The sequence below is a fragment of the Prunus persica genome, chromosome G1 (genome assembly GCF_000346465.2).
Source record: "Prunus persica cultivar Lovell chromosome G1, Prunus_persica_NCBIv2, whole genome shotgun sequence".
In the NCBI taxonomy this organism is placed as follows: Eukaryota; Viridiplantae; Streptophyta; class Magnoliopsida; order Rosales; family Rosaceae; genus Prunus; species Prunus persica.
In genome coordinates, this window is record NC_034009.1 from 30,498,741 (window position 1) to 30,561,317 (window position 62,577).

The 62,577-nt window shown below is 38.1% G+C and overlaps 10 protein-coding genes and 1 long non-coding RNA gene across 17 annotated transcripts; 4 read left to right on the forward strand and 7 right to left on the reverse strand.

Annotated features, from left to right (window-relative positions):
* On the forward strand, positions 3,539-7,408 carry LOC18792721. The gene is made up of 6 exons (XM_007222705.2): positions 3,539-4,326; positions 4,414-4,625; positions 5,051-5,336; positions 5,459-5,544; positions 5,622-5,713; positions 6,647-7,408. The coding sequence occupies exons 1-6, from the start codon at positions 4,015-4,017 to the stop codon at positions 6,877-6,879; spliced, it is 1,221 nt and encodes a 406-aa protein (XP_007222767.1). The 5' UTR covers positions 3,539-4,014; the 3' UTR covers positions 6,880-7,408.
* Positions 7,503-9,421, reverse strand: LOC18789246 (putative glutamine amidotransferase-like protein RP404). Its single transcript, XM_007227309.2, has 4 exons — positions 9,317-9,421; positions 8,340-9,079; positions 8,035-8,244; positions 7,503-7,956 (listed from the first exon to the last, which is right to left on the reverse strand). The coding sequence occupies exons 1-4, from the start codon at positions 9,405-9,407 to the stop codon at positions 7,693-7,695; spliced, it is 1,305 nt and encodes a 434-aa protein (XP_007227371.1). The 5' UTR covers positions 9,408-9,421; the 3' UTR covers positions 7,503-7,692.
* LOC18793712 lies at positions 10,572-12,839 on the forward strand. Its single transcript, XM_020555279.1, has 3 exons — positions 10,572-10,879; positions 10,964-11,169; positions 12,156-12,839. Exons 1-3 carry the CDS (start codon positions 10,787-10,789, stop codon positions 12,460-12,462), a joined length of 606 nt encoding a protein of 201 aa, XP_020410868.1. The 5' UTR covers positions 10,572-10,786; the 3' UTR covers positions 12,463-12,839.
* On the reverse strand, positions 13,389-14,102 carry LOC18789909 (non-specific lipid-transfer protein 2). The gene has a single exon (XM_007225939.2). The coding sequence runs from the start codon at positions 13,980-13,982 to the stop codon at positions 13,680-13,682; it is 303 nt and encodes a 100-aa protein (XP_007226001.1). The 5' UTR covers positions 13,983-14,102; the 3' UTR covers positions 13,389-13,679.
* Positions 24,025-27,897, reverse strand: LOC18792874. The gene is made up of 12 exons (XM_007222724.2): positions 27,694-27,897; positions 27,462-27,560; positions 27,256-27,340; positions 26,912-26,981; positions 26,239-26,299; positions 26,107-26,160; positions 25,780-25,936; positions 25,577-25,673; positions 25,131-25,240; positions 24,878-24,984; positions 24,527-24,637; positions 24,025-24,422 (listed from the first exon to the last, which is right to left on the reverse strand). The coding sequence occupies exons 1-12, from the start codon at positions 27,832-27,834 to the stop codon at positions 24,306-24,308; spliced, it is 1,209 nt and encodes a 402-aa protein (XP_007222786.1). The 5' UTR covers positions 27,835-27,897; the 3' UTR covers positions 24,025-24,305.
* LOC18789263 (receptor protein kinase-like protein ZAR1) lies at positions 29,653-33,258 on the forward strand. 2 transcript variants are annotated; one of them, XM_020554514.1, is made up of 3 exons: positions 29,653-31,621; positions 31,799-32,490; positions 32,896-33,258. In XM_020554514.1, exons 1-2 carry the CDS (start codon positions 30,142-30,144, stop codon positions 32,467-32,469), a joined length of 2,151 nt encoding a protein of 716 aa, XP_020410103.1. In that variant the 5' UTR covers positions 29,653-30,141; the 3' UTR covers positions 32,470-32,490; positions 32,896-33,258. The 2 variants fall into 2 exon arrangements, with proteins under 2 accessions (XP_020410103.1, XP_020410102.1); XM_020554513.1 differs by lacking the exon at positions 32,896-33,258 and having other exon boundaries at positions 29,654-31,621; positions 31,799-32,808.
* Positions 33,467-34,545, reverse strand: LOC18793688 (auxin-responsive protein IAA32). The gene is made up of 4 exons (XM_007224433.2): positions 34,206-34,545; positions 33,875-34,123; positions 33,693-33,801; positions 33,467-33,606 (listed from the first exon to the last, which is right to left on the reverse strand). Exons 1-4 carry the CDS (start codon positions 34,486-34,488, stop codon positions 33,525-33,527), a joined length of 723 nt encoding a protein of 240 aa, XP_007224495.2. The 5' UTR covers positions 34,489-34,545; the 3' UTR covers positions 33,467-33,524.
* LOC18790904 lies at positions 35,984-40,520 on the reverse strand. Of its 6 annotated transcripts, none has more exons than XR_002271874.1 (10): positions 40,000-40,518; positions 39,792-39,869; positions 38,651-39,448; positions 38,371-38,473; positions 37,770-37,870; positions 37,478-37,652; positions 36,879-37,049; positions 36,691-36,791; positions 36,485-36,592; positions 35,984-36,410 (listed from the first exon to the last, which is right to left on the reverse strand). XR_002271874.1 is itself a non-coding variant. In XM_020564641.1 (10 exons), the coding sequence occupies exons 1-9, from the start codon at positions 40,342-40,344 to the stop codon at positions 36,528-36,530; spliced, it is 1,932 nt and encodes a 643-aa protein (XP_020420230.1). In that variant the 5' UTR covers positions 40,345-40,516; the 3' UTR covers positions 35,984-36,410; positions 36,485-36,527. The 6 variants fall into 6 exon arrangements, 5 of the variants coding, with proteins under 5 accessions (XP_020420230.1, XP_020420240.1, XP_020420237.1 ...); XM_020564641.1 differs by having other exon boundaries at positions 36,485-36,587; positions 40,000-40,516; XM_020564651.1 differs by having other exon boundaries at positions 35,984-36,592.
* On the forward strand, positions 40,808-45,728 carry LOC18793767 (elongator complex protein 2). The gene is made up of 10 exons (XM_007226946.2): positions 40,808-41,040; positions 41,156-41,243; positions 41,348-41,433; positions 41,775-41,928; positions 42,282-42,442; positions 42,537-43,214; positions 43,561-43,882; positions 44,238-44,455; positions 44,653-44,830; positions 45,031-45,728. Exons 1-10 carry the CDS (start codon positions 40,888-40,890, stop codon positions 45,522-45,524), a joined length of 2,532 nt encoding a protein of 843 aa, XP_007227008.1. The 5' UTR covers positions 40,808-40,887; the 3' UTR covers positions 45,525-45,728.
* Positions 52,139-53,560, reverse strand: LOC109946560. The gene is made up of 4 exons (XR_002269685.1): positions 53,027-53,560; positions 52,768-52,944; positions 52,408-52,512; positions 52,139-52,276 (listed from the first exon to the last, which is right to left on the reverse strand). It is a non-coding gene; the product is annotated as an uncharacterized LOC109946560 (long non-coding RNA).
* On the reverse strand, positions 55,386-58,382 carry LOC18793474 (putative uncharacterized protein DDB_G0268364). The gene is made up of 2 exons (XM_020566784.1): positions 56,807-58,382; positions 55,386-56,643 (listed from the first exon to the last, which is right to left on the reverse strand). Exons 1-2 carry the CDS (start codon positions 57,988-57,990, stop codon positions 55,731-55,733), a joined length of 2,097 nt encoding a protein of 698 aa, XP_020422373.1. The 5' UTR covers positions 57,991-58,382; the 3' UTR covers positions 55,386-55,730.

A 62,577-nucleotide genomic window follows, 5' to 3' on the forward strand; every position in this document is an offset into this window, starting at 1 on the left:
TTATAGCTATTTTCAAAGAAAGAGCCTAAGATTCTTTCTGCTATTAACGATTATAGTTTTCCTCTTTCCGTAAAATTCAAAAGCAAAATCCTTTATAATATAAATGATATATAAAATGAATTTGAAAAGCTTTTAAGATAAAGTTAAACTAAAGAAACAAACAATAGGTAAATAAGAATAAAATAAATTAAGATTAAGAAAGTAAGCATGGTATGGTGAAGCACGTTAAAGATGTTCTAAAGTCTTTGTAGTCTCTCTATGTGTAGGTAATGACGGTTTACAAGACTTCAAAATACGATCTCTCATATACAAACTCAAAGTTCATTGTGAACATGTTCACAGTCATATATAGGTCTCCAAGTGACCGAACTGTTGCTAAAAAATAATGGCTTATGAGGTAAAAACGGATTGCTTCATCTGTTCTAATGCTAGCAAAAATATTAGTAGCCTTAATCTGCCAAATGTTATAATCATTGCTTATAAGATAGAAACTTGCATCACAGAAGACAGCATCCTCAAATGGCTCACCATCCAGTTTATGTTTAAGCCATGATTCAGCTCCTGGGACCCAAAAAGCAAGCTCCGGACATTGACTATTAACAAGCAAGCAAACATAGCTTTCAAGGATGGGAAGACCCGAGAGAACCATATTATGATAAAAGTTCCATGTTTTGGGAAGATCAGTTTTGTTCCTAGAGAATGGATTCAACAAGCTAATCTCAAGATAGAAACAGCTTATTACAGTGATGATGAGAGTTTAAAGATGGTCCATGTAAGAGTTGGCGGTGCAGCTTATTAGCAGCAGCAGTGTACCAGGCTTTTATAAGTAAAAAAATATCAGACATATTATATATCCCTGCGTGGTCGGTGCTTGCAGTAATTATATTTTAGAATTTTATTTTATTCAAAGTTGTTTGGGCGTCGATAAAGACATTCTTTTATCATAAAATTGAAAGCATTATCTTTCCATTCATCACATGTGGTTCAATTTCAATGCACATCGGGTGATCCAAAATTCCATCAAATTGACCAATTCTATATTTTGTATGACTATGTTGTTGACACGTCAAAGTATTGTATAATATGATTGGATCCAACTGTTTCTCCTCGTGGAGGATCTGAAAACAACAACAACAAGAAATGCAATCGTGTTTATGTAAACAAACAATGTGTGAAGCGCGTATTAGGTTGGTTGGTTTGCCGTGTTTGTCAAAATCACAAATTTATTACAAATAAATATGTAAGAGTTGCTTAAGATTGTCCAATTTATTGTTTTAAATTGTTCGAATTACGGTGCATATTAAGAGAAGTTAACAAAATAATTATAGTAATTTTTCGCCAATTATTTTAAACGAAGTAGTTGTGCGCGGTCTAGTCCAGTGAAAAAGAGTCTTTACTTGCTGATCAGAGGGCTCAAGTTCAAATCTCCGCATCATCATAGTTGTGTGTGTGTGAAAAATTCTCATATTCTATAGTTTAGATAATCACTTGTACTAAGAAAAAAATTAATTGTGTTTGACTATACACCTGAAAAATATTCCAATAACAATTAATTTATTTTTGTTATAATTAATAGTTTAGTCACAAAAATAATATAATAAACTATGAAACCGCTCGTATATCCCTTTCTTCATGTTTGCTCAACTTGAGATTAATAAGTCATGTTTTTATTTGCTAAACTTTTAATTGAAATGCGTTTGGGTTTATTTATTTAATTATTTTAAAGATATAACGAGTTTGGCTTGATTAGGTTGGTCCAACTCAATCTCGTCGAGTCATCCTTAATGGACAACATATCTCTTACCATTATATATGTTTTCAATGGCAAAACTGGAATGTCAATATTTGATAAGAAATACAGTTTTAAGCATAATTAAGAGAAACATGAGATTATGAAATTGCTCTCAAGTTGCTGTGCATGTTGTGAAGGCATCTTTCTTACAATATTGATCATGTGACCGACACTTATTTTCAGTATAATAAATTGGGAATTTGAAATTAAATAAAACCTTCCAAAACGAAAACAATTACATCATGGGATTCTTGTGCAAAATGTCACACATTAGGTCAAATGATATTTGATTACCCGGGCAAGCAGTAAAACATTGAATGAACATTATTATCTATAGTTTAATTGCCAGGCTTTGGCCATTTCTGTTTGGCAATTCGTTGAGCTCACCTATTTTGAGTAGAGTAGGTATTGTGGAGAAAAAAATAAGACACCATATCATATTATGTCAGTAAGTTCGTCCTTTTGTATTTAAGTTCGAATCGTCATTTTTCAAAATTAAATTAATTTAAAATAATTTAGATCATAAATTATATTTAAAATAATAACTTGTTATGTACCATGGATGTGTGTTCCTACAAAATCGATAAAATTTCATAATACGTGTGTGTAGGAGGGATCAAACGTGAACTCTTGAATTTATAATAGTATTTTTTTTTTTTGAGATATTTAGTTATATACCAATTCTTAGCACTAAAACTATAAATAAACCATACACCATTTTATTTCTATAAACATACCAAAAAAAATCTAAAAAGAGATAGCTGGCCCTATTAAATTAAATTTTGATTATTAAATTACTTTAATGCATTATTGAGTGTTTTAGATTTTTTTATGAGTTTTTGGGTTGAGTTTGTTTTAAGAAATTAATGGCAGTTTTGTATTTAAAAGAAGTTAAGAGCCTTTTTGTTATATTGTAAATGAGTTTTGGGTGTGTTTCTAAAGTCCATTTCATATAGGTTTTTTTTATAATTTAGGCTCATATATTAAGCATAATAGTGAATCTTTTTTTTTTTTTTCAGGTCGACTTGAATTTATAATAATATACTAAAGTTAAAATGAACATAAAATAATAATAATAAATATGAATATAATAGTGGCGTAAAAAGTAAAAAAGATGAATATACTACGATTGTTGCTAGAAAAATCAGCACTAATTTATTCTTAGGGTAGGCGACCGTTGGGTTCGATCAATCAAAACGTGGGGATCTGACTGCAGCACTTGCGCAAAGGCCTAAAAGGCGCGTTGCCTCACGCCGTTACAAAGGCCGTGGGCTCTAAAGTCTAAAGTGAGAATTAATAAATGAAAGTCTAATCGTTTTCTCGAGAAAATCGAATGGGGATAAGGAGGAAAAAAGACATCGTCCCCATCAGAGAGTATCCCACCATACACGTGTCAAAGAATTTCCTCCATCACACGTGTCAGTAGTTAAGATCCTCACCTTAATGACTAATCCGAGTGGCCTCAATGCCACCAATCGCGACCCAGTTTAGTAAAAGTCACTAGATAACGCTCAAGCTCATGGCCCATCAATAGTTACTTACTCACACCCCACACACTCACAAACATTACCTATGTTACCCTTGATAAACTTCAAATTCCCATCGATTCCAAGCATCACGACCGTATTTGAGTAGAGACAAGATTGTAATTTCGAAATATGGGTGCTCCCATCGCATTAAATCATGGGCGCCCCAAGTAGATGGCGATTTCTTTTTATTTTTTTTATTTTATAGAAAATAAAAATAAAAATTTGTTTTGTTCTTCTCCTACCACTACGCAGTGCCCATCCATCCATTTATTCAGAGCCTTGCTTCGCCATTTCCTTCCTTTCGCTTCCTCCATCGCTTCCCTTCCGCAACTATTCAATCTCTCTCTTTCTGTCCAACTGGTTTTACCAAATTGCCCCCGGAAACCTGCCCTACCCTACCCTTACCTTCTTCCACCAGATCCATTTCACTCTCAGCCTCCATTTTAGGGTTTTACTATTTCGGTCTAGCCACAGACTCCAATCCTTTTCTCCGATCCGATTCGCCCCATTGTTTTCGATTAACTCTCATTTCTCACAAACCCTTGAGACGCCGATCCTCTAATTGAATAAATTCCCAGAATCGCTTTCTTCGTTTCCATTCCCGTTGACTTTGTTTCAGGGTTTAAGAGGCTACGTACGTACAAGGACCAGATTTAGGGTTCTCGTGCAAGTTTCTGATTCGGCGTTATTGCGATGTTGGGTACGGGGTTGCAGGTCACGCGCGCCCGCGGAGAAGACCGATTCTACGACCCGGCCAGAGCCCGTAGAGCCCACCAGAACCAGAAAGCCGAGCAACTTCGGCGAGCTCAGAGCGACGTCACGCCAAGCCAATCGCCTTCGCTCAAGGGTAACCCTAACCGGGAACCCGAGAACAGGGTCGGGTCAGATGACCTTCCCAAGCCCGTCGCCGTGCCTGCTTTTGAGCCCGTTGTCAATCCCTTGAGTAATCTCGAGCGGTTCTTGCAGTCGATCTCGCCATCCGTGCCCGCTCAGTACCTCTCTAAGGTCTTCGTCTAAACTAAACAGAAATGTCACATTTCTTGGTTATTTTTCTCTTAATTTTGTGATTGAATATTTTACTTTTGGTAGCAGACGACGATGAGGGGATTGAGTACTTGCGACGTGGAATTTCAGCCATACTTTGTTCTTGGAGATCTATGGGAGTCTTTCAAGGAGTGGAGTGCTTATGGTGCAGGAGTGCCTTTGATTTTGAATGACAGTGACTCTGTGGTTCAGTACTATGTCCCTTATTTGTCCGGTATTCAGATATACGGCCACTCTATGAAATTGCCCACTAAGACAAGGTATGCATTTTACTCAATACTCGTCACTTAATTTGATCAATTGTAATGTTCCATATGTTGCCTTTTGAACTAGTTCCAGAGGTGAAAGTAAATTAATTCCATTTATTTTAGTTAATTTTATTGTCCCCTTTCATGCTGAGGTTTGTATTTTTCTCATTATAATGATTACTCAATATAGTATTTTGTCATTAATATCTCTTCTTATCCTTATCCATTATTGATTGTTTTTGCTAAGTATTTTATGGCTTGAGAATGGATGGTAAACGGATTTAATGGTTTGCTTATTCTTCCTACTCGTTGCATCTGAATCTGTACTTTTGACTGAATTGATTGATAGTGTTTTACTTAGTCCCCGCCCCCCTTCCTTCCCGTATATTGCATATTATGTACTCTATCCAAAATTTGATGGTCCTTGTGTGTGATAGGCGGCCAGATGAGGACAGTGACAGTGAGTTCAGGGATTCTAGTAGTGATGGAAGCTCTGATTATGAAACTGATAGATTAAAATATTTGAGGGAGCAGCGGAATCACCAAAATCTATCGAGTGAAATTCCTCTTAGGATAGAAAGATTATCTCTGAGAGAGCCGCATTTTCCACCTCATGAAGACTGCTCTAGTGACGAGGGTGAATCCATCAATTCTCAAGGTTGCTTACTATTTGAGTATTTTGAGCAGGACCTTCCTTATTGCCGCGAGCCTTTAGCTGACAAGGTTATAATTGCATTTATTCACTAATTCGTTACCATGTTTAGAACAATTATATTAAAATTTTGGTACTTGTAATTTTCCTTCCCTGTTTTAGGAATTTTTTTCTCAACTTTCCAATTTTACAGATACTAGATCTTGCCTTCCATTTTCCTGAGCTGAAGACACTAAGAAGTTGTGATCTGCTGTCTTCCAGCTGGATTTCTGTTGCATGGTACTTTCAAACTCTGCATTTGTTTCCTGGGTCATACACCGTCATGTGACTAATTGGTTTTGGTATAATTGTTTCAGGTATCCAATTTACAGGATTCCAACGGGACCAACTCTAAAGGATCTTGATGCGTGCTTTCTGACGTACCATTCACTTTTTACACCCATGGGAGGTACTAATCAATTTCACTGTTAGTTTTGAAAACTTGTGTGCATGGTTTTTCCGAGAATGGAAGTTTGTCCCCTGGCATTTGCTATGCATAATTTATACACTTGAGATGCCAGGTTGTTTCATTTTGTTCATCAGTCAAATTTTTCCACATGTAATCATATCTGATGACGTGGTCTAATTTTTTCACATATAATCATATCTCACAACGTGGCGACAGAAAGAATATTATCCTATCTACATTCTGGAGTTATTGGTTTTCCTTATAGATGGTATTATATAATTTGAGCAATTTACACCCATGGGAGGTAATAATTAATATCATTGTTAGTTTGTCGTGTGCATGGTTTTTCTGATGATGAAAGTTAGCTCCCTGACATTTGCTCTTTATAGAACACGTTTGAGATCCAGGCTGTTTCATTTAGTATGTCCGTCTGATTGTATATTACTATGTGACGACAAATTGAGTATTACCTTAATTACTCCTGGAGTCGATTGGCTTGCATATATATGGTATTTTCTAATTTAAGAAATTTACAACTTCGGGAATTTTATTAATGTAAATTAAAGAAAGCTTTTCCATAATTCCATTATGCTGGATATATCTGTAGAACTCCAGAGTTATGTATTGCGCTTATCCCCAGCACCTGCATGCATGTCTCCGTGTCAAAATTTAATTTGGCAGACAGATATACTGCTGATGATGTCATTAGGTGTGAAGTATAACTAAAGTGCAACTGTCTCAGGACCACAAATAAATATAAAAGGGCTGGATAATTGTCTAAATGCCAAGTTGTTTTCTTTAGAATCATTCTAGGTGTTGTACAATCATCTCTGATAAGCTCGTCTCTTCTTTTGATTACTCTTGCTGCTCTTGTCAAACCAAACTCATCTATTTCTCAGTTGCTTATATTATTTACGTAATGTTATGTTTCAGGTGTACAAGATGACCGGGCTCCTGTAGTGACATATCCGAGTGAAATGGATGGTGTTCCTAAGATGTCATTACCTGTTTTTGGCCTTGCTTCATACAAATTCAGAGGGTCCTTGTGGACTCCTAATGGGGGATTTGAACGCCAGTTAGCTAACTCCCTGTCGCAGGCTGCTGACAACTTTCTAAGAGTGCTGCAGGTCAATCACCCTGATTTTGTGTTTTTCAGCCGTAGATGATATGAACTATGAAGATGTGACTAACTGTGTTGCTACCACCGTTCTAGAAGTGAAGCCTGTTTGCATGAGTTACTTGTGAAAAAATCCCTGTATTGTGTGAAATTCAGGGTGGCAAGTTGGTATGCAGGGATTCCCTCGTTTTGGTTATCTGTTATTTTACTACAGGAGAAAGAAAGAAAGGAAAAGGAAAAGGAAAAGGAAAAGAAAAGGGTGAAGGCAACTTAAAGAAAAGTGAAGCTTTGGCATGTGATGAAATGAAGGCTGTAATAACCTCAGCGAAAAGTGAATAGAGGAAATATAGTTAGATAAGCTATAGATGGTCTAGCTAATCAAAGTTGCTTTTTAATGGAAGCAAGCTCTGTCTTGCTCGTTTTCTGTATTTTGTTCTTAGTAAGGAAGGGTATATTATAAAAGAAAAACCAGGCTCTTTTTTTATGCCATGATGATGATGATGATGATGATGTTAGCATGTGTAATTTTATCTATGAGGGGATTTTGATATAGAGATTGTATTTAAGGTTTAGCTTGAGCTTCCTTCCCCGTATGTGTTTTTGTTTGGAGTCACAACCGCCCGCTTATTAACTCTATCTATCAAACTGTGTTTTATAGCGTAAAGATTGTTGATTCTGCTCTGTGGGTTTAAGCGGCAAAGAGGCTCTTCAAACCAAATTATTATTATTTTTAAAATTTCAACGCAAGAAAGAGAAGAACACAGAGCGCAAACGGGAAACAATTTTCAGGAGATAGGAAAGGAAGATCGGAAGTCCAATACAAAGGCTCTGAGAAATCATATGTTTTACAGCAAATGAAAACTCAAGATCCATCAACTTCAACTTCATTATTAAGCAGGTCATGGAACTTGGTGTCCAAAGCGTCGGAACACATCTGACTCATAATGCGGTAGAAAGACAACAAATCAGAAAGCTGCTCTATCGACATCTTCCCAATTATGGCCCTTGCAACTCTCTCCCTTTCCTCGCTCATCTTCAGTCGTTGTATGTATGCCGAAGCATTTCTTACTGTTGCCCCCATCTGCTTCAGCCTTTTCTCTTGCTGCAAACTCAGTGCTGTATTTGCCTGCATATACCACAACATTAGACCATTAAAATCGAACGATGACGGCTAATGTGATTATAATCATCGTTTATTACTCACCTCCAGAAACTCTGCTCCAACGTCCAGTTGATCAGATTCTTTGCCTGAAACAATTCCACGCCTAGAATACATGTTTTTGGCAATGGAGAAGCTCCTTACAATACTATTCCTCTTCATCTCTAGGTCCTGATCAAGCTGTGGAGCCTTCGGCACACATGCCGAGTTTTGACTGAGCTTCTTTTCATAAGCTCTCACTGCTTTAACAAATTCCTGCATGAATGATAATATTAACCATGACAAATGACACGCAACAAACCACAAACATGAAAAAACAAAACAATAGAACAAATTAATTAAGGTCTTACCCGATATGCAGCTGCGCATCCTGGATATTCAAAATTGTCTGAATCCTGTTGTCGCATTCTCTCCGGATGGAATTGAAGTCCCATAATAAACTTCCCCTCCTCAGGATTATAGGCATCCGGATCATAAAACCCTTCAACCAAACCATCAGGAGCGAAAGCCATCGGCGCGAATCGCTCTGCCAATCGCTTAACCCCCTGATGGTGATAACTATTCACCCACATCTCCATTTTCTCATCATCCAAAGAATCTTTGAACCACTGATGCAAAGGTGTATTCTCCACCACCTTCACCCCATGTCTATGCCCATCATAATTCTCATAGTTTATGTGAGCCACTCTTTGAGCGCAACTCTGATATGGGCATTCTTTCAAAAGTTCTCTCTCAACATCTTGATAAAGTGTGCCTCCGCATGCAACATTAAGGACTTGGGATCCTCTGCATATTCCCAAGTAGGGGATGTTTCTTTCTAGGCATAGCTTTGCAAGCCCCAGTTCAATGGAGTCTTTCTCTTTATCAATGGCGGTATCGCTTGCATGTAGCTTGCCAATTTCTTCTAGCTCGTCTGGAGAGAAACCAGAGAGCTGCGCATCGTAATGGGACGGATCAATGTCTTCACCTTCGCAGAGAAGAACTCCATGTATTGGTTCAAAGCTTTGGAGTAGCATGTGGACTCCACTGACTCTGGGGACAATAACAGGTACTGCTCCATAGCTTACAATTAGATCTAGATGATATTCTCCTGTCCCATAAGATGTTTTAATAATCAAAATTAAAATCAAGAGCAACTGAAAGATTTTATTTGATGTTTGAAATAATAAAAACCAAATTAAGTTTATGATAACCAAAGGTATTGTTCCATTTGCATTGAAACTATAAGAACTGCTGCGAAATCTGAGTAACGGCATATTATATTCCAAGGAGATGGATATACGTAAAAAGTCGGTAGCCAAAGCCAAACAAAGAGATAGAGACTAACCCACGAAATCTACAAACTTGTTCTTGCGGAGGGTTCGTCGAGAGACGATAAGAACCCTAGGCAAAACCATTGACACATCAGAATTAGCCATTGATGAAGACAGTAAGTAACGTTGCACTGGACGAAGATCAATTATCTCTAACACACACACACACACACACATATATATATATATATGGAGAGAGAGAGAGAGAGAGAGAGAGAGAGAGAGAGAGAGAGTAAGATGAGTATAAATATAACGAGAGAGTGATGTGGATGGATAGGGATCTTCTAAATGAGGTCTTAAGAAATGACGTGATAGTTGGTAATTATGTGAATAGAGAGCAATCTGCTAAGATTACATTTTGTTTCCTTGTTTCATGGGTTGGATTTTGTTTCTTGTTTTGCGTTTTGTAATAAGATCATAGACAAGATCGACTCTAGGCTGCCTCCTCTTCTTAATATAGTAATTACGATGATAATAACCAAATTGAAGATTTGCTCTTCGTCTTGGCTCCGCCTATGGCCTTTTTTGGCCAATGCTTATGCTTTATTTTCGTGCCATGTTTGTTAGCTTTGCGATATTTTAGGAATTTGGATAATTAATTAGCACCAAACCCAAAAGTCAAACTGAGAGTGAGTCAATCGTACATTCATTCATTCGTATGTGGATTGATATTTGAGCACTCATTTGTGGCAGAAACAAACAACAAAAAGCCCAAACCACCTCTAAATTGCCAAAGGCCCGAACACGGACAGCCCGGCCCCGACAAAAGTCCATATACTTGGTTACCTTTAAAAAGATCCGGTTCTGTGTTTAGGTTTAGGTATTAAACAATCACTAAGTAATCCTTAACCAAGTACCAAAACAAGAATCTCAAAAGCATCGTGTCCGTCTCATATATAAAATGTAAATCTGTAACAAAAATAGTAAAAAATTATCACACAATGTCATCATTGTTGGTGCTAAGTATGTGTAATATCACTAAACAAACATCTAGTTAATTCATGATCGTAGAATGATTAATTATTTACTCGGAGATATAGATAATGTTAATTTGTGTGAGTACATACAACGATCAATCTACATCAAACACCCATCCATCATTGAAGGGGTGACCTCCTACATCCGGTAGCACAACCGGCAACTGGCGCTCCGACAATCCAACCGCGCTCCTGCTGCTGACTATCTGTCCAAACCCATTTATGTTTGTAGATGTTATTAACGTTCACACCCCCACCACCGCACTTGAAGACAAACTCTTTTTGAAGTTTTTATTTTATTTTTTATTTTGCAAGAAAAAGCAACATGTGAAACTCCAATCCAAATGTAGGACCTAAACCAGGGCAGCGACAAATTCCCGATTTTCTTCACCCAAAGAATAAAAAGAAAAAGAAAAAACGAAAGTTGCCTATTTCTTTCTTTTTCATCAAAAGCAGAGATATTTTCAGGGAACCCAACCACATACACTCGCTCGCACAGAGAGAGTAATGGCAGTCTCCATACCCATAGTGGCCATCGTCACCTCTCTGCACCTCATCGCCTTCGTTTTCGCCGTGGGTGCTGAACGACGCCGTAGCACGGTAACTTCATATCTCTGTCTCCTCTCCCTCTGTGTTTTATTGAAGTTAAAAGCCCTAACCTTTTTTGTGTTTGCGTCTGTGAAGGCCAAGATAGTGCCTGATGAGTACGACGAGCACACCTACTGCGTTTACGGGACGGACGCTTCTACGGCGTACGGATTAGCGGCTTTTGGGCTGCTTTTCGTCAGCCAGACGGTGCTAAACGTCGTCACGAGGTGTCTCTGCTGCGGCAAAGGCTTAGTGACTGGCAGCTCCACCACTTGGACCGTCTTCTTCTTCGTCTTCTCCTGGTAAATTTACCATTTTCTCCCCCCTCTTGTTTTGTAATTTCTTGTTTATCTTATTAGTAATTTAGTACACACTGGTCCCACTGGAGTGTCTTAATCTCAGCTCGAGGGTTGGATCAACGGTCATAATCCTTCCATCTTTAGTAGAACTTAGAAGGAAGGAATCAGGTTCAATCTACTAATTGGGTTTCCAATTATGACCAAATTACTTATTCATTTGGTTAATATGTCACTCATCAGTTGTTTACGAGCCACCACCTGCCCTGCTCTGCCCTGTCCGCCGCCTACATGTTTCTTGTGATGGCGAAAATCTGAGACTTTTGCACTTGCTTTTAATAATTGCCACAGTGCCACTCTACGTTTAGATGATCTAATGGTTTATTGGAGTTGTTACACAGTTACAGTGTATTCATTTTTGTTTTTCATTTGTCTGGAATTTGGTAAAGAAAAGTTAAAGTAGCTTAAGTCATGATTTAGACCCAATTCCCTTACTTTGGCCCCTACCTTTACTTATCGTTTCCCCTTTATCGATCCGAGAGTGCTTTAATTTCAACATCTTTGACATTACGCATTGTGGAACTTATCAATGGATGATACAGGAGCATATCCAAAACTTTTCCCAAAGTTTGGTTCTTAAACAATGTTATAGACGATATGGCAGTATCTTGTTAGAAATAAGCGTGGGGTTAAGTGGGTGTAGATATGAACACATGAAACACTATCGCTTCATTAAACTACGTTGGTTTAGAGTTGGGACTGTTTTGGTATCTCTAGCATTACTTACTTGGAATAGTGACAACCCAAATAAACAGTATGGATTCCGCTCGTAACCTCCATTGTGAATATTATTTTTCCCTTGTTACTCTTGCGCGCTTGAGCCTTGAGTGAATGCTGTTCCCTACTCTCTAGTATTATGTTTGTGTAAATGATCTCATTTGCTTCATTTTGCTAAATCAAAATCTGAAGACTCTGAACTATGAATTAATTAGGACAAGCTTTTTGGGAGCCGAGGCATGCTTATTGGCAGGGTCAGCAAAGAATGCGTACCACACCAAGTACCGGGGAATCTTTAACGCAGATGACTTGTCCTGTTCCACTCTGCGTAAGGGCGTGTTTGCCGCCGCGGCTGCTCTTACACTGTTGTCATTGGCAGGGTCAAGTTTTTACTACTGGGCACATTCCAAAGCTGATACTGGGGGATGGGAGAAGCACAGAAATGAAGGCCTCGACATGAGCACTTCTAATTATGCAAATCATGAGCAGCAACAGCAAACCGGTGGATTTGAGAAGGTATAGTTCTGGTATTTGACATTTTCGTTTTGTTGGGGGCCATGATATGATTGTAGTATGAGATTGAGTAGATCAGTTCCATAGTTTTGGTTGGTGGCTTCTTCTGTTGGAGGAGGGGGAAAACTTGAATGGGGCAAATATGAAATGGTCCTTCATGAGCCAAAAGACTTGTATATGCTATGTCATCATCATGTATGTTTTTTTTTATTTGTTACGGATGTCATCATGTATGTTACAAGTGGATTTCCAATTATATTTTCCACTTATGCTGGTTGTTTGCTTTTCCTTACTTCCTGGTATTATAGCACTACCAAGACTCCTTTCCCATATTTCTGGATTTGTGGTATGTATATAAATCTCTGCTTAAAATGCTTTTTGTATGACTCCTTTCCCATCATTCAACCCTATTTCAAAAGAATGTTACAAGTTCTCTTGACTGTCTATCTACTAACTATTTACGACAGAGGTCCAATGTTAATGGGTTCATTCTAAATTCTTGCCTTTGTCTAAGACAATCTTACCAGGACAAACAAAAGTCAAACAAGAAAGAACCAAACAAATTGAAAAATATTTTTAAAGCCATTACATGATCTAGCAGTAAGCTGAAAGCTCCATCAGGTTGAAGATCAACCTCGGTGTTCTTCACATTATCAAGAAAATGATCAAGAAACCGATATATGATCCAGAAAACGAACGGATCATAAATCAAAGGCCTAAGCTTTTCAAAATATTATCAAAATTAAAAAGTCAAGTCCTTTTCCGCAGCGGATTACACTCGTGTCTTGAGTTATTATTGAAATTAATATCGCCATGCGTTAACAAACGCATCCTCTGAAATTGGGTATTGCTATTGACACAAAATGAAGTTTTAGACTTTTTAAAATCAAAGCCCAGTAGCATTAGGTTATTCACTAATTGGACGTAAATGAAAATTAGGCATATAATTAGGAAAGCCATATATTATATATAAAGCTTCTTCTAAAAGCTTAACTGCAAGAGCAACAAGAAGACCAAAACCAAAAATAAAAAGCTTCAACACAAACAATAACTAGGCATATACGTCCATCTCTCCCAAGTCACAAGGGCCTGGGAAAGCCAGGACCATTATTCTTTCTTAATACCAACACCACTCACTCCTATTGGCCAATGCTGCTACTAATCAAGATCACAAACAAAAACAAAGTTGTAATTAAGATATAAAACGACCATCAAACTTGAGATGATTAGCTAGAGCATGAGGGAAATGGGGAGCCACAAGTGCTTGCCACCTTCTTGGCGTTTGGGGAGTTGACCAGCTTCTGGAGGTTAGGGTCCTTGACATACTTGCAAAGGCAAGGCCTCTGCTCCTTCAGTTTGCCGCAACATATGGCAGAGGGAGGGCTTGAGGATGTGATTGCTGTGGCGCATGGAGCTAGCTCCAGTGGGCTGCAAGTCACTGCTGCCGTACACAGCTGGCTTCCCCCAAAGACAAGAACAAAAGCTACAACGCACAATATTGCAACATTATAATAACACACTGATTTCATCTTCAGCTTTCAACCAATCAACCAATGTATATGTTATTATGTATGTTATGTTGCTGTTTGTAACTAGGAGTCAGAGAGAGAGAGAGAAATAGAGAGAGATGGGTGCAGTGCAGCTCTAGCTAGGTCTCTTGGCAATTTATAGAAGAGTGGCAAAGGATTACGATCAGTTTGAGATTAATCGGAGAGATTATTATTTTTTAAATGATTACACTAAACTAGTAGGATATTAACCAAAATGCCCCACCCCACCCACATGCTTAACATAACATGATTAGCTACTGACCAGGATTTACCTATTTAAATCACATTGCATTTCCCCTAATAGCTTTATCTTTTTAAAGCAAACATTCTGCTTTTAATATCTTGTCGTTGTGGCGAACGGGGTCTAGCTCAGTAGAAATGGCCTTAATTTACAGGACAATGATCTCATATTCGAACCCCATAATACTTTATAGTTTAAACCATCACTTATATTCAAATATATATAGCCGCTGTGATGATGATGACAAGCTCAACACCGAAAGATCAACATTTGCCATCTCTTTCATCACCAGTACTAATTTCATTTGGTCAATGGTCAAATATTACTAGCCAGTCTAAATCACAATCTTCTTTTGATGTTAAAATGATGTTAAAATGATGCGAGTTTATGCATGCCACTGCCATTATGCCATATGTGCACTAATGATGATTGTTGGATGGAGCATGCTTAATTATCAGTGGCTCATGTGGTTCATGTGGTTCAGATCCACCGCACCCTTTTATATCCAACTTGTGGTCCACTCCAGTCACAAAAGCCACGCCTTATTTACCACCACACCAACCTTTGCTTTCTATTTGTCCCTCATCCAAAAAATAAAAACTCAAACTCTGTAATTATTAGCAACACTAATTACTCTAACCACCGTATCAAAAGAAAAACAAAAATCCAAAGATTGGGCTATACAAATCGTTTGGCAATTGCATTATTCGTTGAGTTTAGGCCCATGACAAAGCCCAAGGCCCAAATAGTTCAACCAAAGTTCAGCCCAGGACCCAACTCCCTCTTTTTTATTTTATTTAAATTCATAAAGAAAATCCTGATTATTGAAAGTGATGAGCTAATCAAATAATTATAGGTGTATTAATGTTCGAATTATTTTCTTTCACAAAAATGCGATATACAAAAACCATTAATAGATATTTAATACAGCGTGAATTTGATTTTATTATACTATTGATCTGAAATAGGCATGTGAAGCAATCTTGTAAGCCATGCCAAGGCCATTCCTTTCTTCCATGAAGTGATTTTCTTTGCTACCAAAGCTTAATTAGGAGCACGCTTCTTTTTGTATATATAAAGACCCAGAACAAAACAGGGGCAGCAGCAAGCACTGTTGCAAGCTAAGACGCAGTGACATTGAACAGAACCATATCAACCAACCAACAATGTCCATGCGTCAAAGGCCACCGCATGCCATTTTTGGAGGAGGAAAGGGTAAAATCTTACATAAACATGGTACCATGATTTGCTGCACTTTTCCTTAACTTGGTTTTGGTTTTGGTTTTGGTTTTGGTTTTGTAGTGGCTGACATATTGTTATGGAAGGACAAAACATCAGCGGCTACAATCTTAGCTGTGTTCACCATAATATGGCTTCAACTTGAAGTACTAGAATACCAGTTTTTAACCCTTTTTTGTGACATCCTCATGCTGGCTATGCTTGCCATTTTCGTCTGGCACAAGGGGGCACAACTAGCCAACCTGTAATGTTTTTTACTTTTTCTTTCTAACAAAGCGATATTTTAAACTACTCTAATTCATGTTCCTCGTTAGGTATGGTTTTAGGTCTCCAAGCTTGGTCTCTTACATCCGGTGTCCGCCTAATAGCAATAACTTTCAACTCTCAGAATCGGCTTGTAGATACTTCTTTCAACAAATTAACTTCTTTTTGTTCAAATTCTTTGAAATTTCAGCCGGAAAAGACTTGAAACTCCTAGTTTTGGTATGCAATTTTACTTTTTCTCACCAGTTTACCCTGACCATTCTCTAAAGATTGACAATGATGTTAAGTGCTCAATATACAGGCAATGGTCTGTCTATGGATGTTTTCAGCTCTAGGAGATTGCGTCAGCTCTGTGAGCCTTTTATATACATGTAATATCCCAGACCAACATAAATACATACACATATTTGTACTGCAGATATATTTGTAATTTCCTTATTTGAGAGCCTAACCTAACCAGTTTCTGTTTATTGGTATGAAGGCACTCTCCTTCTCGGAACACTGCCTGCTTTGTATGACAGATACGGTGTTCCTTCTCAGGTCGATACATTTGCTGCCAAATGCATCCAAGAGGTGAAGAAATTGTTCCAAATGTTTGAGTCCAAAGTTCTTAACAAGATTCCAGGAATGGGGAAAGAGAGAGTAAATTAGATAAAATAATTCGTCAGATTATATATTCAATTATGGATTAGTATCAGATTAGGTTCTCTTGAGAATTCTCTTCTGCTTATCACTAGCACTATAGTATTGAAGTATACTAATTTGAGGGTAAATAATCCCACATTCAAATTGACATGTTATGAGGAACTCAGTGTGGTCTTATCCATTAAAATAAGTATTTATGGCATGAACAACTTTACTTAATTACTATTTACCAGAGCCTCCCTTGTTTGACATGGTGAAAATTCATAATAGCATCAACAATTTGGTTTTTAAGTTCCCATTGTCGATGCATCAACAATCGAGATGGCTCTCTCTCTACTTTTTCAATTGATCTAATAAAATATGATCGCTTGTTTGGTCAAAAAAGTTCCTATTGTTATACTACACTTGATCCAACCGGTCACACATCATTACTTTAGCTACTATGTTACGTCTCTTCTAGAATAATCTAGAGGAAGGCAAGATGACGAGAAGCTAGATATATGAAAACAAGACATGTTGATTGATTGTTTCCAAGCTGCAGAGACTTAAGAAAGATTTGTTTGTATGCTGCTTAGTTTAGTGCTTGCCTTCTTTCATCCGGCAAACATCAAACACAAGCATCCACATCATTATGCAAACTCTAGTGTAAAGTTACCAACAAAGAAAAATGGCAATTCTATGAATTATCACAGCCAGATGAACTGTCAAAATAGGGAGCGTGATCGGCTACTTGTCACTGACTGATGAAGGGGGTGTTACCACGTGACTAGCCAGCACCTTAGATTTCTACAAAGATTAAACATTCTCAAAATCAAAAGTGAGAACCATATAAAACAGCAGATAACAGAAGAAACAGAGCATACAAAGAAAGAAAAACCATTTGACATGATTCAGGAAAATCTAAAGGGGTGAAATGAACCTTGCTTATAATTGGCACTCTCTGGTTGTCAGCAGAAGCTGCGTTGTTTGTATAGTTTTGGAAACTAGACTCTCCTTGGTTTGCATAGTTGAATGTGTGAGAGAAATCTGTAGCAAATTGCGGCCGACCCATATTTATGGACCTGGATGTGGTAGTGGCTGTAGGCATTACTTGCGAAGCAACGAATGGCATCGGCATTTGCAGTTGGGGATTAACAGGAAGAACTCCTGGTGCAGACATTAGAGGGAACCCTGCAGTTGCTGGCTGTAATGGATTGAAGCGGGCTGAGGGAACGGACATGATTGGAAGGCCTGTTGTTGAGTAGCACATATTAACCATTCCCATTCCCATTCCCATTCCATACGCATTGCTCGTTCCCATGGGCACATACGACATGAATTGGGGTGTTTGTGTGCTTTGCATCCCAGCCATGGACAAATTTGAAGCCTGGTACAGAGCTCCTCTACCCATGGACATCATCTGATGTACATAAAAATGCATACACAGTATCACTATTATTGAGTTGGGCAATTCAAAGTTTAATTGAACAGACATTTGCACGCATATAACAAAAATGCAGAGAGAGAGAGAGAGAGAGAGAGAGAGAGAGAGAGAGAGAGAGGACACTTGTATTTGAAGCTTGAGGGCTTTAATATGTTTGATGGCATCATCCAGCATTGAAGCTCGGTCTGACTAAAATTTGAAAAGCACAATTGGTTCAGTAACAATGAGAAGAAAGAAACAATTAATGTATCAATCAGCAAAGCAATTTTTCCATTTATTTATGGAAGATAATAACCAGAACAAGGTTAAAGAAACAGTAAGGCAGAAGAAAGGTAAAATGATATGTAGAAGATGAGATGAGTCTCAGCTTGCTCATCATCCTAGTCAGCAGCATAATCTACAGAGTCATCATAACCCTAGTCAACAGAGTCAACAGCTTGATGTTAGATGATGACAGAACATGTGTTTAGATTAGTTACATAGCTTAGTTCTGATCGGATTAGTTGAACAACTAATCTCATTGCTTGAGCAGGATAAATATGTAATCTGGCACTGCCCAAATTAATGAGAAGTTCATTATTTTTCATGTAACAGAAAAACAGTACACAACAATTGGAACACTAATGCTAATTAGCAAAACAATCCAAAAGCACAAAGAGCGCAGAAACCTCAAATTTATCAAAAGAAGCAAAACAGGACACATAAATTGCAGCGGCAACTTGCAGCAGTGATCATACAAACATTACGTACAAACACAACTGTGGGTCCCATTTATGTGAGACTACATGAGTTCAGCAAAGTGATAATACAAACAAATAGTGCTGTGATCATACATATATATATATATATATATTCTTATTTTATACAAACAATAAGTGCTGCACAAATTATGTTCCGAAGTTGAAGGCAAGAATTCAGTAGTAATTCTTGTATTGAGTGGTAAATAACACTTGATTATTTTACTGAAACTTATTAATTAAACAAATCTAAAGCAAGGAGATAATTATTAATGATTGAAATGAAACCACCATTACCGTGTTACAGTTGGGTATAAGTTGCTGCAATGCTCCCAGCTTCCCCCGGATTTTCTTCCTACGCTTCTGCTCAAAACAAGCGTAATTAATAAAATATAAAGTGTAATGAATTAATCCTGTTTTAGCTGTAGTAATAGCGTACAGCAGGCTTAATACCCTCTCAGACATATTATGTAGTTCAGCAGCACGTGTTCTTTTGGGCTTAATACCCTCTCCAGACACTGATTTTGTCTCCTAAACAAAAATTAAGCAAATAAAAGAGGAAATTAGTAAAAATGAGTAAAAGAAAGTTCCAAAGGAGAAACTAATTGAAAGTAGTATTTAAGTTAATTTGTACAGACAGACCATAAAACAAGAGGTGGTTTTTAGTTCTCCCTTGTCGAAATCACATACAAAGTGTCTGTCGGATGAAAAAATAGCATTGGGTGTAATTGTTGGTTCAAGCTGAATATTGGACAAGTCTTCAAATATTTCTTGAAAACACTTGTGATTATGATCTTCTGCTGCTCCAGTTGCACCACTAGCACCACTAGTATTAATATTCCAAACAGAATAATCATGATCAGTTTCAGTTTCAGTTTGGGGATGTGGATGATGATGAGGGACAACAGAATCAAGAAGCGGACCAAAATCTTCATATTGAAAACTCTTAGAAGAATCACCCTCTTCTGTCGTGGTGGTGGTGGTGGTGATGGTGGTGGTGGTGGTGGTGGTGGTGGTGGTGGCGGCGGCGGCGGCCCAGTCGGGCACTCGGTGCGTCATATAATGAAATGAAGTGTAATGGGCAACCGCCACGTGGCTACAGCACAGGGCACAAACGCAACGCACTCAGAGATATTATTTGTTTGAACCGTAAAGAGAATACTTGGTTGAATGGTAAACTAATTAATGCAAGTGGCCAGGAAGATAGATATGGGATGAACAAGGCGCACTATTTCGGGTAGGATTCTCGGGTGCCGCTTAATATTTTTCCAAGGACAATGCATGCAGAATGAGGATAGAGAGCGGGAATTCGAAGGGAGGGAATGAACCAACAGAAAAGTATGATTGGACTTGGGGAGTGGCTCTTGCAGCTCTTGTAGTCGTCTATTTATAAGGGAAGTAATGTTGGGTTGCATTGCATTGCATTGCATGCGTGGTTGTGGTTGATATCCGGGTTTAGGGACAGCTGCCTTCACTCATAGTCTGCTTCTCGTATGAACCCAGATTAGCTTAGCCCACCATAGTTGTAGTCTTCAGCAGCGTATCTCTTGGGGTAGTGGGTCCTTCTCACTGCTTCCTTTTGTCCCTTAGTTGGACTACATGTCGGGTACAGCTCGACACACGTGGACATTCTATGACTCGTGTCGACTCACGGAGCTCCCCACATCAGAAAAATCCCAATCTAATTTACTGTTATTTTCTTCTTTGTTTTGTTCGTAACCTCCTTACTATTTATTCATCAACTTGAACCCTCTCGTTACGCTTACGATATTCATAAATCCTAATGCATGTTACTATATTAAAATTAATATATATATATATAATTCAGGAGTAAAATGGCTGAAAATTCAAAAGTTGTAGATATTTCATATAATAATAAGGGGTATTAAAACAGAAAGAAAAAGTTCAAAATAGTTAATTTGGTTTATGAAATGAAAGGTCAGGGACTAGTCCACGTTTTCAACCACGTACGTTCACATACTAATTATTTCATGGAGTATATTTATTATAATACATATGCTAGGGTAGCTGGTTATATATATGCCGGCCAAAACTCAGTCTGAGTCTGAAGTTATGTTGGAAAGTGTTCCACGTGAAGCTGACGAACAAATAGGGCATGCAGATGCAGTTGCTGTCTTGTGTGTGTCCACTTTCACTCTCACTTCCACTTCCAATTCCAATTTCGATTCCAATTCTAATTCCTTATTACCTAGGGCCTATCTCTATCTCTCAAACCCAGATCACAGCACCGTTCTTGTCTTGCGTCTTTATTCCGCTATCAATACCACATTTATTTATCACATTACTACCACCTTTTTAATAGAGATTAACTCTACCTGTATATATGGGACTCACTTGGCTAATCAAATAAATTAAACATATAGAATCAAATAAACAAAGATTAAGAATTTAATATGATAACTTGAAACTCAATAACTTAACATCCACAAATCTGAATATTTGAATTAGGGCACCATCCTAGCCCTAGCGCTCATTAAAATTTGGAAGTTTAATAACCTTAGAACTCTTAATTGCAGCTCTTTTTACTTTTTGTCTTTGCCGTGACTTTGCTTGTTTTGTTTCGTTTTGTTTAATCTCTTGCTTGCTTTCGAATTGCTGCACCCCTTTTGAGTTCTTAGTTGTGTTTCATTTTGTTTTTATTTTTAGTTAATGTTAAGTAGTTGAGTCTCGAATGAAGTTAAGTTAAAGAACTAGAATTGATCACTAAACGACACTCGCAATTGCATTACTCTATATTATAAATCAATTCGTGTACTTGCAAGTTTTAATTTGATTTAAATTAATCTAATATTTAGATTGGTTTAAACGCACATTAAATTTTATCGTTAATATAGTCAGTAAATATGATACAAATACAACACCCTTTAACTATGACTGTGGCCTAAGTATGTTCTCTTTGCTTCTTTTGGGCCTGTGTCCCTGCCTTGGGCCTTTATAAATTTATCTGTGCAGACCCAAAAAAATTTGCAATTGCATTGCAAATATATGCCAGGATCAGGTCGGTCTTTTTATTTAAAATATGAAAATAAATAAATACATGAATGGATTTGTCATGCCGACAAAATGAATGAATAAATATAGGGTTTTTATCACTAATGGCCTTTGAAATTTGTTAAATTATTACTTTTGGTCCTTTTATGTTTTTTTTTTCTGATATTATTGATTTCTTATGTTACACCTCACACATCAATTTGGTCCTTCAGGTTCAATTAAAATTTTCTGTTATATTGCTGACATGGACGCCACGTGGATTAAACAATATTGTAAATATTTTGGGTTTTATTCAAATGGTCCCTGAAGTTTGCGAAATTATCACCTATGATTCTTTATGTTTTTTTTATTGACATTATTGGTCTTATATATATATATATTTTTAAATAGTTTAACATTTAAAATCTTTTAGAAAAAATGTAATTAAAAAAAGAAAATTTTCAAAACATAATTTGTTTTTTATTCAAATCCACTTGGCATGTTATTATCGGACATGTAGGCTCCATATACATGTCACGTCAAATTTGTTATGTTCTGTTGAAATTTCTGTTAAATTGATGAAAATTTCAACATAACCTAAAGGATTTGACGTGGCATGTATGTGGAGCCTACATGTCCAATAATAACATGCAAAGTGGATTTGAATTTAAAAAACAGATTATTTTTTGAAAATTTTCTCTATTTTTAAAAAATTTTAAATGTTAAACTATTTTGAAAGGATTTAGGGTTTTTCAACAAAACCTAACGGATTTGACGCGACATGTATGTGGAGCCTACATATCCATTAATAACATGCCAAGTGAATTTCAATAATTTAAAAAAAAATTATGTTTCGAAATTTCTCTCTTTTTGAAATTTTTTTTTTTAAAGATTTTAAATGTTAAACTTTTTATTTTTATTTTTATATATAAACATTTCTTCATTTAGATCCACTTGACATTTTCTCATTGGTTATGTGTGCACCAAATATGTGTCATGTCAGCAATTTAACAAAAAAAATTTACAAAATCTCACAGTTGGATCAAATTGATGTGTGAGGTGTAACATAAGAACCAATAATGTTAGAAAAAAAATATATAAATGGCCAAAGGTTACCGCAAACCTCAAGGACAATTTGTGATAAAACTTAAAATAAAATTTTAATTGAACCTGACAGTGGGACCAAATTGATGTGTGAGGTGTAACATAAGGGATCAATAATATTAGAAAAAAAAAACATAAAAAGACCAAATGTGATAATTTGGCAAATCTCAAAGACTATTGGTGATAAAAAGCCATAAATATATAATAAAAATGCCAAATGACGCATGTCATGAGATGAGATGATAGGAAAACCGAAGCGAAGACCTCACCTCCATTGTCGACACCACCTTTGTAAGTAGTTGCCGCAATTGCGGATCTCTCTCTCTCTCTCTCTCTCTCTCTCTCTCTCTCTCTCTCAGTCATTTGTACAACTATGTATGCTTAAGTTATGATAAATAATAAATAAATAAAAACTACGTATGCTTATGATGTGGTGCTTCCTTGAATAATAAATCTACTTAAATCTCATATCACAATTTGGGTTGATCATATATATACCATATAGTATATGTGCTATATTTATTTACACGTCTCCATCTCCAACACGGTGAAATGTGTGATTGGCCACAATATAATGATACGAGGGCATCGGATATAAATGATTCTTGCCGTCTTAGGAAAGAAAGAAACAGAGTCTTATCGATAATATTATAGAAGTCAGTCAGCTTATCATCAATTCAAAGCCTTTTTCGAAAAACCTTATCAGCCATTTCTGCGTACACACACAGACTGAGACAGACAGACAGAGAGAAAGAGGAGGCAGATAAGATAGCCATATCATATTACGTATGGTGAGGGACTGGAAAGAGTTGTTGGCAAGAAGAGGGCATGGAGATGGAGGTGCTGGGAGTGGGGAGATTAGTTTAAGCAGCAGCAGCAGCAGTGCAGCTTTTGTGATGCTGTTGTTGTGGGCAGCTTTCGTCACCTTTGCTGTTATCTCAGCCGTCATCTTCTCCTGTGCAGATGGTGTTCCTAAAGACAAAACCTCCTCCTCCGCCACCCACACTGGTACCCACGGCGCTACGTGCGCCGCTGCAGGCTGCAGCGCAGGCTGCGGTGCTTGATCAGAAACAGAGCATCAGCGTCAGTGCTTTCATCTCTTGATTTCTTCCTTTTTCTCGGCTATGATTAATTGAATTGTTGCTTATTTCAAAGATAAAAGTTGCTTTCTATTACAGTTACACACGAGTGTGCTTATCATGATCACGAATATATTTTTCCGCCCAGGGCCTTTTTATCTGGGTTTTTTTTAAATTTTTTTTAATTTCAGTGGTTGACATGCTGCCATGAGCGTTTGTTTGGTTGGGCAATTCACATCAAGATTAGACGTCTCTTCCTCTTCCTCTTCCTCTTACCACCCATATGTGTTTGTTCCCATCTACAAATTTCATCTTAATATTATCAAGTCAACGAATGGTTTCTAATCAAAGAGACCACCTCCATATTCCAATAAATAAATAAATATATATACACTCCACCAACTCACACGTTTGCTGGTTTTATAGTTTTCAGATAAACAACATATGTATGGATACTCTAGTTCTTGTATCGCCTTTTATTCACTCAGGCAAGTCAGCAGCCATGCTTTTGCTTTTCTTTCAGAATCATATGTTGGGGGCAGGCAGAAGCCAATGCTTTAGTCTAAGCTACTGGAACATTTACTTCTCAAGTCGTTTCCTAATTTCAGTGGAGGATAAATCCATGCGGAACTTCTCTTCTGGTATTGAGATGAACATATCTCTGAACTCCTCTGGAATATCAAAATCTTCAAGAACCTGACAGGGTTTTATAAATAAGAATTAACAACTTCCATAAAGGATAAAAATGAGTCGTTGGAAATGAGAAGGAAGTTTGTCAAGCTTCTAATATGGGAACATACCTTGAAAACACCATCCACATTACGACCACCCACGAGAAAAGTGGACCCTGTTTTCTTGCATCCAATAAGTATCTCCAGCATCTTCTTGTAGTCGCCGTCATAGTATTTGGGCTGGAAAGGAGGAAAAATTAACTTCATTGCTTCCATTCACAATTCAAAGATTACTATATATCTCAAAAATCATAAATCGAAAGAAGTAATATTTCAATATTCTATTAAACCACCTATTAGACAGATTTGATTCTGTTAAGGTAGTGATTAAATCCTTCCATATGGAATCAAATCAGCATGCATATCCACATACACATGTCACAAGAAAACGATACAATTATAATTCGTTAAATAACATACATTAATCAGCCTTGCTGCTGTGTCAGCACCAATCACAAAAGCACTGCCTGGGAAAAGTTCAGCTTTCTTATAAAAGTATGGCTGATTGGATATAATTACTGTTTTTCCTGTCATTAAAAAAGAAAGATGATTGGATATAATTACTGTTTTGCCCCAGAAAATTTCACGCATTCATCCCGTATCATGACTCATTATCTCTACACAAGCAGGAAATTGAACAGGAAAAAGAATTGAAACAGATAATCAGCCTCACCAACGTTCTCAAACTGCTTGACACGATCTTTGATTTGTGATGTTGAAAGTGGAGGTTTGTCAGCATTGACTGCTGATATTTCAAAGCATGGGTAGCTATTGCCACATAAGCTGCATAGAAATGAGTGATGGATGAGCAGCACCATACACAAGTGATATGATACATACGTTTGTGCATGTGCATAAGATCCAGAAGAAACAAAGCAAATATAAAAGAAGAAATGATAAATCTCCTCAGAAAGAGTCTTGTCATCATCGACAATGTCAAAATAAATTGTATGTCGGCGTGTGATGAGAAAGAGAGAGAGAGAGAGATCAACAATCCTTCATCTGGCCCTGCTGCAACTCAGTTGCAGTTCCCAAAGAAACCCAGAAAAACAAAACATTGATGGAAATTTTAGAAAAAGAAATGGAATCAAGAGTTGCAGTTAAAGCAAGCTGTTGTACCTAGTAGCAACCTCCAAGAGCTTCATGTGACCTTCATGTAATGGATTAAAAGAACCAGGCAGTATTATCTTCCTTTCTGCAGTTGACATGTGTGGCTCTGCAAAACAGTTGATGAAAAATAAAGCATAATGCTCAAGCACAGGACCACACTGACACACGTATGAGTATAGTGCACAATTGTGCTAGTAAAGGTTAAAGCATACCACTCGAAAACGGATAAACCTTAAAGCATATTTTCCCATTTATAAGTTGCTCCAACTCTTCATCTTCACTGAACTGCTTTTCACATTCATCAGGTACTTCGGAGTCAGTGAGCTCTGAAACAAATGTTCCAGGAACTTTACATGCATTTGCAATTGCCTGTAACCAAATTGATAGAAAGGCTGCATAAGAAACAAATCTAAAATATGAGTTTAAGCAAACCACATTTAGCAAAAATATGAAACTAATAAAGGGATGGCATTATGCTGGTAAATATTCACTTCTCATATATAAGGTCTCCAGAGCAATTAGTAGAAATCTTCTCAGACCTTGAGTAGAAGATGACTTGCAACCATATCTTCTTCCTCTCGATTTCGTAAACCCTAGAATGATAAGAAGCATGTTATAAGAATATGAAAAACTTTAAAATCTTAGTCAAGACCAAAATAAATTACAATCACCTTAGAAAGGGTCACCGTTGATACCCAGAGTCTGTCAGATGTCCTTGTTGACAAGTGAAGCCTATACATCAAGAAAAAAGCATGAAGCTAAACAGGCCCAGGTTGACCAAGCATGAAGTAAAAGCGACATCAACAAAAACAAGCCCTTATGGAGGTGTTATGAGCGTAGAATATCTTGGAGTAAAACAAAAAAACAAAATACAATGATACAATGATACAATGACACCAACCAATTGCAGGTGTCATGTTGCAAAATGCAGCTTCTTAGCAGGATCCTTTGATTATGTCAAGCAAGTAATAAACGTTCCCAGTTTTGTTTCTACCCTGATTACTTGGTGCCTTTATTCATGTCTGCCTCAGCAAATCGGCTTAAGACTAAGTTGTGAAGTCACTGCCATCATAAGAATACCAAAAGAAGGGACCATTGAAAAAAGGACCCTGACAATAATCCTAGAAACTTACGTAGTAAAAACCAATGCTGAGTTGCTTTATGAAACAATAACTAATGAATTTCTGTCACTTTGACAATCAGGTACACTGGTAAAGATAAAGAAATTTAAAACGATTGGCTAAGGGCCTAAGACCATAACAACAACTACATATCAATGTTTGCACTGTCCCTGAACTTTCCAGCTACATAGAAGAAAACTGTGTATATATATTGAAATTATACCTGTGGTCCCCGAGTTTTGGACGTGAGGTAGCCAAAGTACCAGTAAAACCCACACCAACAACCGGAGAACCTATTGCGTATAATAAAAATGCCATATCAGTTCACAAGTTGCATTCACATATACCTATAAACATAAAGTGTGTGTTCGTCAGTGCGTGTGGCTACAGATGACACCTAGTAAGACTGTGTTTGGCACTAGGGTGTACAGAAAGTAGAAGTTCCCCAAATGATGCAAAGGTAGCTACACAATTAAGCATACAAAATTCATATCACAGTGTTAGGTCCTAATAAATTCTTCTGAACCCCAATTCAGTATGCAAGTATAAGAGTATCTAATGCATAACCTGGTGAGGAGAGCTTGAGAGCGCGATTGTAGGCCAACAAAGCCATTTCTTCAGCAGTGTGTGAGCTACAAAACTGGTTCGGAATCTGCACCAACAAAGCAACCAAATTTTTAATTTTTAAAAGAAAAAAAAACAGAACTTTTCTGTTAAATTATACAAAAATTGGAGCGAGAAACAGAATAATTAAACAAAAGGAGAGGACGAACCTTCCCGAGTAACTGGATCATAGACATTCTGGAGTAGGGCACCACGGCTTCGAGGACTGTGCTTGAGGCTCCAGGAACGGACAGCAGCCACGCAACAGCCTGATTTATATTACTAGTTTTAATTAATTAATCTTCATGAATTCTTAATCATAATTAATTAATTAATCTTAATATGTGTGTATTTATGAGGAGAGAGAGAGAGAGAGAGAGAGAGAGAGAGAGAGAGAGAGACCTGAGAGGCTCCACCAGAGAGATAGAGGACGGACTGCGTGGGGCTTGCGTGAATGGCTTCCACTACTGTTTTCAGTCCCGTACTGATTATCATTCCTTCCCTCGTTTTCTTCTCCTCTCTTCTTCCTTCAGCATCATCCATTTCCTTCCTTCTTTTGTTCAGTCTTTTCTTCTGTCTGCTAGTCCGCGCTGGAAGAGAGAGAGAGACCCCGTTAACCGATGTCGTCGGCTTCTTATTTATTTAACGAGTTTTTTAACTTTTACGCGACCATTCAGCTCTTCAAATTGCCCAAGGCCAAAACAGTCATAATGGGCTCTAGGCCCATTCCATTCCGATAATAAAGCTGAAGCCCAACAAAGGCCCATTCAGCCAAGTCGTTTAAATCGTTATTCTTCATTGTTGTCCGTTGTCAGTTGTCAGTTGTCAGTGCACGACTTCGTAGGGTCTATCGTTGAAGAAATTGATATGACATGGGAGATTTCTTCCGAGATAGACGGAGATATTTTCGTGTAAGCAATCAATAAAATGGATTGTCGTAACTTTGACGAGGATCTTCGCCGCCTATAATTCAGCTAATTAATTATACTAATAAGAAATAAAACTAAAAGAACACTGCTTTGGTTTGGTTCAAAGTGTAACCAAATGCATTGCTTGGAAGCTTGCAAAAATTAGTCAAGTAACGAACTAGAAGCTAGAAAGAAAATCACTCACTATAAGCAGAGAAGAAAGCTGATTGCTTTTTCGCTGCTGAAAATTTGAGAGAAAAGGTAGCTTTAATGAAAGCAACTTTGTGCTGTAAAGCTTCCCTCTCTCTCTGTCTCTCTGTCTTTTTGTAAAACTTTGGTGGTGTGGTGGCCTAGAGCTGGAGGAGCCTAGTGGGCCTTGTCCTCGCCAACCCTTTGAGGCGTGAGCAGCATGTAGCCAAAAATTCTAGACTCTGCAACTTAATCAATAATGGTTGGCTAATTATGCGTCCTTATTTCCTGATTATGAATCTAATTAACAGAGTAACGGCATAAATAATGTAGTGGGTAGAAATAGGATACTGTTGAGTTGCACTGCAAGCAAGGAATCAGATTATTCATCCTTGTGAATCTGTGATGGTGACAAGACAACACCCACCAGCCAGCCCTACACAAATTGTCCATATGTTATATATTATTAATTAGCATATGAGCATTGAGGAAGGAAGACCATCAGCGATCACTTCTGGCTGATTAACTTTAAAATCCATCCATCGTTTACTGTGTCTGTGCTGTGTGTAGAGTAAATCAATTCATGTTACACAACGTTGTTTGTGTCGTCTCCAGAACACAACTTACCAACTCAAATGCAGCCAACGTAACGTAAGCTACATTGCTTTTCAAATTAGTTTTAAACTGATTAAAAAGGCACATAAAATAAAAAAAGGAACAACTTGGTCCTTGTACAGTATGAACCTTTGAACCAGAGCGGAGACCAGTTAAAGTGAAGGATGCCATGTCCTAATCTTTAAGCTTTAGTTTACACTTCAGGGCCCTCCCAATACAGTGTTATAAAGTTCATAGAGTGGGGTTCACCACTGACAAACGGCTACTCTCTAGACTCTGTAATTCACGTGTCAATTTCTCGCCATCTTTACTCACTCCATATCTCGACATTTACAACTGTCAATTCTGCTCTTCTTTTCTATTTCAATGCAGTGTCAGCAAAACCTTTGTCCATTGTGTTTAGTGTTTAAATTAAATATTGGGAAGCTATCAGTTTATTATACTAATTATAGAAATTTGGATTAATCGGCCTTTCCAACGAATAATATAATACGGTCTTCGTCGGAGCAGAGCAGTTAGTGGCCATAATCATCTTATGTTCCCTTAACGGCTTATAAACTTGTGTGGAACAATCATGACTGTCTAATGCACTGGCTGCCTGCCTGCCTGCACTGCCTCTCTCTCTTTTTTATTTCATTCATGCAAATATGTTGTGGTCACATGTGTGTTCTGTTCTGTTCTGTTGACGATAACTTTTTTTCATGCTGTACAAATTACAAATCCGAAGTTTTTCTCTTCTTTTTTTTTTTTTTTTTTTTTCTTTCCTAGTTGATATTTCTTATTTATTTACCAACAAATGGAAATGCGCCCATGAACGAAAATCTCGCGATAAATTGTATTGCAGAGATTTGACAGTATCATTACCATATGGATTCCCACACCGTCCTTCTCTTTAAGCCATTTTCTCTAATTTTCTATCTTCCCAAGGTCTTGCTTGCTGAGCCTTTAGCGTTCTATACTACGCTTTCTCCTCCATCACTCTCAAAGCTTTCACACTTCCCTTCCCTCTTCACCTCCATTGTCTCTCTCAGCTTTCTCCACAACCTTCACTTGGGCTTCTGGTACTGAAAGGTAATCCCTTTGAACTCCAAACTTTGTTATTTAGATTTGTTCCAACGGTCAAAATTTTCTGCTGGAAATGTTTTATTTGGTTTTGGTGCTTCTGCTGCTCTGCAACTCTCATGTCCTGGTGGGTTCTTTGAATGATGAAGGCTTTGCGCTTTTGTCGTTCAAGCAGTCCATGACGGAAGACCCAGAAGGGTCTCTGAGTAACTGGAACTCTTCTGATGAAAACCCCTGTACATGGAATGGGATTACATGCAAGGAACAAAGAGTTGTGTCTCTTAGCATTCCGAAGAAGAAACTTTTTGGGTTTCTTCCTTCTGCCATGGGGTCTCTCTCTGAGCTCCGCCATGTAAATTTAAGAAACAATAAGTTATATGGAAGCTTGCCCCTTGAGCTCTTTGAAGCCCTGGGGCTCCAAAGTTTGGTCCTTTATGGGAATTCCTTATCTGGGTCTGTACCAAATGTTATTGGTAAGCTCAAGTACCTTCAATCCTTAGATTTATCACAAAATTTATTCAATGGGTCAGTGCCCTCCTCAATTGTACAATGCAAGAGACTGAAGACCATCGATCTTAGTCAGAATAATTTCACTGGGTTTCTACCAGATGGGTTTGGAACTGGTTTTGTTTCTCTGGAAAAACTTGATCTTTCTTTCAATAAATTCAGTGGTTCAATTCCTAGTGATATGGGAAATTTGTCTAGCTTGCAAGGCACTGTTGATTTGTCTCATAATCTATTCTCCGGTGCAATCCCAGCTAGCCTTGGAAACCTTCCTGAGAAGGTTTACATTGATCTCACTTATAACAATTTAAGTGGTCCAATACCCCAAAATGGAGCTCTAATGAACAGAGGACCAACTGCCTTCATTGGGAATCCTCGTCTTTGTGGCCCCCCATTGAAGAACCCATGTTCTTCAGGAACTCCAGGTGCAAGTCCGCCATCCTCAATTCCATTTCTGCCAGATAACATGCCCCCTCAGGATTCTGATGATAATGCTGGAAAGAGTGGGAAATCAAGAGGGTTAAGTAAGAGAGCTGTGATTGCAATAATAGTGAGTGATATAATTGGTATTTGCCTTGTTGGGCTGCTTTTCTCATATTGTTATTCCAGGATTTGGGCTTTTAGTAAGGTCAAGGATGAAAATGGGTATGGAATTGACAAGGGTGGTAAGGGAAGGAAGGAGTGCTTGTGCTTCAGGAAAGATGAATCGGAAACTTTATCAGAAAATATGGAGCAGTATGATCTAGTGGCATTGGATGCACAAGTGGCGTTTGATCTGGATGAGCTTCTAAAAGCATCTGCATTTGTTCTTGGAAAAAGTGGAATTGGAATTGTTTACAAAGTTGTGCTTGAAGAAGGACTTACCCTAGCAGTGAGACGATTGGGTGAAGGGGGCTCCCAGAGATTCAAGGAATTTCAGACGGAAGTAGAAGCAATTGGAAAGCTAAGGCATCCTAATGTCGTTACTCTGAGGGCTTATTACTGGTCTGTTGATGAAAAGCTGCTCATATACGACTATATACCTAATGGCAGTCTTGCCACTGCCATTCATGGTAAGCTCACCATCTCTTCTTGCCCAATTTTGCTATTTGTACTCTTCTTAATTATATTTATATTTAGCTCGGGTTTTTTTTTTTCCTTGTTAATGGTAGTTGTGTTTATCTCAGATTTGGGAATACGATTGTATTTGTGGTGATTTTGTTGGTTTCATTGTTTTGGTGTGTCATCAGGGAAGCCGGGAATGATATCATTTACACCACTATCTTGGTCTATTCGGTTGAAAATCATGAAAGGAATTGCAAAAGGCTTGGTCTATCTGCACGAGTTTAGCCCTAAAAAATACGTCCACGGAGATTTGAAGCCGAATAACATACTACTTGGACAGGATATGGAGCCCCACATTTCTGATTTTGGACTTGGACGCCTTGCAAATATAGCCGGAGGGTCCCCGTCGCTTCAATCCAATCGAATGGCCACAGAAAAATCACAAGAAAGGCAACAAAAGAGTGCACCAACTGAAGCTACTGTAATTAGTCCGTCCAGTAACTTGGGATCTTGTTATCAGGCTCCAGAAGCTCTGAAAGTGGTGAAACCATCACAGAAGTGGGATGTCTATTCTTATGGGGTTATCTTACTTGAAATGATTACTGGCAGATTGCCAATAGTCCAGGTGGGTTCCTCAGAAATGGACCTAGTTCATTGGATTCAGCTCTGTATTGACGAGAAGAAGCCTCTTTTAGATGTTTTAGATCCAAATTTGATGCAAGACGTGGATAAAGAAGAAGAGATTATTGCAGTTTTGAAGATTGCAATGGCTTGCGTTCATAGCAGCCCCGAAAGGAGACCAATAATGAGGCACATTTCTGATGCTTTGGACAGATTGGCTACATCTTCTGTTTGAGATGCTATCCTCCTGATAGTGGTGAGTTCAATCCACTTGTGAAGTTTGATGTTTGGGTTAGTTCAATCTTAGTGAATAGATGACCCGATTATGATTGGTGTATCTGTCTATTTGGCGTAGGTTTTATGACAGTAAGATTCTCTTGTTTTTCTACTGTCATTTGATAGAGGTAGGTGGAGGTAGGTCTGCTGCAAGAGCATTATTAACTGGATTGTGCATCTGTTGGCCCTTGATTAGTATATATTTTGTGAAGGATGTCTTCATGCTCTTATTGCAGACCTTTTGTATCTTGTGTTGTTCTTGTAGGTTAATGAAGTTGATGATTTCTTTGTTGGTCTATACACATCCTCACACCATTATCTTATCTCTTAAGCATCATCTTTGTTCTTAATCTTATTTTAACTGTCTATGTCTATCAAATTGTAGGATTAGGATAGTTGAGTTTCTAGCTACCAAGCATGTAGCGCGAATGTAGGGATAGTGGACTCCACCAAACCATTTCGTCAAATCTGCAAGAAGATTCTAGCTGTCCTCTTGAGTTTAATTGGTAATTAATCTGCCTATTTTATTGACTTCAACAGAGCTTCTTTTTGTCGGAATGTATTTGGTCTATTATGTCCAACTCTGCATGCTATTTATTTACCAAGCTTTGAGTAGTGATTTTCACAGATTCACGTGCACGAGAATGTTTTGTATCCACGTGTCTGCCCATGAGTGATAGACAAGAAGAAGAACAGTGTTATTCAACATTGTTTCAGCTTGATGCCTTTCTTACTATTTAAAGCATCGTGGCATTTGCAGATATGGCATCTTTATGGATGCAATGCAATGCAGAGTGTTTTCTGTGCATACAAAACATGCCACTGCTGGTCCTGTTTTAGGATTTAGGACCTTAATCTAATTATTAATTAACTGACATTAAATTAATCTCTCAGATTAAATAGATGAACGCACTTTCAAAATGTAATTGAACTGTTTCCAAAGTTAAACTGCCTCCAAGTCAGAGATGCTCTCTAAACACATATGAATGAAAATGCAAAATGGGAAAGGATAAATTAGTTAAATTTCAAAGAAGAGGAAAGAAGAGCTTCGTTCTTTCTTGCAATCCTTAGCCGCTTCACACATTCTACAAATTCCCTGTCACATTTTAAACGAAAAGCTTCAATGAATAACTTGGTTCAATACCATGCTTTGCCATAAATGCCAGATCTAAAAGAACATACCTCCATGGAACATCACCAACAGTTCTCCAGTTGTCATCTCTGTCCTTGTAGAAAAGTGAAAATTCGGAACCAGTCTGGAATAACCTTAACCCGGATACGGATTGTCTACCTGAAACAAATGAACCACTTGTTAGTTCCTGAGTGTAAAATCCTCCCTCCTTTGAGATTATTTGTACACCTACCAAACATGTCTTCTAGTTGAAATGCAAGACTTGAGTAACTACTATGATCAAGTATACAAACTTTTCTGCCAATGATAATCCCATCCATGTTCACTTTCACATAAGCCCACCTCTCCTTGCTTTGAACTCCCTCTGCCTCTTCATCACAATCTTCTGGGTTGTTTCTTGGATGTATAATGCTAGAATTCTTCAAATTCAGGTTAGCCTGTGGCCAATCTATCAAATCATCATATCCCTCCAAGCTTTCCACTACACATAAACATGCAATTAGCACGTCACAAAGCAGAACAGAACCATAAAAATAAAAAAACAAAGGAAAGAAGTAATTTACACTGCTCAGATGGATGGTAAGTTTCAGGCTGCAGAGCTCTCAGGCTGAGACCAAGATCAATTATGCCATCATTCTCTTTGGCTTCATAGTAAACTGACTGCAGGGTTGAGGGATTGAAGAGAAACCTTGATGCATTGGGATCCATTAAGATTAAGAATATATGAATGTCCTCCCACCACATACAACATTGGCTAGTACAGATATACTTATTTATACTAGCAAGCAGCAAAGCATTGCTGACAACAATTAATGTGGCCAGCAAGAATAAGTGGACCAAAGGCATTTAACATGGAAGCTGCTTCCATTCTCAATCATTCAGTGTACTTATCTTCTTCTTCTGCTGCTGCTAGCCTGCTACAAAACATGAAAGTACAAGAAGTTAGGAACAAAACACTCCACAAGAACAAGGGATGGTCAATGTGATTTTCTGACAGCAGTTGGTTAGATTCTGCAACCCAAGCTTCTTACAAATTAAGGGTTAAACATTTCACGTCGGAATCCAACCGCAATCAGACGCAGGAGACCGATTAAGTGCAGGATAACGTGGATTGATCAGTTCATGCATATATACGTGTTCATTTCAACACCATAGTATATCAAAAGTATCTTGTTGCTACATTTTGCTTCACGTGGACCTCTCCAAATTACCACATAACCATTTCACTGAGTTTACATTATTTGTTCTCTGAATTCAGCAAAATACAAGTCTTAAACGACAAAGTCTCATTTTTAATTCCGTAACCTCTGGTTCATTTTGTTGGCTGGTTTCTATTGAATTTCAGATTGCTACTCTTGAAGGGAACAACGAGACTGGTCAGGACCCTACATCCCATTCCAGCATGCCCTTTAAAATACAGGACATGAGAACACGAAACCACTGAAGTAGAAGCTGAGCCATTGGATTGAAACCGGAGCATAAAACCCTTTTAACGAAATGGGAATATGGGCTTTCTGGACTCAGATGATTCTATTTTAAAGAGTGTTGCTATTTTCACCCACCTGTCCTATTTTTCCATCCGCTTTATCTTCAAAATTTTAAAAACAAATTTATCCCTTTGTAAAATTACTTCTAAGGACTTAGCTCTCTTCAAAATTACTCCTATCCTATACGTTTCAAAATACATTTCAAGAGAATGCTAGAACGCTTTGATGTTATCGATTGACATGATTATATCAAGTCATGTGACATGCAGCTATAAAGTTGTCTAATTTTCATTCAGGTTAATGAACAGAGCAAAATGATTCCACAAGTGAAATAGATACCTAAATCAAACTAATATAAAAAGAAGACAATATTGCAGGCTATCCCATGATTATTCATCTTTTCTCATATTATGACTATATGCCCAGAAGAAATAACAGTTTTGCCCAGAAGAAATAACAGTAATTAAAAAGTGCCATCACAAAAGCAATACCCTCATCAATAATGCTTAATTTAGTTCCAATTTATCTGTCTTGGCAGGTTAGTATCCCACCAAGAAACAAATGAGAGAGAAAATTTGCTTGAATTAATAATTAAAGGGTATGTTAAGAATAATGGTGGATGGAAAGATTAAATTATGTTTTTTCAAATTTACATAGTTGGTAGAAAGATAAAGTGAGTGGAAAAATAGGACAGTAGGGTGAAAATAGCAGCACTCATTTTAAAATAACCATGGCTAGCTAAACTTGAGCAGGCCCAATTACCACTTGCCTAATTCATCGATGGGTGCCGAAAATGAACACCAGAACTTTTTGGTCAAGAAAAGTTTCATTACTCAGGAACACCAGAACTTAGGTAATTGAAATCAAGAGATTAATTTCACCCAAAGCAAAAAGAAAGCAAGACATAATAAAATACAGACGCATGGTGTTCAAATCCATAACAAGGGTTGGTATTCGATACAATACCACAAGCAGCTGATAAAATGCTGAAAATACCCGGAAAATGAAGCCAGTAACATCAAATACTTGCGTTCCCTTTTGCTCATAAACAAACTTAAGAATGATATTAACTTCAGCAAACAGACAATGACCTTTTCTGATGCACAAGGTTGACCAACAAATAAAAAAAGTTCAATGCACAAGTGTTGATCAACTGTGTTTTACTTCTATGTGTCCTCAAACCAAAAAACAAAGAAAAAAAGGTCTCTTCCTGTGTATCAACTTATATTTGGGAACTTGTAGTGTTCTTCCTGCATGGAATGCTTCTCTGGCCCCATCATCCTAAAGTAAAGAACATGATCAGGACGTGTACAAATACTAAAGGCTTTCCAAGCCTGTTGTGAAATCAAGCTTACTCCAGTGATGAATTGAAGCGATTAAGCTTCATGGATTTGGTAATCATGTCGAGTCATGCCGACTAAGAAATTCGATTATACAGGGATAGATCTGCTCCGCTGCCTGCACTTCAAAAATATATAACTATAAACAAGTGGCTATGCAAACAAATAATCACTAGAGCACATCATTCTATTGCACCATAAGAGAGAAGAATATTCCATACCATTCGGCCTCCCACCAAATCATAATGAGCATAGTGTGGACCTCCAGATTCTCCAAAAACTTTATACGTAACTAGGTGTCGTGGAATCAGCTTAACAGTTTCTGGTCCATCAAAGTATCATAAGCATGAATCACACCAACCCCCCCAAAAAAAGTTAAAAACATAAGACATCTCTGATATGATTTTACCCTCTACAGCTTCAGGCGGGCATATTAGATCCTGGTCTCCAGCAAGTGCCAAAATAGGGACACTGCTTTTGTGCAGATGATCCTTATACAAATAGGTACCTCTCCTGTCACGTAGTCCACCCTCCCTAAAAGCTGTTGTTAGCTGCAACAGAAGTTTTGCGGGTATGGTGCCTGCCAGTTGTAATTGTATCTTATGTTTATTACTAATTAATAATATAAAGTTATTCAGCCAACAAACAAGAAAACTATATAAGGTTCAAATAATATATTTAAGCTTTCCAATTAATACCACTGGCTTAGGCCCTTGGTATCCTAGGGACATTTTTCCCATCTTAAGGTAAAGATACAGGGTTCAACTGATCATGCTCGAGAACAGATAACCTTAGGTATTCCTCTGTTATTGAGCCCACAAAACCATCTGCAACACTTTTTGAAGGTTCAACAAGTATAAATCAATGGTTGACTTGTGGATTAATCAGTAGAAGGCAGCCATGAAGTGACTCTAGCAGTAATTTTTTGAATAACTAGCCCAAATTCTTATGATATTGCAAATCTTAGGATGAAATTAACAAAGCATATCATGACAGTAGGAATCTCACAAAAGTTATTCAGAACAAGCTTTTTCAACAACTCTGGATGCATCATGTCCTCTGCTGAAATCAGATTATTGAGCCACGAGAAAACATAAGGAGGACGGGTTGAGAGAGGATAAGCAGCTGCCAATAATGTTCCTAAAGGAATAACTGGGACATTGAGAACCTGGGCAGGATCTGCCTGTATGACAAGTTCCTTAACATTAGTTTCTTAACACTGTTTAAGCTACACTTAATCAGACGGTCATTGTAATTAATTTAAAGATGATCTACCACAACTATCTCTGCATCCACTTACAAGGGGTATGAGCAATTTGAGAGTTGATTTTGAAGGTGTGTAATCAAGTGATGATGCCAATGTAACAACAGCTGCTAATTTGGACTCTCTTCCTTCAGAAACTTATAAGATGAAATAAATGAAGGTATCAAATTCATATGCTCAAGCATTCCTTACAAAGGCTTGCAAAATGAAAATAGGCACCAAAACATAAGTAGGAACCAAAACTGGAAAACATTCAATCAATGCTACATAAGACCAGAATTTAATCAAGTTCTTAAAAAACAATCACAATTTCTAATTTTAGATAAGAGCATGTCATCAATAACAAAGGAGATACTTACAAACAACACAAGGGTCTGCACAAATCTCATTGTTGGACAACTAAAACCATTGCTCTTAAACAGTGCCCTTAATACGAATTAAGACGCAAAGGCACTCCACCCCAAAAGGCAACTAATCTTATTTATAATCTAACATAATATGTTAGAGCAGTGCACACCACCCCAAAAGGCAACCAATCTTATTTATAGTCTAACATAATACGTTAGAGCAGTGCAATCCACCCCAAAGGATAATAAAGAAAAGAATATTATATGCATGGGAAGGAATGGAATCTCACCGCATCGTGAAAGCATAGCGTAAAGCAAGATACCTCCCATTGAGTGTCCAATAGCTAACAACTTCCCATCCTTTGGCTTACTTTCTGCCATTATGTACTCCATCTGTACGGTTAACATTGAAGACAATAAATTCATCTTGTAAAAGATAGAAAAAAAATATTTGATTCCATATAAAAGAAAGGGTACTATCCGTAATCAAACTGGATGTTTCTTCTAAAGACTAAAATCAAAATGGGCAAACATGTGATAGCCTTCCAGCAAGATAAATTGTCACCTCACCACAGCGGGTACATCCTCTTCCAAGTAATGATCAAAGTCCCAATCATACTTCACTATCAAGTCAAGTTGTTTCTGAAAATCTTCCAGTGTGGAAGCAAAACGCTCTTGCAAGTCAAACAATGGGGGTGAAACTGATCGCTGACCTTCTTCAATGATAGTTACAAGCCTTTGACTGAGGTCCCTGATCTGGCTAGCAATAGATGAGTTTTGTCTTGTCTCTAAGAGGCCTAAAAGCTTATCGCTTATCTCATTAAGACGCTCAGATAATGTAGAATCAGCGAAAAGTTTTGAAACTTGGTCAAGTAACTTAGCAGCCATGATTTTTGACTGACCTTCACTGAGAAAGCCAGAGAATCTTTCTGACAACTGCGTAAATGTTTCTGTCAACCTAGTCACTGATTTTGATTCGTTGCCTACAGTAATTATATTTGTAACGTCTCCTTTGCCAGCTGAAATGTCATATTCTTCTTCTTGGGCAGGAGTCTCAGGTGCTGAGGCACCAGGAAAACCATTTGATTGGCTTTTTGTAATGTCTCCCTTGGTAGCTGAAATATCATATCTTTCTCCTTGGACAGGAGACTCAGGTGCTGAAGCACCAGGAAAACCATTTGATTGCTTTTCTGCAGAAAAAGCTGCATTAGTTGCACCCGCAGAAGCAGTTTCCATCTGATCAGATCTTGCATGGGCAGACTGCTGGATTTCCATGCGATTTGGTTCGTGCACGCTCAATCCAGCACCACGAACTTCGAGAATCCATGTCTCAAATCCTTGCTTTGACATGTAACGTGCAAAAGAAGACTGCAAATATGCCACATTCATCAGCAAACACAAAGGAACCAAACCCATAACACATATACAATGACATTGATAACTTTAGTCTTTAGAGAAAAATAAAAATATCAAAAGAGGGTCAAGGATGGTTGTGAAAGTAAATATGAGATTTGTCCAACTGAAAGAATATGCCAGACCAGTGATTAGAATTTAAAATTTTTCTGAATAATCTCCTATAAACTAACAACAGTATAACAAGAAGAATCGCATAAAAGTACTGAGCTATGCCGTAACAAGAAAAATGAAATTGATTTAGTAAATAAAACAACAATTGAGGCATTTAATAATAATTAAATCGTGCAAATGTTACCTCAGGAGAGAGATCATATCCAATTGCATTGGTCCCCACCCCCGACAGCAGCAACAATGGGTGATTCCTCTGAGGCGCCTGTTTCAGTAATATTCACTACTCAGTATCTAATCCTTGTATAACTCAACTCCTAAAATCAAAATACACTCTTTTCACAAAGAAATGAGCTCCTTTCTTTTTGGGTTTCTTTTTTAAGTAAATCTAGTACCTTGGGGCAAGGGTGGTAGCGCCAGAGGGCGAGCTTCCAATCGGAGTTTGGCACGGACACGTAGTGGAGCTCATCGGCGGTACAAATCGACGGCTTCTCCGGAAGCTTCACCGCGGCCTCTCCCGCACCTATGGAGAAGGCTCTGAGCCTGAACGACGTCGTCCAGCACGAGGTCGACAGCGACAGAACCCGGCGCGCCGCAGAGGCCCGCGAGGCCATGAGGTGGGGAGTGAGAGACCGAATTGTAGATAATGAAGGCGACGACGTCGTCGGTGACGATGATGAAGATGCTGCTGCTGTGTGAAGGAGACGCGCGCAACGAATATCGTACTGAATCGTCGCCATCTGATGTTTTGCCTTGGGTTTTGTCGATTTTATAATTCCAACATTTGTTTTGGTCGTTGAGACGGTGGTTGTGGTGATGAATCTGATTTGGTGCTCTTTCTCTCGTTGCGACAGCACAAGATTCGTCGGATGTAGGTGTGTTCAGATGATTCGTGGGCCTGAAATATAAATGTTGTTTGACTTCATGAGAAGCAAACCAAACCAAACCAAACCAAACCAGGGAGGGACCACTGCCGAACATTTTAGATTCGATTTTTTTATTATTTTTTATTGGAAATTAGAATTTAGATTCAACTTGGGGCAGGTGGATTGGAAAAGAACACGTTCAACTGATCCCATCCTCTACTGTGATGAATGGACTATATGGATTTAAGGCCCAAAAAGCAAGTCTCAGATATTGGGCCTCAGCCCATTTGTCTAACGACGGCCCAAATACTCTTTCTTCCTTTCTCTCACTTTACAGAACAGAACCAGCAAAAGGCTAAACGAGCTTCCAACGCCTGAAGCCGCCATCTCTCTGCTGAAGCAGTGCCAAGTTTCACCATGACTAGTGGATATGGAGGTGGGAGTGGGGTCGGAGTGAAAGGAGTGTTCATAGGAGCAGGTTGCAACAGAGTAGTGAACAACGTTTCATGGGGTGCTTGTGATTTAGTCGCTTTTGGTGCCCAAAACGCCGTCGCTATTTTCAACCCCAAGGTCCGCTCCTTCTCTTTCTCTCATGCCTTCCCTTCTCTATGCTTTCTGAACCCACTTTTCCATTCAAAAACTAATTCCTTCTTGTCTTTTTTAAATAATAAAAAAATGGCTGCAGACTGCTCAAATTTCGACTACGCTTCCGGGACACAAGGCTGCTGTGAATTGTACCCAATGGCTCCCAAGTAACAAGTTTGCATTTAAAGGTACCTTTTCAAAGAATTAAAATTTGATTTTAGTGTTAGTTGGATTCAAGTTTACTGTTTAAGTTGTTATTGGGTTTCTGAGTACCTTTGTCGTCTGTGCACAGCTAAACATTTGGACCGGCATTATTTGCTATCTGGAGATGCCGCTGGTGCCATTATTTTATGGGAGTATTCTGTTCTTGAAGGGAAGGTAATCTTGTTGCCGATGGTGTTCATGTTATTGCAGTTCTTATTGTTAACTTTTGGTGTTTTATTAAATTTTACTTCACAACTTGTTGATATAGTGAGGTTACATTGAATTTTTGAATAGTTAGTTTAGTTGAACTGTGTGAAAAAGTAATTTTTGGTTTCTTGGCATTACCTCTCGTTTATTTCCTTGCTAGTTGGTGGATATGTTATTTCGTTTCAGTTTTTAGAAAGTGTTGTACTTCATTAATCAGTTAGTTGTCTCTTATTTACTAATATACTTGAAAGACTGGTTTCCTATTGAAATGCGATGTCTTCATTTACTCTCTTTGCTTTTGTTTACAGTGGAGGAATGTACAACAAGTACCTCAGTTGCACAAGAAGGGTGTCACATGTATTACTGGAATTATGGTTTCTCAAACTAAGGCAGTCTTTGCCTCTACTTCTTCCGATAGTACAGTTCATTTATGGGAGGTCGTTTTTCCATCTACTAGTGGAGGTGAGCCCAAAGTTCACTGGACTAAATCAAAGTTGTTTCACTTTCATGCATTTTATAGATATAATATCTAGATTAATCCGCATCATTAGTTCTACACATTCTGCCCATTTCTGACAATGTTGAAGAAAGGGTGTACGAGACAATTTATCGAAATGGAAACATCTTTCCTCCAAACTCTTCTTTAGATACATAGGTTCACATCATGCATTGACACAACGCTTTGTTGAAAACTTCAACTGCTCTCAAGCAAGAAAATATCATGTCTTTGTAATAAGTGGTACAACTGAAAATGCTATCACAATGAAAGAACTTGCAAATTGCATGCAAGATATGACTTTGCTGTGTTGTTTTAGGTGACTGTAATTTGTTGCATCTGGATTCTCTCTGTGTTGGTGTAAAACCTATGGTAGCGCTTTCATTATCTGAGTTGCCCGGAAGTGCTGGCTATTTAGTCCTGGCAATGGGAGGACTGGATAACAAGATTCACCTTTACTGCGGGGAGAGGAGAGGAAAGGTATTCTGATTCAGAATTATCAATCTTACTTTCTGATTTATTTCAGACTTGTGGTGCCTTAAAATATTTTAAAATTTTTCATTTGTACATCAAGTTTGTTCGAGGTTGCGAGTTGAAAGGGCATACAGATTGGATCAGAAGTCTAGATTTCTCATTACCTGTATGCACCACTGGTGAGGCAAATAACGTCCTACTTGTGAGTTCTTCTCAAGACAGAGGCATACGCATATGGAAGATGGATTTGAGGGATTCTTTGGATAGCAACCAGAGTGCTTACAGGAAAGAAAAAATAAGCTTAGCATCTTATATAGAGGGCCCTGTACTTGTAGCTGGCACAGACTCATATCAGATATCATTGGAATCTCTTCTAATTGGACATGAGGACTGGGTGTATTCAGTGGAGTGGCAACCCCCATCAACTGCATCTCCAGAAGGGATTGCCTACTGTCAACCCCAGAGCATCTTATCTGCATCTATGGACAAAACAATGATGATTTGGAAACCAGAAAAGACTTCTGGTATCTGGATGAATGTTGTTACTGTCGGAGAGTTAAGTCATTGTGCTCTGGGGTTTTATGGTGGCCACTGGAGCCCTAATGGAGATTCAATTTTAGCACATGGATATGGTGGATCTTTCCATCTCTGGAAAAATGTCGGTACTGATTTTGAAAATTGGCAACCACAAAAAGTTCCATCTGGGCATTTTGCAGCAATAACAGATATTGCGTGGGGAAGATCTGGTCAATACTTGCTGTCAGTCAGTCACGACCAGGTGATATGTTGTTCATATTATAGTAAACCCTAATGAAATTTTTGCTGTCTTAAAATGATGCAGTTAGAAGATTTTGGCTCTGATTCTGCCCTTTTTAATATATAATTTATATGCTGTATCATTCGGGTTTCCTATATTAAGTGCATTGAACTTGTGAAGCTAATTTCAAATATGGAAAACATCTAGAAAGTTCTCCTGCTAAATTTTTAGCAGTATCATATGACATTAAGAGTGGTATAACTTTGGATTACATGACATCTAATTCAACAGAATTAAACAAATTTATCTGGATTTTCATGTTACTTGAAGTCGAAATTATGATTCAGAATCCTTTTAAAATATGCAGACAACTCGAATTTTTGCTCCTTGGCAAAATGAGGCGTCTCTAGGAGACGAGGAATCTTGGCATGAAATTTCTCGCCCTCAAGTTCATGGTCATGATATTAACTGTGTGGCCATCATCCAAGGAAAGGGGAACCATCGTTTTGTCAGTGGAGCTGATGAGAAAGTTGCCAGGGTGTTTGAAGCTCCTTTATCTTTCTTGAAGACATTGGGTCATGCCATTTCACAAAAGTCTAGCTTTACTGAGGATATCCAAGTAGGTGTTCAGATTTTGGGTGCCAATATGTCTGCTCTTGGGCTATCACAGAAACCTATTTATGTTCATGGTGACTCTCTCTCTCTCTCTCTCTCTCTCTCTCTCTCTCTCTCTCTGGTAGGCCTTAGACTCATTTAATTGCTTCATTTTTTGCTCATCAATGAATTGAAATCTCGAGAAATGAACAATAAAGTTGTTTGTTTCTGTTATACATACTGGAAGAGCAGCAATAGACAACGGATGGATTAGTTTTTTTATAAGTTATTCTTATCCCAGTTTCACGTAGATTTCTTTTTTCCATAGTATTAATGTAATTTTTTTTCTTTTTTTCTTGTATTTTTGTAACTATCATGCTTTGAGAATAAGTTTGTATATTTGGAATAGTTTTATGGGGTTTTATTTTTATTTTTTCTCTTTGTTGTCAGCTGAGCAGCAGACACCAGACAGGAATCTAAATGATAACCTTGATACATTCGAAGCCATTCCTGATGCAGTTCCAGTTGTGTTCACTGAACCTCCCATTGAAGATCAACTGGCATGGCATACACTGTGGCCAGAGTCACACAAACTTTACGGTCATGGAAATGAGCTGTTTGCTCTGTGCAGTGATCATGATGGGACACTTGTTGCTTCTTCATGTAAGGTATATGGTGTCACTGTACTGCTGTTACATATATGTGAACTTGGATATTCTTATAAAGTTCCTAAGAAAGAATCGCTTTAGGAAAGGGAGCACTTGACTGGTGGGTAGATTGGAGGAAATTATTTTAAAATATTAAAGAATTGGATTCTACATGAATTGATACATTATTCCTATACTATACGTGATATTTATTGCAGGCCCAATCAGCAGCAGTAGCGGAAATATGGCTATGGCAAGTTGGTTCATGGAAAGCAGTCGGTCGCTTGCAGTCTCATAGTTTGACAGTGACACAAATGGAATTCTCGCATGATGACAAATTCCTGTTGGCTGTATCAAGGGATCGGCAGTTCTCTGTATTTTCAATCGATAAAACAGGTACTCTTTAATCCAAGTCCTGGCAATATCTAGTTCATTGCCGTGAGTTGTTCAGGTGTTGAATATTTTAGGAGAGAGATTGATATGATATTATGAGTGTTATTTTCAATGATCACCCATCAAGAGCAGACATTGCTTTCTACGATTGAAGCCTGTTGTTAAACTTTTCATGATACATAGTTCTTTTGATGTCCGTTTAGGCACCGATGAAACTAGTTACCAGCTTGTATCAAAGCAGGAGGCACACAAAAGAATCATATGGGCATGTTCTTGGAATCCATACGGCTATGAATTTGCAACCGGCTCGAGGGACAAGACAGTGAAGATCTGGACTCTGGGAAAAGACACTTCCGTTAAGCAGATCACGACTCTGCCGCAGTTCAATAGTAGTGTCACAGCCCTATCTTGGGTTGGTCTCGATCGCAAGAGCAATGACGGACTCCTTGCAGTTGGAATGGAAAACGGTCTCATTGAATTATGGAGTCTATCTGTTAAAAGAAGTGAAGATGGAGTAGCAGCAGATGCAGTTGCTGCAGCCCTTGTTGTACGGCTGGATCCATTGATGTGCCATGTTTCTTCAGTAAATCGATTGGCATGGAGAAATCGCAGGAATGAAGATTCCAGTAGCAGCATACAGCTTGCTTCCTGTGGGGTGGACCAATGCGTGAGAGTGTTTGAAGTTAACGTTAACTAAGATTATTGTGTTTTTTATATGTAAAATTAAATTTTGTAAGCCAATATTAATGACCATTTCTAATTAGTAGATTCTTGCATTATACAAGTTGAATTGAAAACTAATGAATCTCTTCTAGTGGACCCGACGCTATTGGGTCGTCGTCGACACTCGGGCGCCATGCAATTTTGGAAGTAATCTTGTTTGGCAAAACTTGCCTATTCCCGTTCATTGCTCCATTCTTTATTTCTCCATGTAATTAGATTAATTCTAGTGATTCTCGTGCGTTGTATCAAATCCAATTCCAAGACGAGGCAAAACGATTCTTCTTTTTATTGGAATGTGACATGAGATGAGAACTGATGGCGCCGATATCTTCTTCTGACTGGCAGCGCTTTCTCTCGATTGATGCCCATACGCCAAACTAGGGATCAATAAAATAAATGGTCCAAACTGCGACTAAAAAAAGTTGGGAAATAGTTCAAAATACCACCTATTTTATAATTTTTTGTCAAAATACCATCCCTTCCCAAAATTTTTAAAACTACTACCTATAAATACATCTTTATTGTAAACTGATTGCACCCATATCACATTTTCAGAAATTGGTTCTCTCTCAACGCTCTTGGCTCTGTCTCTCTCTTCAGCCCATCTGTCTCTGTCGCTGAGCTCTCTCCCTCGTGTAACTCTCTCTCCGATGCAATCGTCTTTCTCCCTCAGCGATGGCTGTTTATCCAAGCTTAACTCCACTGTTGACATCCACGAGGTACTGTTCATCTAACCCTCACCCATCTGGCAATAACAGGCACACTCCGTCACCCTCATTCATCACTCCGAAACGACGGCGTATCACAACTCATTCTCATGGTGCCGTACTTAAACTCCAGACCATCTCCTTCCTCCTTCCTCCTTCCTCCTACCTCCTCCCTCCTCCTCCTCCTCCTCCTTCTTCTTCCATCTCCGCCAGTGCTGGTTCCCCAGTTTGATAGATTGAAGAAACAGTGTAAAGAGATAGATTGAACAAGTGTACAAGGAAATCGAATTTCTTCCATGGTAGCGTGCCGCCGATAACTTTGCAAGTAAAGTAATCAACTTTATTTATGGTTTTTTTCTCCATGGTTGCAGTAATGACGTCGTAATTGAATCGATTCTGTTATGATTTTGGTTAACTTATCTGAGGCTTTTGATTTACAAAACCAATGTCCTAAATGTTGCAGCTGCTGATGTGAAAACATATTTGTTGACTGCTATTAGTGGAGGCTTAAACCAGCAAAGAAGAGGGGTGAGTTTCTTGATTGAGCTGTAGCTGCATATTAATCCAGTAGACGCCCATCTTAGTTTTCTTCCATTTGAGGCCTAACTTATCGTTCTAATATCTTCATTTAAGGCTTAAAGTACATTGTGGTTATGCATTCAGATTCCAAATGGCTTCTTTATTAGTCTAAATTTGATTTGTTATTTCGTTTAGGCATCTGGTTATAAGTAGATCCTGTATAGGACTTGTTGATAGGACTTTGTAACTTTTTCATTCCATGAGTGATAAGACTGGTTTGTTATCATGCATGTTTTTTATGCTGATTCAGCATCTTGTGCTTCTTTCTTGATTCTGTTACAGATAACTGATGCTCTTGTTGCAGCTTATATCTTGAATGCTACTCTTCTTGTTCTCAAGCTGGGCCAGAAATTATTTTGGAAGGATTCCAGGTCATTTTCACCATATCACAGATACAAAACTACTGTAAAGGTCCATGTAAGCAAAACTGTCTGTGGATTAATATTGTTATTCGGGTATTTGGTGCAGCAACTTTGATGAAATCTTTGATGTAGACTGGTTTATATAATCTCTATCAAAAGATGTTGAAATCATTAAACAGCTTCCAACAAAGGGAGGAAAAGCAATGAGTCCATATAGCATGCGTGTCCCAAGGAAGGGCAATGCAAAATGCTACCAGAATCGTTTAGTGCCTGTTCTTAATAAAAATATTGTAAGTGTATTTCAGGAGAACCTACCACATTTTTGTAAAGAATTTGTTAATTATCATATGCTGGTGTATATAACCAAGGAAGAAAAATTTCCAGTGCTTGAATGAGTGCCTTTTTTGGGATATATAGAATTTACAGTTGTTTGTTATGCTTTCTAATGTGCAGGGTGTTCAGCTCACAAAGTTTGATTACAGGCTTTCAAATAAATTGGATTCAAATTTACAAAAACTTAGGTGTAGAGCAAATTATCATGCCTTGAAGTTTAATGACCTTATTAATGAAATGGGGAAAACGTTGGTTGACAGAATGAGAATGAAAAGCAAGCATTTCATTGCCCTGCATTTGAGGTAAATTGCAAATAAATAAAAAATTACCTGCTTGAGTATTTTTTTTTTCCCCAAAAGATACATCTGTTAGGTACTCACTATAACCCAAGTTTCTTGATGTTCCTATCTTATGGTTCTGTGTTTAAAATCTTAATGCAATTGGCATTTGATTTATGAGAAACGTGCGCAGAGCTAAAATAAGAAAGAAACTCAAGGCTATTAAATTTCTTCTAATGGCCAAGATTAATGCAAATCATTTTTGTACGTCTGTTTTATGTTCGATTTGTATAATCATAAACTTATCGGTATTCATATTGTTTGCTTCAATAACTTTTGGCTCTTTATTGAAGTCGGAATGTGTTCTGTATATTAACCAGGAAAGTTATTGAATATTCGACTAATGTTTATTATACTTAATATCATGTTCATATTGTATGGAAATATTATCGAACGTATTACTGCATTATTTTTCTTAGTAGAAAACTTGCTTCCTGAAAGGTTTGATTTCGTGGGTGATTAGGCTTGTCGCTTTCAATCTTGGCTATCTTCCGGGGGGTGACAAAACAATTATCAGAGTCAGAAACAACACTGAAGAAGGCGTTGGAAGTTGCAAAAAGTATCGTGGTGCCATGAGGTCTTATCAGTTTAGTGGTTTACATGGGGCATCCTGGTGGATGGTAACAGTTCTGTTCTCAAATTTTATTTTTATTCACTCTGTATGCTAGTTTGTGCTCCCTGGTTTTTATTATGTTCATTATGCAGGTTGAGCAAAACCTATAACAATGGCTTGAGTAATTTTCCTTTAAGATACTAGAATAAATAAATAGATAAAGTTGGATAGTTAGGCCAATATAAGCTCAATTAAGTTCCTCCCAAACTATGCCTGAAATATTTTGCTTCTTATTATTAACAAAGGAATAGTTCTTTTGTAGCTAAAAATAATGAGTATGTTATAGCATGGGAAAATTGTTTTGCCCTATTTAATTTGTGTGTTTAGTGGGAGCATGACTTCTAAGGAACTTCTTGTGCAATGAAAGCAACAGTTGGAAGCTTGCCTTTTCAATCAACCCCCTTTTATTTTATTTTATAAAGTCTGGTAGATGAAGCCATCATTTATGCTTCCCCTTCAGATTGGTTTGGAATTGGATTAAGATATACATGGTTAGTTTTAGGTACTAGAGGAGTGGGATAGGCTGTTTGGATTTTACGTTCTAGTCTTGCTTTGAGAGGAGAGAGGGGGAAGGGGAGAAGGAGAGTGACATTGGAAGTCTTCTATGACTAGTAAATTGGAAGTCTTGGACTCTTATTAAGTTTGTGCATTTTCAGAATGAAGAATAATCTGTTTTTAGGCTCAAAACAAATAACGTGGATTGAATTCTAGGACACCGATGCTACTGTAGATCATAATAGAAGCTTTCTGCTCATGTTCCAGTCAGGGAAACAGAAGTGCAGTATCCAAGATTGTGCTTGATTCGTGAAATTGTTATTAATATTGATTTATGACATTGGTGATTGAGTTGGAGATTTCCAAATTGGACAATTCTTATTGCTTTGCTGATATGGATCCAATATGCTTTGTTTTGGCAAAAAGGGTCCTACTTAATGTACATTATTTGTTCTTTTAGACTTGATACGTATAAGTTTAGTTTTGTCATATGCTCCTGGCTTGCTTGTTCTAACTGTGGGCACACATAAGGCGGAAAACTTTACACGTAAGGCTTCACTGATGTCTTGAATGATGTCATTCAATAGTGACCTGTTTTATATAATTTGTATCTCTGCTTTATAACTACATTTGATATTTGGGGTTATATTGCATGCAGGCAAGCAACCCTGACAAGGTACGAAGTGAATATAAATCATTCTCAGGGTAAAGTGATGCCTAGTGTAAGAGTTTCATATCCAGGTTTTCTACTTAAACCTGACGAACCAAATTTGGTATGAACTACATCTTATGATTGCATCTTTGAGGCCAAAGCAGAAAAAATGCTAAACTACGTACAGTTTAAAAAATAATAATAATAAAAAGTCGAGGCTTTATGAATTAGTTGACTATTCTTTTTATTTATTTATTTAATTTTATACTTTTATACATTTTGTGAAGTCTTTTTCTCTTCTTTTTTTTTTTTCAAGTTGCCCTAACTTGGCACAGATGCATGTATGCACGTGTGTACTCAGAGCACAAACTCCTTTATAACTCAAAAGAACGGTCGCAAATGTTAGTTTTTAACTTGGAAAAATAAAATAAAATTGAAAGTTACTTTTGGGAAATGTTGAACTTTTATAACGAATATGGCTTCAGTGCAGAAGGCTTGATAGTAAATAGAAAATCTATATGCTGGGGGTTTTCTGGCTAGCTAAAAATGTGTGAGAAATGATGAATCCATCTGATTGCAGCCTATTTAATGTTTAATACCTTCATTAAAAAAAAGGTTATTGACAGTGCTTTGACTATCTTGCATATTATAATGGCAAAACCAGCAAGTGGCCCTAGTAAGAGAGATCAGCATGCAGGGATGGATGAGGACTAATTTTGTGTGTATGAAAATTGACTATCTTTGCTTGTATTGCTCTATGTTAGGGATCTTTTGTTCCATTTTAGTAACAATTTTGTTTAGGAGAAAAAGAAACATATTGCAGTTCATGCTTTGTAAATGCCACTCTTCTGTTACGATGGACACGTGGTATGCCCTTGTTGGGTAGGTTTGGATTGAAACCATGGTCGAGTGCTTGAGCCATGTTTAGTGAGAAGCTTGAATGGATTTTCTTTTCTGTTGTATTTGGCCCTTGTCTTTTCAAGCATGCCAAAAATCATCCTAGTTTTGTAATATGTGGTTTGTGCCCAATTAATTTACTGTGGATCTTGCATTTTTGTACCCAATATTTGATAGCTGCCTTCTTTTGAACGAAGATTCATTGAGGGAGAGAATTACTTTCCTTTTGAATATGAATCGATGTGCAACTCCAACTATCATTTCAAAGGTCAACATCAATTCATGCTAATATAAGGATGGATAACAATTGTCGTGTCCATGAGATTTGAATTCAAGATTACTTTCAACGAAGTGGAGACTCTGTTATTAGACCAAATGGCCATTGACATACGATATAATAGCAATATTAGGCCAATACATGTACACTATAGAGGCAATATTAAAGCAATATAACCACAATACGATAGCAATAGTATTACAATATCACCTATAAAAATATAATTTTTGTCCACTTATTGCTGATTTTTCACATGTTCAGAAATTTTGTTCTCTCAAGCTCACTCGGCTCTCTCTCTCTCTGGCACATCTCTCTCTCTTTGGTATCTGTCTATCGCAGCTCTCTGTCTCTCTCTTGGCTCTCTCTCTCTCTCTCTCTCTCTAGTGCAACTCTCTGTCTCTCTCTTTGCTCCCTTTCTGTAGCGCAGCTCTCTCTCTGTGTCTCTCTCTAGCTTCGTTTTGTCTCTTTCTCCCCTTATTCGCTCTCTGTCTCTTTATTCATACCTTCCTTTTTTTGTAAATTATTTTTTAGTTGTTATTATTTTTTAAAATAATTTCTTACAATGTCTTACGATGCAATTATGATGCACCTGACTGCTTGTTTTTGAAAGGCACGTTGTTTCTTTCTCCTCCTCATCTTCTTTTTGAATGAAGTATGGCCTAAACTGTAAACCCATTGATGAGCCGTAGTCAATATACATACACTAGAGAGGCAATATTAGGGCAATATAATGGCAATACGACAGCAATAGCATCACAATATACATGCAATACGATGGCAATATGCATACAATATGTATACAATACACAGACAATATTAGTACAATACACATGCAATAGGACAGCAATATTAAGTCAATCTACATACAATACACACACATCCATTACAGACTACAATTTAGAAATGGAAAATAAATCGCCACCGAACCCTAACAATACTATCCCGAGAAGCAAAAATTATTTCTTTCATAAAACTTGACAATTCAATTGTTATTACATAGTCAACCAATCTTTGCTCTATTACATACATACTTCCTACCTATAATTATAAATAATGGAGAGCTCACAAATTCTACTAATTTGATCTTAACTTCATCAATTTGTTCTTCGTTGTATGAGTTAGCTCTCCCTTCTTGCACATTTTCCAAGCTGTTCTATTCTCCTCCCGTGTAGCAATATCAGCAACAACAGGTTATCTACAGATCTAAAATCATAACTGCAGATGATTCTCAATTAGCAAAGAGGAAAACCATTTTCTTTTATAACTTCGGTTCTGAAATATATAACAAAATACAAAGACCTTTGCTTCTGAAAAGGAGCCAAAGTTTGTCAACCAATTCATAGTAAAAACGAAGAAACTAGTGAACCTAACCAGAGAAATGCTAACCTGCAAAACCAACTCCAAAACTTTAACCACATCATTAATACTTGAGATTTTCTTCTCATGGATTATGATTAGAGGATTTTCCAATTCCTATCAGCACATACACAAGTTTGAAGATAATCAGCATCAAGCAAAAAGGGACTTGAGGTGCTGCTAACTTTAACAAGCAGCCATCTAACAGTTTCAAGACATAGTTATCGCTGGGTCAAACTAAAACTTACACATTTCTGATTGTTCTGGTTGGTGATGAAATAAGGGGATATGTAGCCCCTGTCTAGCTTCATTCCCTCAACAACCTCCAACTCATTGTCCAATGTTTTCCCATCCTGCAGAAATTAACATAGTGTGAAGCTTACATGTTTTGGGTATCATTTGGGAATAAAAAACTAAAATAAAATTATTTGCCCTCCAATATATTTCTGTAAAAATTTCATAAGACCCATACATACCTCACTTTAAAACAACAATAAAAAGAAGCTGATATCATCCAGATTTCAGCCCTTGCAATACGGTAACTACACTAATATGCCTATGACAAATCTGCTGACTAGAAACAGACACAGGCAAATAAATTCACATACCCATCAGCACAGCCACTGTCCAGGTCGTGATGAGATACAAGCCAATAGACGACCACCACCAAATTGCTCTTCAATGTGCTGGTCAAGGGTGCAAATCTGTTGACGCTTCTCCAACTTTCTTACTACATGGTTGTTCTTCTTCACCTCCTCAGCAACGGCAACGGCAGCATCACCTTCCTATCAAACAAATAACACAAAATGCCATCAAAGACAGTAAAGTTCATTGCGCATGTGTGTGTCCAAAAGTAAAGTTCATTACCAGAAAAGCTCCTTTATTTCATTTTACAGGCATAGTATTCTTGTTGATCAGTAAAATCAGAGGACTTGAGCTGCTCCAGTGGGACTACCACTGACTCAATTCGCCCAAACAAGCAAGCACTATGAGATCCTCTTGGCAAAACTAGACAACCAATAACCATAACACCCTAACCCTATCACGAGTAGTGACTCTCCAGATTGCATGTGCATTACAGGCCACTGCCCCCCTCCATTTCAGCATGCAGGGAAACTCAACCAATTCTTCCAGCATGTGTACTTTGTCATAGATAGCATCATCCTAGCAGACAGAATCTCATGTGACAATCAAGTTCCATTTTCCAATTTTTTTTTCCAATTTTTCATTATATAGCTAGAGACAAGGGGGCAGATTAGTATGCAGCTCCCACAATGGATGACTGGTCTTCGGTGTTGACTGCTGCTTCAGAATCTGGCTTTCCTGGTTTGACCTCTTCATTGAGTGTAAGTTTTATCTTGGGTGACAACCTCTTGACTTCCTCTATTGTATAGATAAAAATCTCCTTACCATGCTGTAGAACTCACTGCAACAAAAGTACATAGATTGTACGGGATGAATATTCAAAGGCATGAAGCTTAGATTCATTAACCTAATTACTTCTGGCGGAAGTTCATAAATGGGATGGATACCTGAAATTTAAAATAAACAAAAAAGCTTCCTACCTGTAATGAGTCGATCAAACACAAGGCTTGATTAACTACAATTCCAAGGCAGATAACCATTCACAAAAGTTTGAAATTACCCATTATGAAATTAAACATTCGTGAAACATTTTGCATTGTCAGTTTTATCAGATTGAACTACACTTAGTGAAGAAAGAATTTTTGTTTTAAAGTAAGAAAAACCAAAATCCAAAATTGGCCAAACCAGTAACAAAATTAAGCTCCACATCCATCCCATCATCACAATTATCACAATGATAAAAATCAAGCATTACCCACCAAACAAAATCAAACCCATCAAACCAGATCAACCAAGATCACAAATAAGAAAGCACAGAAATTGAGCTCACCTGAGCAGCAGAAATCCTAAGCAGAACTCTCCTGACTCTAGAGTCCATAGCGTCAGAAATCCCCATTTGGATCCTCATTAGCTCACCCACCGTCATAACCCGCTTGGGCTTTCCAGGTCCCGACCCGGACCCACCCGACCCAAGACTCTTCTTGGAACCCGAACCCGGCGATTTGAGACCCAATGCCTTCTTCATCCTGCCGGCAGCTACAGAAGTGAGCGATCTTTGCAACTCCGGCAAGCTGTTGAGCGAGTTGGCGTGCTGGGTCGATGAGTCCAAGTGAGAAGAAGCGAAAGACGATGTGAAAGCCAGGGCCTTTCCGGTGGATGTGTGGTAGGCAGCGACGAAGATCTTAGTGGAGCAGACAATATTATCGATTATGACTCTGCAAAGCAAAAGAAGCTGTGGTCGGTGGAGAGAACAAAATTTCTGAAAATGTGATATGAGTGCAATCAGTGGACAATAAAGATGTATTTATATGTGACAGTTTTAAAATTTTTGGAGAGGGATGGTATTTTGACAAAAAATTATAAAATGGGTGGTATTTTGAGCTATTTCCCAAAAAAGTTCATGTAGTAGAAAAAATTACAAAAAGATCATGTTGATTGATTTGTTGCACAAAGCGGAATATAGCTTACCATAAGTAATGAATGACGTGACCCACCTGTGTTGAATTTAGACTGGAGCGGGAGAGAAAGGGCCAGGCACCAGTGACAGTTGAAAAAAGTGCTAAAACACGTGTTAGCTTAAATTATAATCACAGCACTACAGCAACAAACTGTGTAATCTCTCCCATCCCAAAAACAAAACGCAGAACCTCGTACTTAATTACTAATTAAAGCATTAATTACTTGGTTAATGAAACAGAAGAATCTCTATCACTGCCTACTCACATGAGAATCAGTGAGAGACGAATACCATGCGCTTCTTGTGTAGATTTTTGGATTTATACGAGGAGTTGGGGGTCAATTTTTGATGTGATGAGATGAGATGGGATGAGATGATTGTGTGTTTGTTTTCTTTTGTGAGCCGAACTTTTCAAGATGCACGACATCAAAATGTCCTTATCGTTTGATCTTACTCAATTCCACACAAGATTTGTGTCCCCATCTTGGCCGATTCCATTATTACCATTTGCAAATCTGATCCTCAGCTAAGCTTTGCACCAAAATCTTGTTTACGAGGCCCTCGTTGTATTAGCTATTTCTTAATCTGACTTTTTTCTTATCTTAATTTGCCCAAAACTTCAAATAGCAAATATGGATCTACTTGGATTGGAGATTCATAAACGGGAAGCATGGCATGGCAACATGAATTCAATACTCTTGCTACTTATAAAACATTTTATTCAGAAACTGATCTGCACAAGCACACAATATAAATATATTGTTCAAGTTTCCAGCTTTTACAGTATAATCTGAGACCACCTTTCCATTTCCTATCGAGTCTATGACAATGAGCAACGATATCACATACAAGAAAGAGTTGAAGAGACGACCAAAGTTCCTTATTATCTATCACAAATACATACCACAACCAATTACCAATAACAAGGGCAGACGCTAGAAACACAGATAATGTAAACATAAAATCCAAGCCAACTTCTCCAAAATTGTTTCCTTCTTCTCAAACTGACTAACAAACGCTGTTCAGTCCTCATCTCTGCTGCTTGATGTTGTCAGTTGGAAGCTGGGCAGAACCTTCCGGCAGCACCATGGCAGCGGCCGCTGTCATGGTTTGGTACTGAGAAGGTATTGCCGGAGCCAGAGGCTGTGTATAGTATATCTGGGCATGAGAAGGCTCAGCATATTCATACGCATAATTAGCAGCACCCCCTGAAGAAGGAACAGCAGATTGATGAATCTGAGTGGTGTAACCAACATATTGTTGCTGATGCTGAGGAGGAACTTGAACCACAGAAGGAGCAGCTGCGGTTGCTGTTCTGTACACACCCCCAGCCATATCGGGTTTCGCAATCTGGGCATTCCTTATCTGGTTGAAAGATGCAGAAGGAGAGACCATGGCGGAATTTGGAGGTGTTTGGGAGCGGCTAGAAGGGATAGAAGTAGCAGCTTCATTGATATTTGATTGCTGCACAGGCAAGTTGGTGTAAGGTTGGGCCTGTCTGGCAGGCATGTAATAAACCTGGTATTGCTGCTGCTGCTGCTGATCAAGCTGGGGGTGATGATGGTGCTGATGGTGTTGCTGCTGCTGGGAAGGATATACAGGGTAGTATGCCGGGATTGGAACAGAGCCAGGGTGATGCTGAATGTAATGTGTACCAGCGTGTATAAATTGCTGTTGCTGTTGTGCTTGTTGGTGTTGCTGGTGTGCTTGTTGGTGTTGTTGTTGCTGCTGCTGCTGTTGTTGATGATCAAATTGGGCTTGCAATACATACCCAGAATCATGAAGCTGTTGTTGCATTTGAACCCGAGTGTTTGGATCAGCCATATTCAATTTTGGATCCACAAGGTTTGCAGGAAACCTGGTATTTCCAGAGGGTATTTGAACAACTGGGTCTTGGTAAATTACAGGTTTTGGGCGAGACGCATTTGAGAAACTACTATCGCTGTAAAATTGAATCCAACATAACACAAGAAGCAAAAAATAAACACTAATTAAGAACTTGTTGATCATCACAAACAACAACAACAACAACAGTAATTTAAGCAACCAATTTACTGAAAACAGAAAGGACTAAAGACTGAGCATAAATTACCAATCAGGCGTACCTTGATACTGAATCTGGGGATGGCAAATCAATAGATTTGGGCTGAGACTGAGCGGGCAGAGTCTGTGGCTGAAGCTGAAGCTGAGGCTGAGGCGGTCTCCGATACCCAGCCGGCGCGCCGTGATCCGATCGCTCGTCGTCCGACACAACACGATTCAAGTACTCGGTGGCCGAACTCAGCGGCGCAGCGGAGGCCACGATAGTAGTCGGCATCGGAGGCGGCGGAGAAAGCACCACGAAGCTACCCTCATCTTGCTTCTGCCCACCACCACCAACAGTCATCTGAGCAAACTGCTCCTCAATCCCCATCTTCTGATCCTGCACTCTAATCCCACCACCACCTCCGCCGCCGTCTTCCACGTGGACCCGAATCGGCGGCAGGTTCGCAAGAGAAGGCGACGATGACGTGGACCCAAAAGATGACGAGTTTTCGAGCATCGGGGAATCGGGCACAGAGTGAACGTCCTGCCCACCACCACCACCCTGTTTGGCATTCTTGCAATTCGCAGGAATCGTAGCCTCGGCGTCTCTCGAAGCCGAGTCCAAATTATTGGGAGCGCCACCGGAAATCCCATCGTCGTCGAGACCGAGCAAGCAATTCACGGAGGCGGAATCGGAGAAGCCCCGATTGAGCATACCAGACGCGCCATTCAGCGCGTTCAAGAACCAGTCCTCGGACTTGGTGGCCGGCATATCGAGAATGGGTCCCATCGATTGCGTCGATTCGGGCTTCAGGGGAAAGAGGAAGAGGCGGAGGCGGGAGGGCTTGGAGGAAGAGTTGCTGTTGTTGGTGGCCGTACGGTCGTACTCGTCGATCATGTTGTCGAGGTCTTCGTCGGTGGTGACGGAGATTAAGGAATCGAGGTCTTCGCTGGGGAGCTGGTACTTGAGGGTGAAGGGGCGGCCGTTGAGAAGGGTCTTGGAGAGGCGGTTGGAGAGGTCGGAGAGGGAGGTGTGGCGGTCGACGACGACGATTCGGGTGTCGCCGCCGACGTAGCACAACGACTTGTCGTGCGGGCGGGGGACGATGTGGCCGCCGTAGCTGCACATGAGGCGGAGCCTGGTGGTAGGGGGGAGAGGCTCGTCCCATGAGTCGGTGTTGCGGGACCTAGGAGAGGAGTCGACGGAGTCGGCGTAGTTGGGGTGGTGGGGCTGCAGCGATGGGGCCGCCGGTGGTGGTTCCATGGTGGTGGTGGTGAGAGAAGTGGAGTGAGTGAGAGAGAGAGAGAGAGAGAGAGTATGTGGGTTTTTGGTGGGAGGTGGTTTAGAATCTTTTAACACTCTCTTCTTCTTCTCCTTTTTGGGGTTGGAGGGAGGAGGAGAGCGAGAGAGCAAAAGAGGGGTGATGTATGGGTAGCGGATGCTCTTATAGTTACTCCACACCTGGTCTGGTCGCCTCCAGGCTCCAGCTGTTTTATTTTTCTTTTCTTTTTCCTTTTTTTTTAAATCTATAATTTGTTAAATTGGTTTGCTAATTATTGGGGAAAATGGATTTTATTTTTGTTAAGTAATAAATTGTAACATTTTTTTAGGCTTTTATGGGGGAGAGGGAAACGGGGAGGAGATTGTGGTTGCACTGTGGGAAAAGGCCAACTTGGAAATGAAACTGTGTGCGAGTCCAGATGGGTTGACAGCTAGTTTACTGATTGGCTCCAGTTGGGGTGCGAGGCTCTCTCCCTCTAGTGTGGGATCTGCTAGCCTACATCCATGTTCACAGTTAGTAGTACTATGATAATCATATTTGGATGCTCCGAGTGCCATGATTATCTTCTACTTCAAAATTCAAAATTGAAATCAAGATTTCCCCCTTTCTAATTCTCCTAACCGAATTTTGTTTTTTTAAGTTTTATTTACTTCTTATTATCGGATTACTTAAACATTCCTAAATTTACATGCAAAGGACTTTGTATTGCTTTAAGTCACTCTAAGTCTAAGTTGAATTTTTCTGTGAATTGAAGCTTCATATACTATTTTTAATAATCTTTTGAATGCACGTTTTATGTTGTATGCCCCCTTGGCATACACGTGGTTTTTTTTAGATAATTAAAAAAGATAATGGATTATTGTATTTCATAAAAATAAGACTCATCTAATTTTTTATTTTTTTTATTTTTTTAATATGAAAAAGTGTGAATTTAATTTTTTTTAATTATCCTCATTTAATTAATAATTTCAATTCTTAATGTTTGTATTAACCAAGGGTATTTTCTTGTATTTTGAAGGTTTCACCATTCTCTGTCTTTTCCTTTATATATAGATAGATTATGATATGTGCAAAAGTATTTTCATAAGATGACCAAAAATATATATATTTTACATAATTATTCATGCACAAACATATATCTTCTTTTTTTTACATACGATAGAATACTTACAAGATACTTTTTTATAATGAGTTCATACATTTATACAACACAATAAGACTAACCACAACTAATTAAGTATTGAAACTCATTACATATATATCGTTTTTCTGTCGAACTAGGTGTAAGATCTCACATCAACCAACGGAGAGGGGGTGATGTGCCTCATATGTGCACACCCGCATCTATCTAGCACAAGGCCTTTTGGGAGCTCACTGGCTTCGGAGTCGTAGGAACTCCGAAGTTAAGCGAGTTGGGGCTGGAGCAATCCCAGGATGGGTGACCCACTGGGAAAGGGGGCCCAAAGCGCACAATATCGTGTTACGGCGGAGTTGATCCCGGGATGTGACACTAGGTAAGAACTTTATGTTGCCATTAGACCCCTTCTTATATATGTATTAACCCTTTGTGATTATTGTGTTTGTATTGTTCCTTATAGTTAACGATCTTTACACTTGAATTATAAATGCAATATTTCAATTTTAGCCCCAAAAAAAAAAGGTGATAAATACAACTAGAACAAAGACTAGTTATTGGCGCAAAAAAATATCCATCCTAATGTACTAAAGAACCACTAACGTGCATTGAAATTTTGTACACTCAAAATAAAATTGCTTTAAATTCCTCAACAATTGTAGAAGGAATAATCTTTTGACGCTTTTAGTGGCTTCATCCCTCTCACAAAATCACAATTCACATATGGAAACAAGTTTTCTTAAACGCGTATGGGAGAACCTTGAATTATGTAGGCTTTAATCCCAATTAGGAAATAATTAAAGAAATAAAACGAGCTTCCCCAACTCCCACTCCACCTCAAAACCAAAACCAATCGGAGTGTTGGCCGCAATTCTAGTAACGCACCCACGGGTGACGCAATCATTTGCACTTTTCTCTTACTAACCAAAAAAGAATTCTCCAATTGAGAAAACTCAGTTGAAATGATAGACCACGCTCTTCCATATTCCACGCGCGAAAACGCTTACTACAATTGGGGCTCAACCGTCGAAACCACGTATTACTGGTAGGTGTAGTTTAGACACGTGAGGGTTCACTTTACCAAGGGCAGCCACGAGACTCCCTGCAGTAAAGTGATGACGTTTTGCAACAGCCAGGGCAGTGGTTTTACTTTTATGTTAGAATAGAATCTGGTGCTTCTGGGTGTATTTAGCTTTTTGCTTGCAGTTTATGCCTCTGCGTTTGGCAAAAGCATACAATATTTTATTTTATTTCCATTTTTGTGTTTTATTTGGAATGTCATTTCGTGGTTAAGGAGCCTAGACAGTAAATTTCTTCACATTCATACAGTATTATAATTTGCAAATCACAATGGTTAATTCTAATTTGATCCAGCTTCGGCTCAGATAACAAATCTTGTCGTTTGGGTATTTAGTCCCGGCTATTTTTTGGTTGGTTATGATGCATTGGCCTCTTTTTTCTTTATCATATTTTCTTTCGTTTTTGGTTTCTTAAGGCAAGGTTTAAACAAGGTCACACTTGTTGCATCACCAGAATCCAGTTTTGTTCAATTGTATTCACAGTGTGTTTCAATTAAATGTTCAATTGTACGTTCTATTACTTATTTTTTTTTTAGAATAAATATTTCATTAAAAAAAAACCAAAGAAGAGAGTACATATGCAGAAAGAGAAGGGAGCAACCATGTAGGTTGCTTCCTTAATCCAAAAAACAAAAATTATTACAACTGATTGCAAATTGATCACGTTTTATTACAAATTTAAATGTTACAACTGATTGTCTCTACATACAATAACATTTGTTGGCCAAAACCTACCAACAAATGTTATGGTATGCAGGGGCGGAGCTAAGATTTTATATTTGAGGGGACCAAAATGTTAAACACAAAAAGTTTAGTTGTATATTTTTTTTGGCTTATTGAGTAAACTATTGCATACAAAAGCACTAAATTGAAATGAGTGATTTTCTTTCATAAATGTAGTATGATTTCACTATTATATTCATATTAAAATACAATTTTGACAAGCATTGATTTGTGGTGAGGGGACCATAGGCTTAAGTATAGCAATTTTTCTTTGTATTTGTTACCACATCCAATATATACATTCAAAAGGGTTAAATAAATTAGAGGGGCTAGGGCCATCCCAAGCCTTAGTACAGCTCTGGCCCTGATGATATGTAGAGACAACATATATATTTTTTACTTTAAAATATCACATTAATACATATACACGTGTTCTTGTATCAGTGAATTTGTAACGTCACGTTATCACGATCAACACGACAAAGTATTTCATTTTTTGGTATGTGGCTTAGGATCAAACCTTTAAGTGAAAGTATAAACAAAATCAAACTTCAGTATCTTCCATGAAAAAATAATAAAAACAACAATGATTGATAACAAAAATAAATTCTTAAAGAAATTTTTGTTTGTGACTGTAATATTGGCACGTGCTATTACAAATTCAAATATAAAGAATATGAGCGGACAACATATTTATATCTTAAAGTATCATATTAATACAGCTTACACATGCTTTAAGACAAATAAATTTGTAACATCACGATGACCACGACAAATTACTCCAGTTTTTTGACATGTGGCTTAGGATCGAACCTTTAAATAAAAGTATAAACAATATCGAGCTTCAGTATCTATCCATGAAAAAGTAATAATAGCAACAATGATTGATAACAATTAACTTGTCAACAAAGACATGTTACTGATGAGTGGATGAAAATGAAAATCGTATCTTAATCCCACGTCATAATATAGATGACAAGCAAACTGGTTGTATTATATGTTTGTTTGCTTTTTCTTAACATAATTGGGGCATATTGATTATGGTCAAAATCTAAATCATACAAAAAGATTTCGGTGACTTTATCATCCATTGGTAAATCTACGAAAGGCTCTCAAAAACGTCTGGTCCGTAGTCCACACTGACTGAATATTCACCCCTATTATAAGTTATTAAGCAAAAAGGAATATTCACCCTACAATTCTACTCCAACGCTTTAGCTTATAGCCTTTAACAAAGCAAGAAGAGGGACCCACCCATCATATTGGAGTGAAAACTCTTGTTTGATGACCTAACCCATGACGTGTCAAGTTAGAACAGTTTATACACCATAATGATGTTATTTTACGTGTCTAAGCAACCACTTGAATTATAAACATTTTACGAACAAAGCGGTAACCTTTGATTTGTGATTAAGAGAGAAAAAATACAATATGAATTTTAGTATGGCTGCTGAATTGTTAGCAGCCTTCTAATTTCAGCTGACGTTGTCTCCAATAAATGTGACATATATATATATATATATAATGAGGGATAATGTGGCGCATCGCACCGCTCTCCAGCTCATGTATAAGACTACCATCTTAATTTATTATTGGGTTTATTATTACAAGATGGCAACAAGTTTTCTATT

What these genes read in the sequence shown, in the direction of transcription:
- LOC18792721 (XM_007222705.2), top strand. Translation starts at nt 4,015, where the DNA reads ATGTTGGGTACGGGGTTGCAGGTCACGCGCGCCCGCGGAGAAGACCGA. An exon ending in CCGCTCAGTACCTCTCTAAG is followed by an intron (nt 4,327 to 4,413) that starts GTCTTCGTCTAA and finishes TTTTGGTAGCAG; the next exon opens with ACGACGATGAGGGGATTGAG. An exon ending in AGCTGGATTTCTGTTGCATG is followed by an intron (nt 5,545 to 5,621) that starts GTACTTTCAAAC and finishes TAATTGTTTCAG; the next exon opens with GTATCCAATTTACAGGATTC.
- LOC18789246 (XM_007227309.2), bottom strand. Translation starts at nt 9,407, where the DNA reads ATGGCTAATTCTGATGTGTCAATGGTTTTGCCTAGGGTTCTTATCGTC. An exon ending in CAAGTTTGTAGATTTCGTGG is followed by an intron (nt 9,080 to 9,316) that starts GTTAGTCTCTAT and finishes CTTATGGGACAG; the next exon opens with GAGAATATCATCTAGATCTA. An exon ending in GATGCGCAGCTGCATATCGG is followed by an intron (nt 8,245 to 8,339) that starts GTAAGACCTTAA and finishes TCATTCATGCAG; the next exon opens with GAATTTGTTAAAGCAGTGAG.
- LOC18793712 (XM_020555279.1), top strand. Translation starts at nt 10,787, where the DNA reads ATGGCAGTCTCCATACCCATAGTGGCCATCGTCACCTCTCTGCACCTC. An exon ending in CTGAACGACGCCGTAGCACG is followed by an intron (nt 10,880 to 10,963) that starts GTAACTTCATAT and finishes GCGTCTGTGAAG; the next exon opens with GCCAAGATAGTGCCTGATGA. An exon ending in TTCTTCTTCGTCTTCTCCTG is followed by an intron (nt 11,170 to 12,155) that starts GTAAATTTACCA and finishes TGAATTAATTAG; the next exon opens with GACAAGCTTTTTGGGAGCCG.
- LOC18789909 (XM_007225939.2), bottom strand. Translation starts at nt 13,982, where the DNA reads ATGAAATCAGTGTGTTATTATAATGTTGCAATATTGTGCGTTGTAGCT.
- LOC18792874 (XM_007222724.2), bottom strand. Translation starts at nt 27,834, where the DNA reads ATGGATGATGCTGAAGGAAGAAGAGAGGAGAAGAAAACGAGGGAAGGA. An exon ending in CAAGTCATCTTCTACTCAAG is followed by an intron (nt 25,937 to 26,106) that starts GTCTGAGAAGAT and finishes ATTTGGTTACAG; the next exon opens with GCAATTGCAAATGCATGTAA. An exon ending in ATGTGGATGGTGTTTTCAAG is followed by an intron (nt 24,423 to 24,526) that starts GTATGTTCCCAT and finishes AAACCCTGTCAG; the next exon opens with GTTCTTGAAGATTTTGATAT.
- LOC18789263 (XM_020554514.1), top strand. Translation starts at nt 30,142, where the DNA reads ATGTTTTATTTGGTTTTGGTGCTTCTGCTGCTCTGCAACTCTCATGTC. An exon ending in TCTTGCCACTGCCATTCATG is followed by an intron (nt 31,622 to 31,798) that starts GTAAGCTCACCA and finishes GTGTGTCATCAG; the next exon opens with GGAAGCCGGGAATGATATCA.
- LOC18793688 (XM_007224433.2), bottom strand. Translation starts at nt 34,488, where the DNA reads ATGCCTTTGGTCCACTTATTCTTGCTGGCCACATTAATTGTTGTCAGC. An exon ending in TTACCATCCATCTGAGCAGT is followed by an intron (nt 34,124 to 34,205) that starts GTAAATTACTTC and finishes GTTTATGTGTAG; the next exon opens with TGGAAAGCTTGGAGGGATAT. An exon ending in GTTGGTGATGTTCCATGGAG is followed by an intron (nt 33,607 to 33,692) that starts GTATGTTCTTTT and finishes AAAATGTGACAG; the next exon opens with GGAATTTGTAGAATGTGTGA.
- LOC18790904 (XM_020564641.1), bottom strand. Translation starts at nt 40,344, where the DNA reads ATGGCGACGATTCAGTACGATATTCGTTGCGCGCGTCTCCTTCACACA. An exon ending in TCAAATTGCTCATACCCCTT is followed by an intron (nt 37,653 to 37,769) that starts GTAAGTGGATGC and finishes CTTGTCATACAG; the next exon opens with GCAGATCCTGCCCAGGTTCT. An exon ending in GCTTGTTCTGAATAACTTTT is followed by an intron (nt 37,050 to 37,477) that starts GTGAGATTCCTA and finishes TACAACTGGCAG; the next exon opens with GCACCATACCCGCAAAACTT.
- LOC18793767 (XM_007226946.2), top strand. Translation starts at nt 40,888, where the DNA reads ATGACTAGTGGATATGGAGGTGGGAGTGGGGTCGGAGTGAAAGGAGTG. An exon ending in TTTTCCATCTACTAGTGGAG is followed by an intron (nt 41,929 to 42,281) that starts GTGAGCCCAAAG and finishes GTGTTGTTTTAG; the next exon opens with GTGACTGTAATTTGTTGCAT. An exon ending in GAAACCTATTTATGTTCATG is followed by an intron (nt 43,883 to 44,237) that starts GTGACTCTCTCT and finishes CTTTGTTGTCAG; the next exon opens with CTGAGCAGCAGACACCAGAC.
- LOC18793474 (XM_020566784.1), bottom strand. Translation starts at nt 57,990, where the DNA reads ATGGAACCACCACCGGCGGCCCCATCGCTGCAGCCCCACCACCCCAAC. An exon ending in TCCCCAGATTCAGTATCAAG is followed by an intron (nt 56,644 to 56,806) that starts GTACGCCTGATT and finishes TCAATTTTACAG; the next exon opens with CGATAGTAGTTTCTCAAATG.